General features: G+C 41.5%; 1 protein-coding gene across 1 annotated transcript; it reads left to right on the top strand.

Annotated features, from left to right (window-relative positions):
• The first annotated feature begins 19,662 nt into the window (after nt 1–19,662).
• LOC147885215 (signal recognition particle 19 kDa protein, putative / SRP19) lies at nt 19,663–47,536 on the top strand. The gene is made up of 3 exons (XM_087397689.1): nt 19,663–19,939; nt 31,526–31,625; nt 46,950–47,536. The coding sequence occupies exons 1-3, from the start codon at nt 19,754–19,756 to the stop codon at nt 47,090–47,092; spliced, it is 429 nt and encodes a 142-aa protein (XP_087253815.1). The 5' UTR covers nt 19,663–19,753; the 3' UTR covers nt 47,093–47,536.
• The last annotated feature ends 24,553 nt before the right edge of the window (nt 47,537–72,089 follow it).

Below are 72,089 nucleotides of genomic sequence, written 5' to 3'. Positions count from 1 at the left end.
ATCACCATGATAATAGTAATTTCCATAGCTACCATGCCTTTTATCAAATGGATGGAAAGAATGTATTTCTTTAATAGGAACATTGATGAGTCTACATGGATCAACTAAGAGGCTATGCTATTATTGGTAAAGGACATTTGAAATGCACAACCTTGAAGTCACTTTATGGCAACAAGATCCTAGGTAATGGATGCAATTTCAAAATTCATCTACACATTTTGAACGAATATGGAGAGAGGAGAGGAGAAGAATGGAGATGAGGAGAGACGGAACAACTAGAAAGAACACCGTAAATGACTATTTGTACACTAGATTTAGTTGAAAATAAAGAATATATACAAACCCCTTTAGGGTTAAGGTTAGGGTTTCTAACCCTTTTCTTTTTAGCACTCTATGGGTTAGTGCTATGCACATATGATGTTGAGATGAATCCTCAACACCTTCTCTCAAGATCAACATCATAAAGTAGGCCTTCCCTTGAGATGATGATTATGGGGAATCAAAGAAGGACTGAGTATTACATTCCATCACACCCCTTTAATGGGAATGTCCTTCCTCTGTCTCAAACCAAGAGTTTGTTGGTGCTTCTCGAAAAGCTATTTGTCAAGTGGTTTGGTAAAGATATCTGCAACATTCTCTTTGTTGTCACAATGTTATCTATCAAAGCATTGGATTATATCTATCAAGGCATTATCTCAAGGCTGTAGTTTTGTCATAAAAAATGTTATGTTTATGGATCAAAGAATTTCATGGTGGGATATGAAAGCTCATAGAATTTGTTCGAACATTGCACACTATAGTGCACTCAAGAGAGAGACCTTATAACTTTGTTTGAATTTTTCATTTGGATTGCATGTTTGATTATCTGAAAAGGGATCGCTAGGATCTTTCACAGTTTCTTCATGACCTGAGGTTTAGTTGCTTGGCTTTCCCTTTTAGGTCCTTATGTATTTATAAGGCATAACTCTTCTTCAGCTTTTTCAATTTGGCGACACTTAGTTGAGTCATCGGATGATGTTCCAACCTCACCTTTCAGAGCAGGGTGCATGCTTCTATGGATTCCTCTTGGGAGATTTTAGTGAGCATGTCAGCGTGGCATATCTAGAGAGCAAGATGCACATAGGCCTTGGACCATTCCCAAGTCCACCCCTCTTATACTTTGGCCAAATAGTTATCTCAGGCTATCATTGAGGATAGAAAGGAGAGAAATCTATGCTATCTATGTGGTGAGAAATGGATACAAGAGCATAGAAATTTGTGCAAGGCTAAGGTAGGGGCTAAACTGTCGTGATAATTGAGATTGAGGATGATGCAATTTTAGTGTGAAGGTGAAGACCAGGGTGATGTGTCACGAGGGCATGAGTTTTGCACACACTTGTAGGTAGGACCTTGGAAAGTTGAGGTGCAGGGCCTTGGGATGTGGGTGTGTAAATTTCCCCCTAGGGATTAGTGCCCTGGGGGTGAATGGGTGAGTAATTCCAAAAAGGGAGCAAGTACCTTTGGGACTAAAGTTGGCCATTGGTTTGGCCCCACCAGAAGGAGCAAGGGGCAAATGAGCTTTCAAGTAGTCATTGGAGTTGACCACATAGGGCCTGGGGGCAAATTAAAGAGCAAGGGGCAAATCAAAACGTGGGTATGCCATGTGGCATCCATCAAGCCAGCCTCCTTATGTGGACAGGTTAAGCAAGGAGAAGCTTAGAACCACATGGGCATTCCCTGCATCTATGGCACACTCCAAGTGCTACTCATCATCCAGGCATCCCTATCTACACACCGGGCTACATCCCTATGTTTGCATACATCATTTTGGCATTTGCCGGGGGCATTCCCCTCTCCATGTGCTATCGGAAATTTCACATTCCTGGCTGAAAATTACCCACATAACTGCTTGGCATTTTGGGCCCTTCTATGGGCTGTGCCACCATTGCATGGAAAATTGATCCCCCTCCAAAGTATCCTGGATGCATCATAGGTTGAGGGAGGACTTGCTGTCCTTGATTGTTTGAATGAAAATTATTGGCATGACCCACTACAGGGGTGGCTATGGGCATCTCTGGTGGTTGTCCACTGAAAGATACATGCCCGTGAGTCTTCTTATGCTTCTTTTGCTTCTTCTCAGTTGTCTTTTTGCTTCCACAAGGAGCATTACTACCAGGAGAAGCTTGCATAATCTCCATGAAAGTCTGTTGCAATTGTGATAGGGCTTCCACTACACTTTGCATTTGTTAACTAAAAATGTTGAATGGCCTTGAGAACTATTTGATGATTTGTAATACCTTGGAAATGGAAATCTTTTAGGCAAGTTCATTGAAACCTATAGTTTGAATCCAAAAGCATTTGATTAAGTATGTCATTGAATCGGTTCCTTTTCAGTGCAAACATCAAGTCTGCCTATCACAAGTAGGTGTTGATCCATTATTTATACCCTCATGCCAATGTCACGAATGTTCGAATCAATTTGAGTCTATGTTTTCCACCCAGTAAGAACTTCATGGCCAATATCATTATTATCATCGATCCTAGTTATTGCATTTTTATCTGGCAAATGACATTGATATCCTCTATTCCATAAATACTTCATGACCAATGTCACTAAGTTTATCATTGAGTATATTACCGCAAAATGCTTGTCCCACATACAGCATCCATATCCTTTATTCGAGTAAGTAGTTCATGACCAATATCACTAAATTTATCATTGGCCCCTATTACTACATCGGTTGTCTCACAAACAACATCAATTTCCTCAATTCCACGAAGTACTTCATGAACAAAATCATTCCAATAAATACTTCATGACCAGTATCACTAAATTTATCCTTGACTCATGTTATTACTTCATTGCTTGTCCCACAAACATCATCAATATCCTTTATTCCAGTAAGTAATTCATAACTAGTATCAATAAATTTATCATTGACCGAGCATTGACCTCTATTACATCATGGCTTGTCCCATAAATAGCATTAATATCCTCAATTCCAGTAATTTGCCGTTGACAATGGTTTCCTCGATGAGGGTTGTGAGACCTGCTTGACTAACCTGTTTCTTTCTACATTCTAGTTCCCAATGGCTTGGGATGCCACAATAGTTGCAATTTCCCTCGCGTCTAGGAGTACTTCCTTGATTTTCTCCTCTTCCTGAGTTACCTATACCTCTAGGATTCCATGTCCCCCTCTGAGTGGGCGGACCATGATTATGAGTCGATGAAGATGGGGATTGTCTGCCCTAGTATTGCACTCTGCCTTGATTGCTAGAGCGTCTAGAATTCTTGCCTTTTTCCCTATATGACCCTCTTGTACCTCCTCTTGCTGTGAATGCAGTGTCATGATTCTTCGAATCTGTTTTGAGACCATGTCTCAATTGCTCCTGCATGAGCATGTCAGACATGAGTTGAAACGTTGGAGGTGCATCTCGAGTGACTAATGCAATCACAACCTGCCCATAATCTGATCCAAGTCCATTGATGGCAAGTTGGACTAGTCTTTCTTCTTTGACCTCAGGTGCCAGTGATGTGAGTTGATCACCAAGGTCCTTCAATCTAAGTAAGAAGTGATGACTTGATTCATTTGGAAGCATTGGAGTGTTGTTGAGTTGATTCTCTACCAAGAGAATGCATGACATGTTGTTGGCATTGTACCTCCTTTCCAAAGCTTTCAAAGCAAGTACAACTGAAGTCTGCCCAACGAAGAAGAGGGATCATCATATCTTTTACATTGAAGTTGATGAGATTCAAGGCAAGGCGAGCTTTAGTATCCCACTCTTTCTGCGTCGTCTTGGTGAGCTCTAGTTGCTGATCTACCATAAGAGGAGTTGTCGAAGTCATCTTCGGTCTCTTTTCATCTTCTATGACTATGTCTCACAAGTTCTTCAGCTGAAAAATGTTCAAGATTTTGAACTTCCAATTGCCATAGTTGTTATCATCAAGCTTACTAATATGACATCATCATGTGTTTTGGCCATGGTGCACCAAAAATCAAATCCTGTATACAAATAGCAACCAAGTGCCGGTGATAGCAAGAGGCTTTACAAGGTTTGTAGAAGTGGTGCAAAAAACGAATGCCAAAATAGTCAACTAGTGACACCACAATGTGGCAAGTGCATGCTAAGGTATAATTGTCCTGAATTAGGAACCCAAACTACCAAGTGACTCAAGAAGAGTGAATCTGTCCTCTATCAAGGAATGAAACAGGTGTCAGTATGTGTGAGATGAATGCCGATGAGAGGTTTCGTAGGGACTGACAATGTTTGGAAACTAATTGGGAATTTTTGGGCAGGGCTTTAGAGTGGCTTTTGTGGATTATCTCCTCTAAGGTAGCTAGTCCTATAGCTAGTCTACACATCAAACGATATGAAAAAGCAACAAAATAGATTTTATCTTCATTAAGTTTGTGTTGGGTTTGGAGAGGATGCGATCTAGTAAACCCAAGCCATGGTTAGTTGACCATGATAATATAACCATGGTTAGGATTAACTATGGTCAAGTCTAACCCATCTTGGGAGGATAAGCCTAACCTATGGTTAACTTAAGCTAACCCAAGTGAAGGCCTATGCCATGTGGCAGCTAGTGGTGAGGTGAGAGAATGTAGAGAGAATAGAGAGAAGAGTTATGGCTCTTTGACGCCCATGGCGAGAAGGCAACAAAGTTGGGAGCCGCTGAAGTCATCGAAGCTTGCATGTTGACAAGCATTGGGAGTTGTTGAAGCTATCAAAGCTTGCGTGTTGATGAGCATTGGGAGCCGCTGAAGCCTTCGAAGCTTACTGTAGTGCTCCAAGGCTCATGCGCTCAATGGAGACTATGGCACTAGACATTTAGGCACATTGCTGGAGGCATATCTTGGTCGGCCAAGCCTTTAGGATCGCTAGTGCGATGTAGAGTAGCTCAGGACCAGGACAAAGGAGGCGACTGCTTGTAGATGCTGAAGCATGGGTGCTTGCTAAACAAAGGAGCCGGTGCTATGGGTGGTCACCTTTGTAGTCTGCGCTATGAAGGAGCAGCCTGTCGTCGAGACTTGAAGCATGTGCATTTGAGAGGCAGGGACTTTGCTGTTGTGAGTCGCCTTGGGTTGGAGTGCTACGTTCATCAATTGGAGCTGCTCTTTTGTGCATGGTTTGGTCTCTCATTTGAGCTTTGCATGTAGCATGGGCTTGTAGAGATGAGAGCCCCACTTGTTGTCGAGGGTTCACTAATGTGGAGGCGCAACTATTCATGCACGATGGTGGAGCTTCCTGAAGCCAATTGGAGAGGCCTGGCTCTTGCAGGGCTACTTGTGGTCAAAGCTGGGAGTTGAGGTGTTGAAGGCTTCTGTTGTTGGCAATAGAGGTCTAGCTACCTGTTGAAGAAGCTTGAGCTAGTTGTTGATAAAGCTTGGTTGTGCCTCTAGAGCTCGAAGGCAACCTTGTGGTGATTGGAGCATCTACTGATATGCTTCAAAAACCAGAAAGAAATCTCTTGACCTTTGAGATCTTCTCTAAAGATTACGAACTCCATGATAAAGAACCTTACAAGAAAACTCACGAAAATTTTGCAGAATGCGTAAAACCTTTCAAACACTCATGAAATGAAGAAGAAAAGGACATCAACACTAAAATAAGCATATCTGAAGCTCGATGAAGCACAATTGGAAGCTTTCTGTCTCAAATTGAGGATGAGGATGAGCTCTACATGAAGAGCTTGACTATGGAATTGATATGCCTCAAAGAGGGCTTATGCCTTGACAAAACAAGGGCTTACACTCTCTCTCGAATAGAAACTGTGTCACTGGACGACCTCACAAAAGGAGGGCTTGACACTCATGAAGGGAGTGGGAGCACCTGGAGCTCTGATACCATGTTGACGAAAATGAGAGAGAGGGAGAGAGAGGAGTGCACACAAGATACTAACTATACACTCAGTGTATTCCAAGGAAAATAGGAATATATACATGGACCCCTTAGGGTTAGGGTTAGGGTTAGGGTTTGTCCCATAACCCTTATGGTGCAATTTACACACACCATTCTCATTAAGAGTTTGCGGGCATTGGTTTGCCTATGGTGGAGCTTGCCAAAGACCTTTGTAATCAGCCGCTTGTTTTCAAATGAAGGTTAAATAAATACCGCAAGGGGCACCAAGGTTTGGGTACAATCAGTGTCCTTATAGCGCTCTAGCTCCCTTGTGATTACATATGTGGTGCATAGTTATTTGTCAATTATTGTGCATGTTGTAATTCAGTGGATCCTACCACCCTTTACATTGCTGAGGCTGGTTTCAAAGGCTATTGTGACACAAAATTTTGATATCTTTATTTTGGTATTGTTATCACTTTTATGTAGGTTTGATAAGATTTTGAGGAATTGAGACACTATAAACTCATCATTTGGGATGCAGCTCTAATGTGTCTCCATAATGCCTTTGAGGCTTTGGACATGAATTTACAAGAATCTCTTCTATACAATGATAAACCATTTGAAGGAAAAGTGACGGGGGGTGACTTTTGAAAATATTTGCCAATTGTTGGGAAGGAAAGGCGTGAGGATATCATTGACACTATAGTATGTAGGCCTTACATATGGCAAGTTATAGTGGTTCTAAAGTTGATCAACAATATGAAAATGATAATAGATCACTCAAGTGAATTTAAACAATGGCTAATGGTGGATAGTGGTAATGGGATAAGTTGTAATCAAGATAATCCAACACAAAAATTACCAATTGGCATGATCATGGAAAATCTAGCCTAATTGAGTTGGTACATTGGGTTTATATTTACGTGGTGTCCTTTTCTGATAAGAGCTTCAAACAAATGTCCCATTCGACACAATGTGATGGGTAACACATGAAAAAGTTATAGTAATTTGAAAGGAGATGGGTTTTCATATTTTAGTGTATTTTTTGTTTTACCCCCTCCCTCATCCAAAAGACCCTCCCCCTTGGCTCTCACATATTATGAAAAATATGTACAAATCTTAAAATCTTGCATATTTTTCAAGGTACATACCTTATATTTTGTGGGAGGGGGGCCATGAAATTTTCATATTTTTCCCTTGCATATTTGAATTTTAAAAAGGAAATCCATGCATATTATATATGGACCTTGTCCCCCCATACCCTAGATTTAGGACGAGGGTAGTAGCATATTACATATTGAGTTGGCACCCCAGGGGCTTGGTGGTCAACAAAGAACACAAACTTGTTTGTCAACAAGTAGTGTTGAAACTTCTTTACATCACACACCATCATAAGGCCTTTCCTTTATGTTGTAGTATAGTTCATTTCTGCATCATGAAGTTGGCAACTTGCAAAATATATCAGATAGTCTAGATTACACTCACCTACTTGCACGAATTGACACCCAACTGCAAACTTGGAGGCATCTATATAAACATGGAATATTAAGTCCCAATTTGGTGCTCGCAAGATCGAGGTGGAAGCTAGAATGAGTTTAAGGGTTTTGTAGGAGGTTTGGCAATGCTCCATCCAATGGAAAACGATCAACAGCTTATACAAAGGGCGAGCAATTTCGCGATAGTTGTAGATAAATTTACTGTAGTAGCCCATATGCCCTATAAATCTTTGTACACCCTTTAATGGGGGACGGTAGCTCTAAAATGAGCTTGATTTTGTTGTCTATGGGAATCCATTATGGGAGACAACATGTCTTAGTATGACCCCATGTTTGACCCAAAAGTGGGATTTGAGAGGATTGAGGGAGATCCTATAGAGGCAACACCTTTTGAAAACAAGTCAAGGGTATTTAAGGTGGTCATCCAATGTGGAGTATACACATAGGTCATCTAGAAATACCTATGGAAAATATTCTTTAAAAGTTGTGATCATTAGTCATTGGAATGTTGCGAGAGCCTTGGTGAGCTTGAAGGGCATCACCTTAGAAGCATACACTCCCCATTCCATGGCAAATGCACTTTTATGTTCATCCTTTGGCACTATGGATACTTGGCTGTATCTAGAGAATCCATCTAGGAAGCTAGATGCCTCCTTCTTGCTAGCAACTCTTTCAAGCACATGCTCCATAAAGGGCAGCTGACAATGGTCTTTTTGGGTCGCATCATTTACCTTTTTTAGATCTACACATAACTCCTATTGTTCTTTTTTGGAACTACAATGATGGGGGACACCCAGTCTGTGTGCTTCATCTCATAAATGAATCCTACATTGATTAGTTTCTGTATCTCTTCTCTCATGATCGTCGCATATTTTGGATTCATAGGATAGGGTATTTGCCTCACTGATCTAATGTCATCCATCATATGGATGGTATGTTGTATGACCTTAGATGGCACGCCATTCATATCAGTGTACTTCCCATCAAAAAGTTCTTAATATTCATGTAGGAGGGCATTTAGGGCCTCTTCTTGCTCGGTAGTGAGGTCATCAGCTATAGTAGATCGGTCCAAGTTCTTCGATTTCTAACGCAAGGTCCACTTTCTTAACTGTAGCCAGGCCATCACAACCATGTTGACTCCCTTCCTTTGCCATCCTTCTCACTTTCTCAAGAATAATTTTGCGGTCCTAGACTGTGTAAGCTTTAAAATTCTTGGGGACCTAACGTAAGTTGACCTCCTCTTCTTTATCATCCTCCAAGACTTTCGAGGTAGGTTGCTTCTCTTTAGAAGAAGTCTTTCCATTTTTTGGATTTGGGGCTATCTCCCTTCAGAGCTTAAGTTTCTAGTGGGGCCTTGGCCGTAGATAGAGGGGGTTCCTTTGCCTTAAGGAATCTTAGGGGAGCCTTGATTTTGTCCAATATGGCTCCCCAATTAGAAGAGAATTTATGGTGCACTGTAAAACAACACCGATGTATTTCAACCAATGGACGTCCGTTTTGAATTTTCGTACCCCCTTTTCATCCTCAAGTGCCCTTAAAGACATTAACCATATTTAAGGTGAATATAGCCCCAAGCACCTTGGAATCATGGACTGCCCTATCTTCTTGATCGCATCTATGGTTGCAAGGACATGCATTCAATTCTTTGAGAACTTGGGTGCTAGCAATAGAGTGTACAAGTGTTCATCCTAGTCCTCACATGCATCCTTGTCATTGCACGCCTGTAACACATTTATGGAGGTGATACATTAGGTGGTATCAGACTTGGCCATGAATAAATTACCAGTCATAGGGTGGGCCTTCCAAGTCTGAAGGTCGACCCTCACAATTAGTTCATCCTTGCTTAGATAGAGCACCGATCTTGGACTAGACCTGCAACGCACATAAAGGGTCTCCCTATAATGACATCATATCCATCTGGCTTACGAAGGAAATCCATCACAACAAACCAGACGTGGTACTAGACCTGCAACGCACATAAAGGGTCTCCCTATAATGACATCATATCCATCTGGCTTACGAAGGAAATCCATCACAACAAACCAGACGTGGTAGGTGAGGCCAAAGGTTTTGATCTTAATATCCCTGAGAACCCCAAATGGTTGGGCTATTGCTCCATTTGCTGGCTTGACAACCAAAGTAGTACTTTCAATTTTAAGCCATCCCCACTTGACCCAGCACCATTTGGTGACAATGCTAACACCCACCCCTACATCCAAGATTGATATCGCACTCTTGTTTTGGTAGCTGACTTGGAGTACAACATTAGTATCATTGCTTTTGAAGTACTGGTCCAGTTTATTGATCGGAATCTTTAACAGGCTTAGCTCTTCCAAAAGGGGCTTCAACTACATCAGTGGCAACATATTCAAGAGTGTCAATCCATTCATCCAATTAGAGAGATCTCTCCATAGGATATGGTTCCCTCTTAATCCTAGGGCTATTATAGGCATCTTTAATTCCATGGACAAGAATGAGGGTAGCCCTGCCACATCTCGAGCTTGGGTGATGGGCTCTTAGCCCTTAGACTATGGCTCTTCAAACCCATAAAAGGACATAGGGTCCTCTTCTACGACCTAGTGCCACGTGGGATCCTCTTCAAACATTTTGTGACTTAGGAGATATCGTCCCACCGATGTGTGGACTGAACCTTCCTCATCCACCTTTTCCATGGTGGAAGAGGCTTTCGGGGCTCTATTTTGGGCTTGGTAGTTTGAATGAATGGTATCCATGTCCTTACTGGTCCCGAGCCTTTGCTCAAATTTCTATTGGCAATCATACACTAGCTATTGTTGTGCCTCTTTGAGGAGTTGCTTCTCAATAGTAGCGGGGTTGGGGTATTCATTATGATCAAGCAAACTTGAGTTTCGCTTGTGTGATCGTACCCCTCTTGTATTACCCTTCTCCTCAGGCCAAGGGTTGGTAGCAATTGGGTGTGTTTGGAGGATGTAGAAATGGTTATGGTAGCTGTGTCCTCATCGAACCTACTTTGGATAATGACTTTGTCTGATCCCTTCCCTACTTTAATTGCACCTGTGCGGCCCTTGTCTTTAGACGAGGCTGTGGCCAATTTAACTTTCTTAGCCTATTTTTGGAGTTCCTTACTCATAGCCCTAGCTTGGGTCCTAGTGATCAATTCAATGACACTGAGGACACTTGGCCTCTCTCAATGCTCAACAAATTAATGTTGGTCTTAGGGTCCGAGACGTTCTAGATGCCCTTCTCATGGGACAATCCTTGTATAGGTGATCCACCCCGTAGCTCGATCATACTGGAGCATTCGAGTTTGTACCAGATCTTGCAGATAGGGGTTTTTCATCCTTATGGGGTTAGTCCTTTAGGAAGTGAGGGCGCTATCAATTGGTCAGATGGTTCCTTGTAAGGACACTCACATGCTTGGTGTGGGACTTGACAAAGCATTGAATGGTAGGTATGTGGTTCATGGTGTTCATATCTCTACCTCAATGCGTGGTGGGAGCCCTTTTGATACACCAAGATGTATCGCTCATCTTGCATGACATAATGGCTTATCTGGCTGGACTAGTACATGAAACTCTCAAATGGCAAGGAATTGGCTATCGGAATGGCATAGTTTGGATCCTCGCACTCATGAGGTGGCTCCTCAACAATCACTTGGTTTATAGTGTGATCTAGGTTGGAGGAGGTTGAGGGCCTAAAATAAGTGGTTTTGCAATGGGAGGTTTTGAGCCCTATGTTGCCCTTGGTTGGCAGATGGAGCACCTATACTAATTGGGTGGTGCGGATAAGGTCAAGGGCTACCTCTATAGATACACAAATTGGGGAATAACCTTGGGGTACCGGCATTGAGGTGTCTCATGAATTTTCCATCTTGCACAATGGGCACAGTAGAGTGTCGGCCTAGCCCTACGGGTGGGGCACTCATTCATTCAGTTGTTACCCATATAGAGTCCACACCACACATTATCTCGTCTCAAAAACAAGTGAGGATTGTTGGGGCCATCTCTTGTCAACCTTGCCTTAAGTTGTTGGGCCACTTGGTTGAAGATATCGGTGGCCACATCATCTAGGTTTGCTCCCTTGGCAAGTGGAGTTGCCCCTTGGCCTCACCATACTAATGGTTTTACCTGTGTGAGACACATCAAATAAAGCTCCTTGCAACTTTTACGTGTGAGCCTTGTCCTTCATATTGTCATCTAAGAGTACAAATGTCTTGTTGCATAACTCAAATGATGTAGGGTTTAGGGTGAACATATGATCATGCAATTTGCATCCCTTAACCCAATGTGCAACGACTTCAATAATGCAATGACAACTAGTTATAGCAATAACTTCTTATTGTGATGGTCCCTTAATGTAGCGATAGAATATTGCAGTGACTCTATATTGCAGCGACTTGGTGGTTGCTGCGTTAATCCTAACGCAGCAGGTTGACTTGTGATGTGACAATTGTGAGTTCATTTAATCCCACATGTTAGTTAGGTGAGGTGGGTGAGGTAGGTGATTGGCTATAAGATAATGCAGACAATCATCATCGTTGGAGTCGCTATGCTAAGCTTAACGTAGTGACACATAGTTTGGCTATGTCATCAGCTAGTTTTTGGTGATTCTTGTAGATTTGTGAGTTTTTGTGCAAGGATTGTGAGAACTAGGGTGTGATCTCCTACCTAATCTATGTATTCAAATAAAGAAACAACAAAAAACAACAACTTGAAAGCGCCATAAGAGAGATTTTTCAAAGGGGTGGCTGGCCACACACTCACACCACTTTCAAATCTAATTGAAACTTCATTTCTTAGTGCTTTTAGTAGCACAATCACTCAAAATAGCTATTCCTATGATTAAAAAAAAAAACCAACCAAAACAAGCTTCAATGCATCAAAAATGCAAAGCAGTTTGCTATTTTTTTGGCTTTGTGGCATACATCATCGATGCACAGTGCCTTACACTCCTCAACAGAATCTAGTGCCTGACCGAAAGAATAGGTCAATGATGGAGATGGCCAAGTGCATGTTGAAAGGCAAACATTTGCCTAACAAGTTGTGGTTAGATGCCGTCATGTGTGCTAATTACATCTTTAAGAAATGTCCCACAAAGACATTGTAGACTATCACATCTTATGAGGCTTGGACGGGTCGTAAGCCATGCATTACTCACATGAGGACTTTTGGATGCTTGGTCAGTTTTTACTTTTTCCACTCCAAACACACTCTTTGTCCACTCAAACCAATCCTATTCTCCACTAACAACACTTCTATTTAAGCTATGAAGAATTGTGTAATGGGTGGTTAATGAAAGAAGGCTTGTGCATTACAAGAGCATATCTCTAACTCCTCGACAATAGCACCAACAATGTGTAGCTTGGCGATGACTCCACGTGTCGTAGGGATATTGGAGGAATGCCAATGGAGACTCCACTCCCAAACAATTCCTTGTGAGAGCTTTGCAAGCACGAGCCTATCACTTGTGTCACGCAAGTGCCTCTCAAATTGTGTTTAAGTTGATTCCACAAGAATGAAGAAGGGGAAGGGTAGAGAAGAGGGAGGGAAAGGAATAGAAGGGGAAGGGGTGTGGAAGAGGGAAGGGGAAGGGGAAGGGAAAAGTGAAGGGGGGAGAGTGGCAATCACAAGGCAATACACAATGGAAAAGCAAGAAGTCTCACTCACAAGAAGATAGAGAGAATGAGAGAGCTTGTATTCCCAAAAGTTTGCATGTACACAATGAAGACCAAAGTCAAACTTTTGGTCATTTGTACATTCCACCTTTTGAAGGGCGAGCCAACCATGTTCTCTCTTTCATCTCTCACTCTCTTGTTACAAGAACTTGGGCCCATACGGCTCCAAGGTGAACATATTGCCTATCTCACATCCTCTTCTACTTCTTTGCCTAATCTTTCAAACACCCTAAACTATTTACTGTGGTGGTTAACAATGTGCATATTGACTTTGTACTGTGCATTGAAAAAAAACAAGGGAAAAGTGATGAATGACTACTGACTACCTCATTGTACTATTGACATCTCACTTACCAACTCCTTAAATAGTGTCATTCCTTAAAGAAATAAACCCTGCAATCACCCCATGCCTGTTAATAAAAAATCTCCCTTCGATGTTTTGGTCGAACTATTCTGATTTTAGGAATTGCATATTATCTTCAAGCATTTATGTGAATGGGCAAGGTAAATTTAAGACTTTTTCCATCCATATGTTTTTCAGTACGAGTTCTACGCTTGCGCTATTCAAAGTTGTGACAAGGTCTTTAAGTTTAGGAAACTTTTCTAAAATAGTGATTCAGTCACATGTCAAGCAATGCACTACAGTATTTTCCCTTGATATCTTAGCAACATGTAAAAAGAACATACAAGCTCGTATAATGTCGAGCTAATCCCCGTGACAGTTAGGACACCACTTATCTATAAGCAGAACAAAGCGAGTGTCAAATATTGTGTGTATGAAAATTAAGTAAAGCATCATGTAAATACTAAATATTACCTAGTTTCCATATCCAATTTGTTGGTTATGTTTGTGAACCAACATGAAATGACAAAATCCAACCGTCTTGAATCTTTCCACAATCTTCACATTGTCAGAGCGGGATTGCTCTAGAATGTTAGCTGCAGTGCCAACACAAGTAACAATCTTGTAATCTAATAGCAAAAGAGATGTCATAACCCATTCAGAGCAATTTGACAATTGATAATCAAATGTTACTGTTATCAAAGTGTCTGCGTGTTCACCATCACCAACGATCAACTTATCAGTTTGCCGCATTGAGCTTCCTAGCTTGATCACTATAACTGCAACCATAGCTAAAGGAAGGTAGTTCATCTAGCCTTTATTGATGAGATCCTTCAACCTTGTATTTTGAAATGGTTGTCTGCGAGGCAAATATCGGATAAACTATGAATGGTTCGGAATGCTCAATCCTAGTGGAAGGTTCAAAAGTTAAGGTATAATTTGATGTTCCACTGTCATTGCGGGTATTCTTAGAGGTAGTCAATAGAGCGAGCGAGAAAATGCAAGCGAGCCCAGAAAAGCAAGCGACAATTAGTTGAAGTGGTTGGAAAACCAGACAAGCAAAGAAAGAATCTAAGTTTTTTATAAAATAATTGCTTGAAGTATAAAGTATTCTAAAATAGTGGTTATGTGTCACATTTCTTGAAATTGAGTAGTCTAAAGGTAAGGACTATTGTAACATGACCCCATTTGGATGTAACATAGTTCTTTAGTGCATCGAGGGTGAAGTCACAATTTTAAGATTCAAAATGTAAACACGTACAGGGCTTTACCATTTACATGGGAAAATGTAAAAATGCAAGAAGGTAATTTTTAACACATGCTTGCTTGCACATGCTTTATGGGTTTTATGAAGAGTGATCCCAAGGGTGCAATTAAAAGGTAGAGGATGTTAAAATTTGGTTTTTTTTTGCCAAAATAGACAATGTCTTCTTGTTCCCTATTATGGGAAATGTTGCTTTAAACTTGGTGCAAGAAATTGGATAGAATTTCACAAAATTCATATTCTGATGCACACAACTTTTTTAGATGGTGCAAAAAGGCATGATATTCATCTAAATCATGCCTTGTCATTTGATTTGATATGTAACATTATGCCATTTATATTTGATAATCAAAAGATGTAGGGATGTTAAAAACTCATCTTTTGGGCTAAAACAATCAAATGTTTACATCTTGCAAAAATACAGGAATGTGAAAATGTCATCTTTTGGGCCAAAATACGGAGCGCATTAATAGGGATGTGAAAATGTCATCTTTGGGCCAAAACAGAGAGCGCGTTAAACGGATGTGAATGTCATATTTTGGGCTAAAATAGGGAGTGCATTAATGCGCTCCCTGTTTTGGCCCAAAAGATGACATTTTCACATCATTGTATCTTTTGATTTATAAGTCCAAACAGGGTCTTGTTACATATCAAATCAAATTGCAAGGTGTACTTTAGACGATTATCATGTCTTTCTGCACCATTTAGTAAAGTTTAATGCACCAAAATATGAGTTTGTGGTCAATTTGTTGCATTGATAAGATTAGTGGGATGTAAGAATAAATCACTAGGGAAGGATATTTTTGCAGTAACAAAGAAACATGGGTTTTGTTCCAAGAGTGAACAGAGTTAAAAAAGCTAAGCATTTACATATGTAAGGAATCTAGACTAATCCATGCAAGGAGTCCTTGGAAACACCCCACTTGTGTGGAAGGTTGCATTGATGATCTCAATTACTTTAGTGGAAAAAGAGTACTTGATTGCGGTAGGGTTTGTCTTTGATACAAACAATGACTTGGAAATTAAACATACAAACTGTCTCATGGATGATGTGAAATTAATGTTAGTGGCTTTAAAGTTATATGCATATTTAACCTTCTAACATTGAGGAAATATATGGACTTTTGAATAAGTTATTATTATTTGCTACTAAAATGGGGGATTTATAAATCTTTTATTGTTTTTTATCGCTTGCTTTTTGGTAATCCTTGTATTCATGCTACACACTGAGAAGTTGGTAATTTGTATGCAATCACCGATATTTAAGGGCTTAAGAAAGTCTGCATAATATACCTCATCTATGGCAAGAATAATGCATCCACCTCCTTCCCTATCAGCCAGGTCTAATGTCAAACTCTTTGGGTAGGCAATGTTTTGCAGGGCCCACGTATTGTTTGGTACTTTCCCCTCGAATATCCCATTTTTTATGGATAAGTCTATTTCATGTATCAATGAAGACCTATCACTAGGGTCGTACTTAGCCTCTTTGCTTAATTGGTATAAGGATTCTATAGTCAAGACATTGGGAGACTTCTCTTCCTTCGAGCATTCTACTTTCATTCTTTTATCATCTCTATTATCAACATCATCAAAGTATCTCTTTACGAACAAGTTATCTTCAATTACTACAGCACAACTTTATGATAGTACATCAGTATCATCATGAACGATTGCTTTGTCCTTGTTGTAGTAAGTTCTTGAATCTAGAATAACCATATTCATCATCATTGCAATTTCAGTATATCATATTGCTTATGAAATTTCAAATACGTACTGAAAGTTTCATTTCACGCTCTCCTACAAATTATTCCAAATTACATTTTCTCAATCTAAAAATGCAAATCAAGTATTGCACAATATCATGTTCTTAACTGGCAAAAATCGCATACAAAACATAGTGAAAAGATGCATATACTATGAAACATCAATGTCACATAATGTGAATGTTGACTTCCCTTACACTATGTTCTAATGATACATGTTATAAGACAATCCATCTATATACAAATATGAGCTTATGTCCATCAAGATAGTAGAAAGTCTCGCTACATTATAACATATGAAGGTGATACAAAGTGTTTCGAAATCATAAACTATTTGCTCATACAACTCAAAGAACCTATGTTCATATCATAAGCCTTCTCAAATCTATGTGACGGTAAACCTTACCCATCTACACATCAAATTTGTAATTGCATAAGTGCATGTGTGTGCTCATAAACTCATTAAATCCTAATGCTCTAGCAGCCCCATAGTACTAAGGCTTGCTTCTCCTCTTCTTGTGCTTCATCTTGTTCTTGACTCTTTTCTCTAACTTCAACATAATTTGAGTTTGAAGATTCATAAAAAGGCCATTTTTGCTAGGCATTCTTGCGAAGAATGTAAAAATCCTGTAATGTACTTGCAATGTTCAATATTAAACCCTTAAGCTAATGTCATGCGCAAACACCAGTAAAGGCATTGTCACCACACTCTCAAAAAGCTCGAGTGCATATAATTGCATGACAATATACAACTATTATGTCATACATGCTCTCACTATGTTGATAACCATCTAATCATTCAGTGCTAAGAGATAACACAAGTCCAATAAATCTTATTCACATAATTCATTTACTTGTATTGCATTTTCCATGTCATGCGTACATAATGTAAAAAATCATGACATTCACTTCTCACATAGTATCTATAATTAGAGTAGTAAATTTAAATTGAACTCATAGCCTTAAATTATATAAAGAATATGCACAAATACTAAGAAAATGTAAAATCCAATTAAATTCACTTCAAACTGCATCGAAACTCTAAAAGTCATTTCAAAATTGTCGTGCATTCCATTATGCTCTACAGTATGCCATAATATTCTCCATAAATCATGTCGTAGTTAAGCACATCTGATACTTCAAAGTGCATCAAAACTTTTAAAATCATTTCATAATCCTCTCGTACAAGCTATTGATGCAAGCTACATGAATAGGGAGCAAGATACTAATGATATTTCCGTTATGTCCTAATCATAGCAATGGCTAGCTAATAATTTCCATTTACCTTGTAAGGCAACCATTTGCGGAACTACACTCAAAGTATGAGTATGCTTAGTTGTTGCCAACTTGACAAAAAAGAAGAAAACAAATCTAAACACATAAGACAATAAGACATGGAAGAATATATGGAAAACGACATCTTTAGCCAGCCTTCACTCAAGTAGAAATCACTTAACACCCACATCACCATCATGTTGTACAATATGTTATGATGAACCTGTTGTTATGTACGTTATTCTATTCTTGTCACACATTGAATAACTTCAAAAGAAAATTAAATTATTGAAAATGAGGTCTACATTGTGATGGACCAGAGATGAGCCCCATAATTTCATAAAACCAAAAGCAATGAAAATTTGCAAATATTTTATGCAAATCTGCACAATGATTTCAATTAAGTACACCATCACAATAAGATTCTACAATGTGTTATCATGAACCTATCCTAAGATTTGTTATTGTTATTGTCATACATCATCTTGTCCTTAACCACCTCATCATGAACTAAGCTTATTTTATTTCAATCTTCAAAAATCATTGAAACTGCCATATGTTGTTACAAAGGCAATGTAAACATCTACATAACCTCTATCCATATTCATACATTGCTAGTATATAGTACCCAACATGCACATTAACATTATGGGAGAGAATTATAGTAATGAATGCAAGGCAATTAGTATTATGGGAGATAATTACAGCACTAAACGTACACATCCGAAAGTCTTTGAATTCCTAGATTCTATGTAGCTGCTGGGTTGACGTAGACAATTTATTCCACTCTTCACTATACTTCAAACTGAGACATTACACTATCTTGTGCCTTGTGTTACATGGCATGTAGAAACCTTTTTGCCGTTTATTAAAGTCCACCCCAAGTTTTGGGCCACACAAACTTATACCCCAAAAAAAGTTGAAACTTCAAAAACTTATCAACACTAAACAAACAAGCTAGGTGCAAACCAACTCCATCAAAGCTCAATTGAGATAGCATTACAGTGTATTTCAGTATTCAATTTGTAACTCCAACATAAGTTATTTTCTTTATCAGATGGGAAATCACATTGGAGAGCATTGTGACGAAAATGGTGGGACTACCTGGCTACACCCAACCAAAAATGGTGACACCAAAATGGTCGGACTACCAGATGTTTGGCTACACCCGAAGCTACGAACACTACCAAAACTTCCAATATCTTCCAGAGATGTTGTATATACCTACACACAACCAATATACCATATGAAACAGAAATTGTAATAGAAATACCCATTTTGTTCTAGCCCTAAGTAGTAGCATGTGATGACTGAACATGGTGCTTGCTTGAAGGGCACGTGACGACGATGATGACATGCCGCAAGACAGATCACCAACACAATGCGAAAGCAAGGCGTCATCCATGCTTTCAAAGCGGAGAAGAAGTCGTATTTAGAATCAAGCCATGTACATCCACCACACCGCCACATTCAGTCGAAGAAGGCTGCTATGCCTTAGATGACATACAGAAAGGGGAAAGCCCCATACGTGTACACCCAATAAGACGTCACATATGCAATAGACCATACCACACAGAACACATATAGAAAGGAGAAAGCTTTGAAAATAGCTTGCATTTATGCAGTCATCAACCCAGCAATGCAGATATGCGAATACGCCGAATCACACCCACACCTCTCCACAAAAGAAGATCTAATGTGGCAGCACAAGACAAGCACAACACAGATAACATGCTCGACGTAGCACAGAAAGGAGATCCACCATAGCATGGTCGACGTAGCATAAGGTGAGTGTCACCACAACATGCTCGACGCAACACCTTGTGGGAGGACAAAGTGTAACCCTAATAACAAAGATAAACAATGAGAATTGACCTAACTACCCGTAGCGAACACGTGGCGCCCTAACCACTCCACTAACTCGTTTGCAGTCCACTAACCGGTCAAATTGACCAACGCATTTTCCCAACCCGAGGCCCAAGAATCCCATCCTTTCTTAAGACCCTTAGCAAGGGCCAATAATCGGAAAAATAAAAGAAATTACGAGCCAGTGCTAAACTTACCAGCTCCATCTGCTCCTTTAATTAGTGTAAATTGACTGCTGTTTGAAGATCGACGAAGCTCCCTTTTACGATGGATACCGCTCGGTCCGCACCACTGGACATTTCAAGATGGGTGGTGATCTACCCCATTTATATCAATTCAAAAAAAACCATAGCCCAAGGTCGCCGCATAAGTGCGACAAAAGCTTGCGAGGATCCCAATTGCGTTGAAATCGGAGACTGCTGCGGCCATCTTAAGCTCCCCTGCGCCATAGAGGTGCCTTCTTGGTCCCGTGTCGAAAGAGATTCTTTTGTAGTGACGTTGTCGTTATAAATTGTTCCGTTGTCAATGAATCGTAGTTCCCTGAAACTGCCTTAAGTTAAAACTATTTTTTAACGTTTGAGATCTTACGTAAATTTCAAGTCAAAATATGTTAAGCGTAACTCTTACCTGTGGATGCGGCCAGTTCTGCAAGTGTACTAGGTTAGAAAGCTGGAAAACAAGCGGTAATACACATTCAATCTCTCTCAATTTCCTGTGAAGGACCTAGAACCAAACCATGGGGCTGTGGTGCCTTTTCTTGCAAGCACTCTAAAAATACCTCAAATTTTTACTCTAGTCAAGGTGAAGGCCGATCAAGTCGATTGCTATAAATGAAATGTCCTTGATGTGCTTCCCCTAGCACAAGCTCTTGTGTATGTGAAAGCTCCCATTCCGCCGTCTCTTCCGCCTTTCAGGGATCCAAAGGAAACCCGTTGTTATACAATGTCCAAATAATGGATTTCCTGATAAAGAAGTCTGACTTTTGACTTTTTAACTATCCTTAAACATGGAGTCTTTCTTATGCGTATGAGTCTTTCTATGCTACTTTCAACTAAGGGATCCATGAGTTCTTTGGTCTCCCCTTATTAGCCTCGGACTTCAGCTCCAGAAAACAAACTCGTGTATTAACAATATATTGGGTTTTGTCTCTCTTCTAGGATCCCTTGGCCTATCAAAACCATTATGCTGCATTGTTGCCCTATTCATACAGATTTTAATTGGGTTGGTATCTGTTCCTAGACCAAGGATGTCACATGCTCTTCTAGTTTACATATATACCTTTATAAGAATAGAATATATCCAATCTTACAAACTTTGAAATAAGAACTTTGTTAACAAAATAAGTAAACGGAAAATAAACACAAACAAGAGGTAAGAGATAAAGAAAGAGACAAAGAGGGCCTTCAAAGTATGCTTAAAAGTAGGAAAAAACTACTTGACGAGGAAAAACGTGCTTATGTTCTCATCAAATACCCTAGCATGAGTTCCAATTTTAAACCTTTAAGTAAATCCAATGCTTAGTAATTTATAGAACCCAAAAAACCAAAGAGAGAGAGAGAGAGAGAGAGAGAGAGAGAGAGAGAGAGTTTATTAAAGTCTTCAAAAGGATGAAGGGTCTACGAGATCGAAGAAAACCAAAGGGTCTACGAGATCGAAGAAAACCAAATACAATAAGGGGTCATCCACGCCCAAGGACGATGTCTAAAATGAGAACAACAAATAGAGAAATATACTGCAATGTCTCTATGGAAGCGTACAGATAACCTAGCATAGCCTTTCTACATGAGAGCCAAAGGGGGATCCGTGTCAGTGGGACAATTGATCAACTGTCCATCAAAGTATTGAAACCTCTCAATGCTGTTTGGCAATCAACTCCACCGATGTGCCGAGAATAGAGGATAGGATCTCAATAGACACAGTGGCTCTAGCGATGGCTAGTGTTTTCAAGCAAAGAAGTTGGTGATAGGACGGTGTAGATGCTCACTTGTGAGCCCGCTGTCTACTCCTCGTTGTTTGGTGAATGCTAGCGTCACTCTAGTTCTCTGTTTCTCTAAGTCAAAGACTAAGGGAAATATATTTGTGGTCCTCATGTACATCTATAAATGTAAGAAAATGTATACAACTACTAAAGGATCTTGTCGACATTATGTCCACATAACCTATGTTGCTTGAAACGTTTCCATGCACAGGAAACTGAAACGTTTTTGAAACACCATTTGAATTAATATGAAACAGCAGGGGTAGGCTGAATAAAGTATATTTCTGCTCACATACAGAAGCTAGCAATTTAACAAAAAAGCACCATATAAGCTAGATGTGCGCGCAAGGTGAGCAATTGGATTCTTGGAGGGCATGGAGCAGATGATCCTTGAAGATGCGATTCGTATATTGCATTGACGAATTACCCATGTCTTGTGTTACTTTTGAAGCCTTTGCATTGACGAATTACCCATGTCTTGTGTTACTCTGAAGCCTTTGCTATGCACCCACTATGACAATGTAAGAGCTTGCCATCATCTCTTGTCAATACCCGCCCTTGTTGGCTTTTCTTCTGGCACACTTTTAGATTAGGCATTTCCAAAACGTTTCCAAGTTTCGGAAATGCCCCAAGTTTGGAAACGTTAGGAAGTGGGTTTTCCTAACTTTTTTGGACGTTCCTGCAACTAAGCACATAACTTAGATTGAACTATTCCAAAGTGTGGTGCTTTGTTTTTGGCTTTGTGAAAGGGATCTCGACGTCGCTTATCCTCAAGGCAAGTTGTGGAAATAAAAGAATGTGGATGAAGCTTAGGAAGTCCGATACCATATTCTCCGCTGCATCTCCACCAACGTGAGTGGTATGTGGCCAAAATGCTTGTGCCACAATGTGCTTGCTTCTCCTTGATCATGAGCAAATAATGCATTAATCCTGAAACGTAGGAGTGAGAGAGAAAGAGAGAGCACACCGACACACACAGTAGTCATGTGAGTGTGGGGATAATGAAGTATGTGTGTACCTCCCCAAGCACACAGTCAACCTTTTATATCAATGGATAAGGTTACAACACTAAGTACACCGTACTTAGTGTACTAACTGTACTTAAGTGTACTAACTGTACTGGGGTGGCCATAATGCCTTTACCCCAACAACCTCCCACTTAAAGGCAATATGCCCTCAAGTAAAAATAAATGAGAAAAATACAGCATATACGCAATGGAGTACATGGCCAAATGAGGCTCAACCTATACCCATCAACTGTCGGCAGTGTGCAAACTGCTCTGCGGGCAAGCCTTTTGTCAACAAATCTGCTGGATTGTCATCCGTGTGAATCTTGACAAGCTGAATCAGCTTATCATCTATCACCTCTCTGATGAAGTGATACTTCACATCAATGTGCTTCGTCTTTGCATGAAAGAAAGGATTGTGTGCCAATTGAATAGCACTCTGACTGTCACAATGCAACAATGGAATATCACCTGTAATGCCCAAGTCTCCCACTAGCTGAGATAACCATAAGGCCTCCTTGCATGCCTCTGTGGCTGCAATATATTCAGCTTCCGTGGTAGACAAGGCTATGCACTGCTGCATCCTTGATACCCATGACACTGCACCTCCAGTGAATGTATAAACATAACCGGTAGTACACTTCCGGTTATCTGGATGACCAGCATAATCTGAATCCACATAACCATGCACCTTTGCATCCTGCTTGCCAAAGCATATGCACAACTCCTGTGTGCCCTTCAGGTATCTCATGATACCTTTCACTGCATTCCAATGCTTCTTGCCTGGATTTGCCATATACCTGCTAACCACTTCCACTGCAAACGCAATATCAGGTCTGGTAGCAACCATGGCATACATGAGACTGCCACAAGCTGAAGCATACGGAATCTTGGCCATTTCAGCCCTGTCAGCATCTGACTGTGGGCTATCCATTGCACTGAGTTTCACATATGGAGGCAATGGAGAACTAAGGGTCTTCCCCCCCTCCATATGAAACCTTTGCAATACTTTGCCAATATACTCGGTCTGAGACAAATACAACAAACGCTGTCCCCTGTCTCTCCGTATCCGCATGCCCAGTATGTGATTTGCATTACCAAGGTCCTTCATATCAAAGGCCTCATGCAATCTCTTCTTAAGGTCATCAAGCTCCTTACGAGCCTTACCAGCAAAAAGCATGTCATCCACATATAAAATGAGAATGATTAAGCTGCCATTTGCAGCCCTTTTGGTATATAAGCAGTGGTCGACATCACTTCTCCTGAAACCTTGGGACTTCATGAAGGTATCAAATTTCTTATACCATTCCCTTGGTGCCTGTTTCAGCCCATAAAGGCTCTTCTTAAGCTTGCATACAAGTGATTCCTTGCCCTTGACTGCAAATCCCTCTGGCTGCTGCATGTAGATCTCCTCATGAAGATCACCGTGAAGAAAAGCTGTCTTCACATCCATTTGGCATAATTCCAAATCCTCACATGCAACCAAAGCAAGTACAGTCCTGAGTGTGGTCATCTTAACCACTGGAGAAAAGATCTCATCAAAGTCGACACTATACTCCTGCTTAAAGCCCTTGGCAACCAACCTGGCTTTATACCTTGGCTTAGCTCCAAGTGTGACTTTCAATCTATACACCCACTTGCATGGCAGTACTTTCATGCCCTTAGGCAACTGCACCAATTCCCAAGTACCATTTTTATGGAGACTGTCCATTTCGGACTTCATGGCTAGTTCCCATAGCCTTTTATCATGCATTTGCATGGCTTCCTTGTAACAGGAAGGTTCTCCACAGCAGACGTAAGCATAATAAAATCTGCCCCTGGAACAAATCTGTCTGGCTGCCTCGCTTCGGACCCATTGGTCTTGCTGTCCAGCCTGCTGCTCACCTAAAACAGGTGGCTGTTCCAGTAGATCAGGCTGCAGAATTATGCCTGGGAGATCTTCCAAAGGTGGTATATCCTGTAGGACATCTTCTGCCACTGCGGGCTGTCCATTTGGACCTGCTGCAGCATCATGCATTGGCTGATTTACGCTGCTGTTGTGGCTGATTTGCAGCTTGCCTGAATTGTACAGGATGTCCCGAGTCATCAATGTCAACCTCTGAAGCATCAGAAGGCTTATCTACTGCCTTAAACATACATGACTCATCAAATAAGACATCATTGCTGCGTATAAGCTTCTTATTCACAGGATCCCATAGGCGATAACCCATCTCACCACTGTCACCATATCCAAGAAAAATGCATTTCAGAGACTTATGATCAAGCTTGCTGCGATCTTCTCTGCGTATGTGCACGTACGCAGTGCAACCAAAGACCCTCAAGTGCTTATAGGAAGGAGGTTTTCCTGTCCAAAGCTCCTCTGGCACTCTGCCATCCAGTCTCTTATTTGGTGACCTATTGATGAGGTGTACTGCTGTTTTTACAGCCTCAGCCCAAAATCCATAAGGTAAAGCAGCATGTGACATCATAGAGCGGACCTTTTCCTGTATGGTTCTGTTCATACGCTCTGCAGTGCCATTCTGCGGCGGTGGACTGTAAGGAGCAGGGAGTTCCCTTTTAATACCTCTAGCATCACAAAATGCATTGAATGCATTAGATATATACTCCCCACCATTATCTGACCGCAAAGCCTTCAGTGTTCTGCCTGTTTGGTTCTCAACCAAAGCAAGCCATTTCTGGAACACTGGAAAGACATCATTCTTCAATCGAAGAGGATACACCCATACCTTCCGTGTGGAATCATCTATAAACGTGACAAAGTACCGTGCACCTCCAAGTGAAAGACTAGGCATCTCACACACATCTGTATGCACAACCTCAAGTTGAGCATCTTTATGTCCTAATTTCCTCTTATGAGGACACTGTAATTGTCTACCATATATGCAGTGCTCACAGAACTTTAAATCAGAAAATTTCAGAGATGGTAAGTAGCCAAGGCGAGCCAATTGCTCCATTCCACTTATGCTCATATGTCCCAACCGGCTATGCCACATAGAAATATTCGGCAGCTCGGTGGCATGAATATCAATATGATTACATACTTTAGCATGAAGGGTATACATCGTGTCAACCTTAGGACCTCTGGCAACAACCAGGGCACCTTTGGTGACCTTCCAGAAACCATGACCAAAGCTGGTCACAAAACCTTCGTCATCCAACATGCCAGTAGAAATCAAAATTTTCTTGACTTTTGGTACATGCCTGACATTGTGAAGCATAAGCTGAGTACCATCAGCAAATACAAGCTTGACATCTCCAACACCGATAATACTGCATGCATGATTATCCCCTAGAAACACGACTCCATTACTGCCTCCTGCATACCTGACAAACAACTCTCTGTAAGGTGTAACATGGAATGAGGTACCTGAGTCAATGATCCAAGAGTGCATGTCTGCAAAACCGCCTGCATGGAGAGCATGAGCATCCAAAGTAGAGAGAAATAGAACCTCTCCCTCACTGTCATAACCGTGTGTAGAATGAAGCTCTTCAATCTTCACACTGCTCTTGCCCTTGCTTACTGGTACAATTGCCTTTGCATCTGACGCATCAGTGTCCTTGGCCTTGTCTCTCTTATCATTTTTCAGTTTAAAGCACTGCTTTTTGGTATGTCCCTTTTTGCCACAGTAGTAGCACTCAACATCTTTGTTGGAGCGTCGGGACTTGCTCCTGCCTTTTCCCCTTTCCTGGGATTTGCCTCTTTGCTGACTTCTCCCCCTTGCATTCAAGGCATTGTTAGGCTTTACTGCATCTTGAGCTTTCAGCTTCTGCTCTTCTTGCAAAATCAGCCCTGTGATATCTGCAAAACTTATGAAAGTGTTTGCATTTGTCACAGCTGTGGTGAACGTATCCCAACTCTTAGGAAGAGAGATCAAGAGTGCCATACCCTTGGTTTCCTCATCCACCACATACTTCTGATTCGCAAGCTGAGTAACAATTGAATTAAACTCATTGAGATGTGCATCCATGGAGGTCCCTTCCTTCATCTTCAGATTGAAGAACTTGCGCAACCAATATATCTTTGTGGCTGCACTTTGCTGCTCATATGTGTCCTGTAGCTTTTTCCACACACCCCAGGCTGTTTTTTCACCGTCCACATTCCAAACAACACTCTCATGGAGTGACAATTCAATTATGGACTTTGCCGACAGATCGGCCAGTGCCCAAGCATCATCAGATGTGCCAGTGGGCTTCACACCTTTCTGTACAATAGGAGCATGAAACTGCTTGAGGATTAGCACATTCAGGACCATCTTTTTCCACATCGGGTAGTTAGCAGCACCCTGCAACTTCTTAATATTAAGAAGAGAGGACTCCGAGGATGAAGCCATTACAATCAGCAGGAAATATAACCCACACTTGGGTGCCTGACTCCCTACAAACCAAGTGCACACAGGCACTTGAACTGTGCTCAAAAAATTTAATTCCTGCAGCGGAACAACAGGAACTGCACCTGCAACTGTTTCTCCCACTTAAACAGAGAATTATAACTGTTTACTGCTTGCTGCAGTTTCCGAACAGCAACTCTGTTTGCAGCATTAAATGCACTGTTGTACAATCAGCAGTACTCTGATATTAAAACAGCATCTGCCCTGCAATTACAGTGAAAAACAGCAGTGTATTTTGCACTCTGTACTTCTGTATAGTGATTGTAATCAGCCCCACAGTTGACACAGAACAGTACCTGACTGTACCAGAAAGTACAGAATCAGTAAATGACTGTTTGACTGTTCAAACCTGTCAACTTCAAGCTTCAAGATACCACTAAAACTGTATAACACAGTTTAGAGTAGGATTTAGGCAAAAGCCCCTTGACTGGAGGAAAATTCTCAGAATTTGAGTGCATTTACCGCTTCACTGACCACTGTAAGGCATTTAATTGCTTCCCCCAGCACTAATATGCATCCAATTGCAAAACCCCCAATTTGACTGGCACATTCAGTGCTCAAGTCTACAATGTAGTGCTCAATGCATCTTCCACTGTCCCGTAGGTCAACAAATGCATACGAATCCTGCAAGAATCAACTCCAAACAGGAGGATAAACACAATAAACGCAATGCGTGCGTATACGAGCCAATACTTGGCACTGGCTACAAAAGCCCCGTGATTTTGCAATCCAATGTTGAGGATTTCCTCACACAGTAGGCATAGACTGTATATCCGCTCACTGTACTTGCATTTGACCAGTAATGCTCACAATGAGCTCGAAGACTGCACTTGTACCTGTAACGCTGCCGGAGCAGTTGGCGAGCTCCTGGCGGGAGCTCGTAGTGGGCGATGCTGGCCACGTTTGTTGGCGCCGCCGCTGCTGGCGTCGCCTGTGGGCGACGCTGGTGGCGCTGCCGGCTTCGCTGCCTGCTGCCGGCCCTGCTGAAGCAACAGCTCGCTGCTGCTGGCGGCGAAATGCAGCAGCTTAGGCTGCTGCTGCTACTGCTTCAAGGCGCTGATGCTGGCGAGCTCCACAACACAATGCTACTGCTGCTGGACGAATGGGAGGGAGATGTGCAAGCTCAAGCTCTGATACCAGTTGAGACGTGGGAGTGAGAGAGAAAGAGAGAGCACACCGACACACACAGTAGTCACGAGAGTGTGGGGATAATGAAGTATGTGTGTACCTCCCCAAGCACACAGTCAACCTTTTATATCAATGGATAAGGTTACAACACTAAGTACACCGTACTTAGTGTACTTAGCAATAAAAGTACTAACTGTACTTAAGTGTACTAACTGTACTGGGGTGGCCATAATGCCTTTACCCCAACAAATCCTAGTCTATATTCTCGATCCCTCGTAACTGCTCTCCTTTGGTGTTACCGTGATAGAATCATACTTTTTTGCGTTGTTTGCTTCCTTCTTCCGGGAATCTTTGGCATAATGCTTGAGCTTTTGACAATATAAGCACTTCACCTGCTTCTTATCCTTCTTTCGGCTGCTCTTCGAAGTGGATTGTCATCTGGGCTTCCCACCCTTGGGCTTGTTCTTTGAGGACTTACCCATGCCTTGGGCCTTGAGGCCAATTTGTTAGAAACTCACTGTGCTTATAGAGAAACGATAGAGAAACCATAGGGTTTGTAGTGGAGCGATCAGAAAATAGACAATACTCAGATACAACTGAAGAACGGAACTCAGAAAACATAGTGCCTGTCGGTAATATGAAAAACTGAATACAAGAACCTCAAGCCATCGTGTCTGAAGGACCGTGGCTGAGGTGAATCTGTAGAGAGACAGTAGAACAGATAGCCGCAGAGGGAGCGTCACGCAGTCCTCCGTGTAGCTCAATGATGACGAGGACGATGGGAGCTGGAGCTGCCCTTGGAGATGGCTGAAACCAGCATGCTCTGAGGAAGGAACCTTCAGGCTATCTGGAATAGCAATAGGATGAATAAAAGGAACTGATCTAGGGCAGAAGGAGCTGTTATGTAGCAGAGGAGCAGAAGGGGGCAGATCTGGAGTAGGATGGGACAGATCTGGAGTAGAAGGATCTGATCTGGAGAAGAGGAGCAGAAGGGGACAGATCTGGAGTAGGATGGGACAGATCTGGAGTAGAAGGATCTGATCTGGAGAAGAGGAGCAGAAGGGGACAGATCTGGAGTAGGATGGGACAGATCTGGAGCAGAAGGAGCTGAGCTGAAGTAGGGGAGCAGATTTGAGCAGAAGAGCAGAAGTTGGGAGCAGATCTTGGAGTAGAGGATGAAGCAACCAGGAGGCATGAAGGAGAGGCAGGAGAGGGAGACAGCAGAGGAGAGGTAGATGGAGCAGGCGGGCCTGCAGCAAAAGATGGAGGAGATGAGGATCAGCTGCAGGTCCTGTCCTGTCCTGTCCTGTCCAGGAAGAGTCAAACAGAAGAGTGAGGGCAAAGGCCTCTTATAGGCCAGACCTAGCTGGTCGGCCAGCTGGTCGGTGGGCCTGCCAGCTGGTCGGCCAGCTGGTCGGTTGGGCCTGCCAGTTGGTCGGTGGGCCTGCCAGCTGGTCGGCCAACTGGTCGGCCAGATCTGGTCGGCCAGACCAGCTGGACTTGCAGGCCATTTGTTTGGCTGAGAGAGCTGGCCTTTTGGCTGGCCTGTAAGCCATTTGATTGCCCCGTAAAGTGGGAATTGCTTAGTTGCTTAATACCCCCTCTCAATTGCCAATTTTGAGGGGCAAATATTGTGTGCTTGGAGCTTCGTGTAGGGATGTCGATGGTGGTGCTGGCTATTCCTGTGAAATACACAATAGAAGATCACAAGAGGAGTGCCCTTGCAAGGGAATTGTTCACTTCCTCAAGTGTCGTAGTTACACGTATGATACCAGATAGAAATAAGAACACTGTGAAGCTTGAGAGAATAAGCCACCCCCTCTCACCGCCGAAAAAGTGGAGGAAAGTGCAAAGGGAAGGAACAAATTTGTCGTAGCAGTACTGATAATCCAAAGAGATCGGAGCTGAACAGTGAGCCAGTGTGTGTCCGATCTTGGACCTCGGGAGAGAGGAGTCTATTCCCGCCTCCATGCAGGTAGAATATTCGAAACAACAGTCATCTAGACACATGTGAACAGAAAGGGTCCCTCCTAGGGAGAACTTGTAGATCCTGGAAGTCGATGCCAATGGAGGTAGAGGTGAAGTGTCATGACCCCCTCTTTCGAAGGAATGGGGAGTGTCAAGCCAGAAACCTAGAAAAGGAGGGAGGGATAGTAGTAGAAGATGGAGGTAAGAAAGGAAGGGAGGGATGGCAGTAGAAGATGGAGTTCTGAAAGGGAGGGAGGGATGGGAGTAGAAGATGGAGGTCTCTCCCTTAGTGCGCAGCGGAATGAAGAGGAAACTGATATGTTCATAGGAGTGATGCTCCCTGTACCTATGGCCTCCATGAAGAAGCAGGATCTTTAGATCACCTGAGATCTGGGGTCTTTAGATCACCATGGCTCTGATCTCCATGGCTCTCATCACCATGGCTCTGATACCATATAGAGAAACGATAGAGAAACCATAGGGTTTGTAGTGGAGCGATCAGAAAATAGACAATACTCAGATACAACTGAAGAACGGAACTCAGAAAACATAGTGCCTGTCGGTAATATGAAAAACTGAATACAAGAACCTCAAGCCATCGTGTCTGAAGGACCGTGGCTGAGGTGAATCTGTAGAGAGACAGTAGAACAGATAGCCGCAGAGGGAGCGTCACGCAGTCCTCCGTGTAGCTCAATGATGACGAGGACGATGGGAGCTGGAGCTGCCCTTGGAGATGGCTGAAACCAGCATGCTCTGAGGAAGGAACCTTCAGGCTATCTGGAATAGCAATAGGATGAAGAAAAGGAACTGATCTAGGGCAGAAGGAGCTGTTATGTAGCAGAGGAGCAGAAGGGGACAGATCTGGAGTAGGATGGGACAAACAAAAGGGACAAAAGCCCTAATTGGTGATCTTCACCATCCTGGAAAAAAAGAACGTAGGGATGATCTCCATCAACCAAATTAGAGAAGAAAGCAGCCAGAGCTTCTGGAAAATCAATGAAAAAGGCAGGCAGGACTGACAGAAATATATGTTGAAGAATGGACTGTGACGGAAGTCTGTTTTAGGCATCTACAAGCTGTTTTTCCTGCAGAAAACAACATCTAAGTCACTAGAAGCCTTACTTAAGCTGTTCCATCCATTTTGCATGGTCGTAAGGCACCTGAAGCCTCGCTCAAGATTGGATTTATTCTAGTCTAATGAAGGTAGGATCAGCGGGCCCCATATTGTCATTAGTACAACACTCACCCACTTCCTATTTCTGCCTGGATGTGTGCTTTCCTGCCTTGGACAGCTTCGAATAGCTTCCATTTATGCTGGCTTTTGGTTTTCTGCATTCTATACTGTAACATGAAATCTCCAGTTGCTGCTTCTTTTGAGAAATGTCATGGACATGATTTTTAAGGCTGGTCTATTTCTAATGGTGAAATTCCTTTTTTTGTGTGCCATATTTTCTACTGTTTTTGTATGATTATTTTGAGTCTCATTTTATGCTTGGATGACTTTTAACTTAGTGTGTTCCTTTGATCTGTGCTGGCCTAAATCTAACTGTGGGTTATCATTGACTATTAGCTTGACAAGGCTTATCCAAGGGATTCGTTACAAAGAGGACGAGTAAGAGTACAATTAAAAAGAGAAGATGGAAGCTTGATGAATCCAGCTATTCCTTCTCGTAAGTGCGATTCCTTTGACATCATTTGGAAAGAAATTATTGGAGCTCATGTATGGACATAGGAATCATGACGAATTCTTACGTTTCCTTTTTAGTTTTAATGTGCATGTTTAATACACTGGTTAAAAAATGAAGAATGTTGTGAAAAGCTTATGATCTGGAAGAATGCTGTTTAACACTGTTAACATCAGAGTTGGGAGATTGTAGAAGTGCAGTGTAGGAACGTTTTAGTCCTGTTGTAGAAGATAAATATTTAAGATTCCTCTTGTTTGGATGACTCCAACAAACTTTCAGGTCGTTAAACTTGTAAATGCTAGGTCCTTACAAAGATATATCTGGAATTGGACAATACATTCTGGTCATAGCTAATCAAAGAATGGTCTGCCTTGTTCCTGAATAGTGCCCCAAGTTGCATTTCTTATTGAAGATAAATATTTAGTGAAATGTTCGTTTTTTTTTCAGCCTGGATAATTATTGTAGAAAAGAGGACGGGGTAGATTTAGAGAAGGGGGACAGAAGAGCAGGAAGGGGGGGGGGAAGAGAGAGAGAGAGAGAGAGAGAGAGGGGGGGGGGGGGGGAGAGGCAGGGAAGGTTGAGGGCGAGATAGATTGAGGTAGGGAGCAGAGGGAGGTAGGAAGCAGGAGGAAGTGTAGATTATAGTGGGGAGCGTCAACAGCATAATGTGTGGTACAATGGGAATGAGGTGGCCCTTCTAAGCCCACACAACCCCTAGCTCAGTTAATCCTAACATGACTAACTTTGGCCTAGTTATGGCCTTCATTACAACCATCCAAAACAAAATTGTCCGCAAAATTGCAAGTGTTGGTTAGACATAAATGCTTGCCCACTGCTGGCAAAAGAGCCATGCATGCCAGCTGGGTCAAAATGAAAAGCAAGATAGTTATTTGTCCCAAATGTTGTTGGAGGTTACTTTGCACATCCCTTTGTGCCTTGCTGTTCTCTTTTGTTCACATTCAAAGCATTGATTGCTTTTCCACAAATCCATTGCATATTTCGCTATGCTGTCTTGGAAGAAACTGAAAATCATCTTCATTATAGCTGGTGTATTTGGGCTCAAACAACAGTTGTTTTGCTTCCTCAACATTCCAGAGATCTTGAGTCCTCGCGTGTAAGACATTGGACTCTTGGTTGTTTGGCTGTGATTTTTCTCTTCGCATGACACCAAGAGTAGGGCTTCCATGATGAATGTAGGCCATCTTCTCCCGGTCGTATTAATGCCCTTTGGGCCCTGGTATGTGCCATGTAGCTTTAGTTATTGGCACTTAGGTCACCTAGTACTTTTAGTGTCTTATGACACCTAGTACTAGTGGTACCACTAGGACACTAGGTCCTAGGGTTCTCTTTTATAGTACTTTGTACTTTCATTTTCATTATTTTAGTTGATGTGACGGCTTCCACTTCTTGCTCCACTCTTGTGCATCCTTTTGCTTCTGTGAGCCTATTGTGGTATTTGCCCCCTTTTTGGCTTTTTTGCCCTCATTACATTTGGGGCTTTTGCCAGATTTGCTGATTTTTGTAGTGGTCATTGCCTGACACAGTCACATTTGGGTCAAATTTGCATTTGCCCTTTAATTTGGGTTGGAAATTTGCAGGACATTCACTTGCAGACATTTGCTGTCATTTTTGGAGAGCTAGCTCTTTGCAGTGATAGCCTTGAGGCTTTTGTGTTTTCAAGTCTTTTCTTTTCAGGGTATCCCATTTGCAATGGCTGGCAACAATCATGATTTGTTTGGCATTCTTCGTGAAGATGATAAGTTGGATGGCACCAACTACCCGATGTGGTCTTATCTCATGAAACATATTCTTGTTGCAAGGAATTTTTGGAACATTGTTTCTGGAGTTGATCTGAGGCCAGCCAATGCTATAGTGGCTGCTCCTACTGCTGGTCCCCTTGCAGAGGGTACTCCTCCTGATGCTTTATCCTCTAGCACCCCTGTTGCTGCTCATCCAACTCAGGAACAAACAAGATGGGATGCAAGAGATGCAAATGCATATTCTTGTATTGCTTTATCATGCAAGAGAATCATTATTCCACACGTCCGGTCATGCAGGACAGCAAAGGATGCTTGGGACTAATTGGCTTCTCTTTATCAGATTCGCAATGAGGCACGTGTTGCATATTTAAGAAGGCAATTGCAGGAAGTCAGCATGGATGAAGGTGACTCTATGGATGCATACTTGACAAAGGTCAAGGACCTCATGGAACAACTTGCTGATATTGATGAGGTGGTGCCAAATTCTCAGCTTGTCAGTACCACATTGAATGGGTTGCTAGATACATATCAAGGGTTTGCTACAACTCTTCGACTAGTGGCCATGGGTAATCAAGAACACTACTCCTTTGATTAGTTAGTCACTTTGCTTTTGCAGGAAGAGCAAAGTCGTGCTAATAGGCAAGCTACTATTCCTGATCATGCATTTGCTTCACAACAGAGAGGAAAAGGCAAGGCTTCCAAGCCTATGGGCAAGCCTAAATATGCACCTAACGGTGGAAATTCCTCCGATGCATCTCAAAATACAAAAGAAAGCAGGATTGACAGTCAATGCCTCACATGCAATTGAATCCCACGAGCCAGCAGATGCTTCACATGCACATGCTCTCCAGGATGATTGGGCATGGGCTGTCCATTGCTCCTTTGATCCCTCCAAAGTCGATGCATTCTTTACTGCTAATGATGCTTAGTCTTGGTATTTTGATAGTGGTGCTTCCAAGCACGTCACATCTTGCAGATAGTCGTTTCATTCCTTAGCTAATGCACCTCGAGGGGGGACTGTCACATGTGCTAATAATGCTTCCTATGCTGTAAAAGGAATTGGAGATGTGCAGTGCACATCCATTTCAAGCCATCCTGTCACTTTGACAAATGTTCTTTTTGTGCTTGGAATTGAAGTCAACTTGATTTCAATTTCAGCAATTGCCACTTCAGGTTTCAGAGTGATTTTTGATGGATATAGATGCCTAGTATATGATCTTCGTGATGACAATGCCATAGTTCTCACTGGCACTTTGTAAAACGGGCTTTATCACCTTGATCATCACTCAGCTGCACTTTCCATTGAAGCATTTGCTATTTTAGATTCACAGCTTGCTGAAACTCATCTTTGGCATGAGAGAATGGGTCATCTCAATTATAGAGCTCTTGCCAAGTTACATTCACAGGGCATGGCAAATGATGTATCTCAAACTCACATAGTTTCCAAACATGTGTGTGAGGGTTGTCTTTTGGGTAAGATGCATCGGTTTCTTTTTCAAAAGAATTGTCCAAAATTCTCACAAAGGAAATTGCAGCTAGTGCATAGTGATGTCTGTGGCCCAATGAGGACAAATGCCATTGGGGGGTACAAATATTTCATGACTCTAATTGATGACTTCACAAGATATTGCTGGGTATATGCTTTAAAAGCCAAATTTGAAGTGTTCTCATGCTTTCAGAGGTGGCTGAAAATGGTTGAGAATGAATTCGGATGCAAGCTTGTCACCCTCAACACAGACAGGGGGGGAGAATATATGTCAAAGGAGTTTGATGCATTTTTGTCTTCACGGGGCATTGCTCACTCATGCACTACTCCTTGCACTCCACAACATAATCTATTCTTGAAAGGAAGAACAGGTCCACTATGGAGATGGCTAGATGCATGCTTAAGGCCAAGTCCTTGCCCAATAAATTTTGGCTTGATGCAGTGATGTGTGCCAACTATGTGCTGAATAGATCACCTACAAGGGCATTGAGGACTGTTACACCTTATGAAGCATGGAAAGGCACGAAGCCTTCACTTTCACACGAGAGTTTTTGGGTCTCTTGCATATGTTCATGTACCATCTCAGCTAAGACATAAGCTTGATGATAAGGCAATCAAATGCATATTTATTGGTTATAGCCAGGAGAGCAGAGGGCATCGGTTGTCCCTTGGTTTTTAGAATAGCCCCACAGAGCCCACTCTTTATGTCCGTGGGAGTGGATCTGATTTTTTAGTGCTGATTTTATATGTGGATGACATGTTGATCACGGGCCCTGATACTCAGCATATTGCAGCTTTCAAGGCTGATTTGCAGCAAGCTTTTGAAATGTCAGACATGGGACAGCTGCACTATTAGCTCATGTTGAGGGGGGTATCATAATGTCACAGCCCAAGTATATTGGACAGCTCCTTGATCGTTTTCAGTTTGAGGATTGCAAGCCAATCTCTACTCCTGAGGACCCTGGCTTCAAATTTTCAGCTCATGATGGGAGCCCACCATGTGATATCACTCTTTACCAGCAGGCTGTTGGATGTCTCATCTACTTATGCCACACCAGACCTGACTTACAGTATGCAGTATCCCAGCTCAGTAGGTTCATGCACATGCCCAATTCACAGCATTGGCAGGCAATGAAGAGAGTCTTCAGGTATGCACTCAGGATTTAGCCCTCTTGTATGGTGATCAGGGTTCACTTACCATGCATGCTTACACGGATAGTGACTGGGCAGGTTGTTCCAACACTAGAGTGTCACATACCGGCAACTGTTTTTTGCTTGGCAGTTCATGTATCTCTTGGCTCAGCAAGAAGCAACCAACAGTTGCCACATCTAGCTGTGAGGTTGAGTACAGGGCAGCCTTCACCGCTAGAGTAGAGTGTGTCTGGCTTCGACAGTTACTTACAGATTTTGGTATTCGCCAGACATCCTCCACTATGGTCTACACTGATAGCCAGAGTGCTTTGGCCATTGCGCGTAATCTAGTGTTTTATGCGCGTACCAAGCACATTGAAGTTCACTATCATTATCTTCGAGAGCGGTTGTCAGCATGAGACATAGAGTTGTCCTACTTCCCATAGAGGACAACATAGCAAATATTTTTACAAAGGCACTTCCTCGTCCCAAGTTCGAAGTCTTTCGACAGGCTTTACACTTGGTTCCCTTTGTTACATGATTTGGCATACCTTGTACATTCATAGGTGGCTATATCCTTTTGGAAGAACATGTGCCACCATGATGAGAAAATGCTAGGTATTTGAGACGTTTCCAGAATACTTCAGCCCATACCATAGAGGGGGGTTTGTAGGCCATCTTCTCCCGGTCGTATTGATGCCCTCTGGGCCTTGGTATGTGCCATGTAGCTTTAGTTATTGGCACTTAGGTCACCTAGTACTTTTAGTGTCTTATGATACCTAGTACTAGTGGTACCACTAGGACACTAGGTCCTAGGGTTCTCTTTTATAGTACTTAATACTTTCATTTTCATTATTCTAGTTGATGTGATGGCTTCCACTTCTTGCTCCACTCTTGTGCATCCTTTTGCTTCCGTGAGCCTACAATGAAGTCCTCATCTTGAACCAACTGTGGGCATAGTGCATGCCATCATAAAACATCTTGCCATCATCATCCGTTGGATATCTCTTTCCAATGTTGAGAGCCATTCTTACGGTCTGCTTTGAACCTGTGGACTGCCAAATATACCTTTGAAGTCTCTGCTAGATACTCGCCCAACCCCATCCTTGCCAAAATCTAAGAAAGACAAATCAGCTCTCCTAACCTCAAGAGGTAGGAACCTTGTAAGCATGATGCATTTGTGACAAGGCATCACCCATGTCTCATTGGCCCCATGAAACAATTTGCTTACAGGGTGCATGACTTCTCACGATCAGTGATAGAGACCCGTGGAGAGAGCCAGAGTTCAGCAGGATGCCTGGCAGTCTCCGCTTCTCATTTGGCCAGAGGAGACATGATGGATTGCTTGAAAGGCTGGGTCGCTTCTACGTTGGGGAACTGGGCTCAGTCCCGTTGCAGAGAGGAGTTCGAGCGCCAGCCCCTCATTTGGCACCTGAAGATCAGGGATCAGGATGGACGTATGCTCGGGCAACGGACTCACATTGGATGGGCATAGTGGGACAGTGGCCCGGCTCCTCCATCTCTTGGCAGATGGAGCATATTACCCATGGAGGCAGAGGTGAGGCTTGGAGCCATAGCGCATATGCGAGGGACAGGGTAGCGGATGAGGGAGATTGACCTAGCCATCCCCGAGTCTTGGTGGGAGGGAAACTGCGTGTGGATGGACAACAGATGGTTGGGTCAGTTTTCTCATATTAGGGTCCTTAAGGATGATGATTCAGCGAGGCAGCACGCAGCCTGGCTTCTTCCGTGTGTAGGGCCTGGCCTACTCCTGGCACTCACTGAGAGAGACCCATAGATGGATGGAGTCTGGATGGCATTAATTGGCAGATGATCAGAGTGGTGGGCCGATTGGGGAAGGAGTGGCACATTAATCCTCCCAGCATCCCAAAGCAGGATGCCCCTAGATGGCGCCTATGGCTTTGGGAACTCCCAGCATCCCAGAGCAGGATGCCCCTAGATGGCGCCCCGAAGGTAGTCCCCTGCGGGAGGTCCAGTGGGATCTAGGAGAGTGGTTTTGGTCTTCCAAGATCGGCCTCGCTGAGCAGGTGAACGAGGTGTCCTTCTTTTCATATACCACCTGGATTGGCAGGAGGCTTCAAATGGACTCTTTGACTTGGACCCCTTCAAAGGAGAGTCATTGGGTGGTCTAGAGGGTGCACTAGGAGGTCCTTTCCAGATTTTGGACACGTCTATGGTCGAGTTTTCAGTCGAGAGAGATCTCCTACTTCTTTTGGCTGGCCGCCCACAGAGGGTTGCCCATAGGCCCATGGTTGGAGCAGATGCGGGTGGAGGGATAGTGTCATTGCCTCTGGAGCTGTTGCAACACAGTGAGGATTTGGATGGGAGCCCTTAGGATTATGAGCCGCATGCAGAACCTTCAGAGCCTGGGGGATGGTGGCTTGCTTGATTGAGGGAGGTCACGTGTTCTAGATTGATGAGGTCTCTCCAGCTTACCGGATACAGGGTTGGAGCATTTAAAGGATAGAGCTCCATGAGATGGTCCCTCCTGATAGCCCAAATCCATATTCTCCTCCGGAGGATAGCATGTGGGAGGTAGTAGCCAGTATCACGGCGTGGAACATTTGGGTTGCTCGCTGTAGTTTGGTGATGGGTGAGCATCCGGTTCCACCTTGGTCGATATCTGGTAGGATATTATCTACACCCTCCGCTCCACCTAGGAGCGTGGGACCTCGGGCTCTAGGGCGACTATAGCGAGGTGCACACGTTTTTGCAAGGCTTGGCCTGCAGGAGTTTTCTACGTATTCACTCCGCGAGGGATTATCTGGTTGTATAGTCCGCACCTGCTTATTAGCCTCTGTACTAGAGATCCCCTAGGCAGTGAGTTGGGTTTCTCTGGAATAGGCTGGTTTTTTCTTCTTTCAGCCTTTATCTGGTTTTTTCCATACGCAGCACCTTTGGGGCTGCTGTTTTGTATGAAATCTTTCAAGCATTAATAGAAGGTTCCTTTCTTCGCAAAAAGAAAAAGAAAAAGAAAAGGCTGAGAGCATTGCTGTTGTACTTTTCTCTAATATGCATGTATGCTCTATAGTGAAGGAGTTTGTGCTCTTCGTTTTCTATTTCCACCTGTTGGGCAGATTTGCACATTCTCGCCTTCCTTGAAATTCTTGGTCTGGTCTATCTACCTTTTCCACCTTAAAATCATAGGAGCTGGTTCTTATTTTTGCAGAATGTCTTTTGAACATTGAGTATCTTTGCTGACTTACACTTGCATTTTGTACCTTTCCATTGGATAGATCTAGAATTTCAATTTTGTTCTTGGGCGTTGTACAGCATTTTCTATATAACTTCCCCCTTCGTCCTTTGGGATATCCACAGGATGTAGCCTTCATCGCTCCATCCACTTGGGCCTGTCTCTGTGCCATCCTGTTTTTTTTGTTGCCTCCATGGATTTGTGCGGGAGCGTGCTTGCATCCATCTTCTCTACCTTGTGAAGGTATGTTATGTATTGACACCGAGCTGCTTATTCAAGGTGTGTCATTTTTGTCTCGGCTAGCATGAGAGGGTAGGGAATTTGCAGTTTGACCCCCGGCTCTCATATGAGAAACCTTTTGTGAGTTGTTTCTATCTTTTCCATTCTTCTATGGAGAGTACCAAAAAAGAACTTCTATTAATGCTTGGTAAAAAACCACCTTACAAATCAGCAAAGCCAAAGGTGCTGATCAAGGAAAAAGGGAAAAAAAAACCAGCAGCTGCCTAAAGGGCCCATTCTTTTTCCTGAGCTCCCAGCATATTGCCTAGAGAGACTCTGGAACAGGGGCTTACAGCAACCACAATGGTGGACTGTAACAGTAGTTACTTCCAGCTTAGTAGTTAGTTCTATTCTAGTAGGAAACTTGGGAGTTATCCCATAAGCATTTATTGTTGCTGGCCCACTTTCCCATAATATAAAAGGGGCCTCCGCTGTACTTCCAAGTACCTTTTGATCATAATACAAATTGGAGTCTACTCCGTTTGGTGATTGATCCAATCCCAAGAAGGATCCCCTAGCAATGGCTAGCCAGCCCATGGAGCTGCAAGTCCATGCCCTCTCATGTGAGAGTGTCTATAATCCTACCCCTCTATTTTTTCTGTTCTTTCTGCTAGTTTAAATGAAAGTTTATTAGCCTAGTAGTTGCCCTTGTTACATTTGGTATCAGAGCCCTTTTCATGGGAAATTGTGGGATGAATCATGTCCAAACTTGCCTGATGAACCAAATCTTGGGTCCTTTTCTCTTCAAGTTTGCACTTGTGTTCTTTGATGATATACTCATATACAGCAAGAGTAAGGAAGAGCATTTGCAGCATGTTGCTAAGGTTTTGGAGATTCTCAGCCTGCACCAGTAAGTGCTCTCTTTCATGGTGCAAAGGGTGGAGTACTTGGGTCACATCATCTCACTTGAGGGTATCTTAGTGGACCAGCAAAAGTGCAGGTGGTTAAGCAATGGCCAACACCCTCAAATCTCACTCAGTTAAGGGGTTTTCTTGGTCTGACTTCTTTCTACAGAAGATTTATTAGGCACTATGCCAAGAGAGCTGCAGTTTTAACAGATTTGCTCAAGAAGGGAGCCTTCTCATGGAGTCCATTTGCCCAAGCAGCTTTCAATGATCTCAAGGAAGCTCTTACTTCAGCACCTATCTTGACATGCCCAGATTTTTCAAAGCCTTTCTTTATTGAGGCTGATGCCAGTGGCAGGGGCATAGGGGCTGTTCTAAAACAGGGTTATGGAGTTGTTGCCTATGAGAGTAGGAAGCTGAGTGACAAGGAGTTTATTTTTCATACTCATGATAAAGAGATGCTTGCCATTGTTCATGCTATCAAGAAATGGCACCATTACCTATATGGCAGCCACTCCAAGGTCAAAACTGATCATAGATCTTTGAGGTATTTTTTATCACAAAGTACTCTTACCCCAATGCAAAGGAGATGGTTAGCATTTGTGCAAGGCTATGCCTTTGACATTGAGTATAAGAAGGGCAAAGATAATTTGGTAGCTGATGCTTTGTCTAGGCTTAGTCACTACTCTCTACAAGGATTGGATCCATGACATCCAAGAGGAATATATGGAACATCCGAATCTGCTAATATCTTCATGGCACTTCAGGACCCTCAATGTTTGGACTATCCACAATATGACTTAAGGAATGGATTGCTATGGTACTTGGATAGAGTTTATTCGGTCCCTCATTCCTCATTCAAAAATCAGATCCTGGCTGAGTAGAACACTCATCCTGCTGGCCTATTAAATCCCCTACCCATTCCCGGGGGTAAGTGGACACACATCAGCATGGATTTTATCACAGGACTGCCTACAACAGCAAAGGGATGGAATAGTATTCTGGTGGTGGATAGAATGACCAAGACAGCTGACTTTATTCCTACCAAGACCACTTATTCTTCTTCACAAGTGGCCAATCAGTTTGTGGAGTATATCTTCAAGTTGCATGGTCTTTCATTGGAGATTGTGAGTGATAGAGATGCAAAATTCATGAGTGGTTTTTGGAAATTATTCTTCTCTCAAATTGGAGCAAAGTTGACCCCTAGTACAGCACATCATCCCCAAACAAATCGCCAATCAGAGAGAGGAAATAAGAGGGTAGAGGAATACTTGAGACGCTTATGGTTTGATACACAAAAGTCTTCATGGTTGTGTTCAGCAGAATTTTGTTACAATTCCACCCAGCACTCCTCTATTGGCATGTCACCTTTTGAAGCATTATATGGGTGCCAAGTTCAGTTACCCTCCACCATCAAAGATCAGATTTTGTTAAATCAGCATGCAAAGGATGAAGTGGATAGAATGCAAGCCATCCTACGGCTGGCCAAGAATAACCTTCTCAAAGCACAAGTTAGCTCACAGGTTCTATGGCCCATTTCAAATCCTTAAAAAGGTGGGACACTTAGCCTATAAACTCAGCTTACCAGCCACAGCCAAGATTCATAATGTATTTCATGTTTCTCTACTCAAGAGGTATGTGGGCCCATCCATTCCAGTTGCAGCAGATTTGCCTCCCATGCATGCGTCAGGTCAAATTGATATATTCCAGAAAAGATCTTGGGCTATAGAGACAAGGTACTCAGAAATAAAGTCATGGTGGAGTATCTCATCAAATGGAAAGATCTGCCTGAGGAGGAGGCTACATGTCAGCTAGAGAACATTTTGCAAGAGCATCCGCATCCCATGGATTGAGTCTATGCCTACTTGCTCATACCATGCTGGAATATTCCTACCCTTCTTTCCATTTCCAGTTGTACTATTTGTCTTCATTTTGAGGGCAAAATTTCTGTAAGCAGGAGGGGATTGTAACAGTAGTTACTTCTAGCTTAGTAGTTAGCTCTATTCTAGTAGGAAACTACTACTTTCTTTTGTAAATGCTACTTTAAATCATGTAATGCCACGTGGCAGCTCTTGGGAGTTATCCCATAAGCATTTATTGTTGCTGGCCCACTTTCCCATAATATAAAAGGGGCTTCAGCTGTACTTCCAAGTACCTTTTGATCATAATACAAATCGGAGTCTACTCCCTTTGGTGATTGGTCCAATCCCAAGAAGGATCCCCTAGCAATGGCTAGCCAGCCCATGGAGCAGCAAGTCCATGCCCTCTCATGTGAGAGTGTCTCTAACCCTACCCCTTTATCTTTTCTGTTCTTTCTGCTAGTTTAAGTGACAGTTATTAGCCTAGTAGTTGCCCTTGTTACATGCGCTATACGACCAATGGATGCCTCTCTCCGTGAGAACATAGAAGGAGCCTGGAGGCCATGCCTTGCAGAAATGCGCATGCCTCTCGGCGGTCGTTGTGGATCCTGAGTCTCACGCTCCCAAAGAGCATGCAAAGTGTAGATGATGCCTTGCTAGATGGCAACTAGAGTGGTCGCCGGAGTGGTTTGCTGGCCTTCCATAACCCAACTGCCAACGAGCGACCCAGACATGCTAAGTAGTGATGCTAGACACTGTCTCCCACACACTCTCTCTACCAAAGGTATCGGGCGCGCTCTTCTGGGAGGAACGGCCTCATGTGTCTCAATCCTGGTCACTGTCTGTCCATGAATTTGAAAGGATGGCGAGGTGGGATTGATCAAGAACGCATGTGTCCCCGCGTGAGCCAAGCCACCATCCCCCACGTGAAGTCTCTCTCCATGCACTGCGTACTTGCCACTATCCTCAGAGCTGCTGACTAGACCCTCTGTGCTATTAGGCATCCCCAAAGGCAATGAGGAATCGTCTTCGTCATGCCCTTTGTGCAGCAGTGCATCTACCATCTGCCATCCACCCTCATCTGCTCCAACCAAGGGCCAATGGGTAAGCCCCTATGTGCTACCATCCAAAAGAAGTAGGAAATCTTTTGTGGGTGCAAGCTGGATTAGAGGCGTGACTAGAACCAGGGAATGATCTCCCTCTCCCTGGGGACCTCCTGCTCGACCCAGTGACGCTCCCTGGAGGGGGTCCAAAGCAGTTGCCTCCAACTGCAAGCGGCGATCTATACGTGTCGTATAAGAGAAGAAAGCCACCTCCTCCACCTTGTAAGAGTGCCCAACATGAGCGGGCCAGAACCCCTCCCTTGGATCCCGTTGAATGTCTGTGCCCATTTGATATGCATCCGCTGACCTAGAATGCGCCCCTCTGAGTCCCAAACCTCCGGGTGCCATAGCAATGGCTGTCTGTCAAACTCCTTTGTGCATGTGGGCTCGGCTGTGATAAGACCAAGATATAGTCGCTTTCAGACTTTGAACAAGCTTCTCATCAAGGGGAAGCCCTTCCCTATGAGAGGTGCAGGCAAGAATATCCATATGAAAGGCGATTGCCACAGACCACCAGTGCGGGGGGTGTTCTTGAGTAACCTGTGCTACATCAAGAGTTTCTAGGGCTCCGAGCTTGGAGTAAGGCCTCACACTATCAACTTGCCTAGGGGGCTTTGCTGTGCATCTCCGGGTCAATGATGCTGAGGCCCTTTTGGGCCAGTGGCAAGATCACTGTTTGCCAAGCCACTCGAGCACGGGTGTTCCGGGTGCTATCTAAACCTGCCCAAAGGAAATTGTGTACGAGATGCCTTAGCTGCCCATATAGCCTTTGTGAAGACACCAGGAAGAGGCTATATAACCAGGCTATGGCAAGGAGAACTTGGTTCACCACGAGGGCTCTGTCTGCTAAAGAGAGTTTCGCCAAGCTCCAACAGAGAAGCTTGCGCCGCACACTTCCAACACTGGGGCTATTTGCTGCTCCGTGGAGATGTCCATGCCTACCTTGCACTCAAGCTAGCGTACTGTTTGCCCTAACGGGATCCATTGGAAACCAAAGGCTGCCCCCCACTCTCAGATCCCTTGAATCTCTCCCGAAGCCATGTAGTACGTAGTAAGAGCCCTCCTAAGCACCTCTAGGCTCTCTGCAGAGCCCTCCACATAAAGTGCTATATCATCTGCAAACTCCAAGTCCAACAGCTCCTCCTCTTGTCGAAGTGGAAGTCTCATCCCTGTGAGGTCCCCATTTTGAGAGCATAAAAAGTAAGGCGAGGGCCTCTGCCACAAAAAGGAACAAGAAAGGTGCAAGGGTTCAGCCCTGCTGAACTGAACGGGAGAGAGGAAAGGCATCGCCTCCGTGGCCACCTATGAGTATCTGATTGGAACTGCCTGCATACAGGGCCAAACTCCTTTGATCCATCTGTCGGAAAAGCCCAGCCGCTGCATAGAATCCTCCAGGAAAGGCCTCTCCACCCTATCATACGCCTCCTCGAAATCCAAGAGTAGGATAGCGAGAGGCTGAGACTTCTCCTGGGCCCACTGAAGCGCCTCTTAGACAGTGAAGATGTTGTCCAAGATGCTGCATTCTTGGACGAACCCTGTCTAGAAGCGCCTCTTAGAAAGTGAAGATGTTGTCCAAGATGCTGCGTTCTTGGACGAACCTTGTCTGCGTGTCCTGAACGATGTCCACCAGATGAGGCCATAGACGCAGACTCAAGACCTTAGCTAGGATCTTGTACTGTGTCTAGCAGGATAATTGGCTTCCACTGGCGCAAGTCTGCTTTGTCGCCCCCTCTTGGGATTAGACAATTTCATCCCCTGCTCAGGGACTAAGGAAGAAGGCTGGTGTTGAAGATCTCCTGAAAGGCCCACCGGACGGGAGTGCATATGTGCTCCCAAAAGCACCATTCTATGGACAGTCCAATTGCCCAAGCTGGGCATCCAAAGAACGATTTTGAACAAGCATTTGATTACTGAACTTCGTCTTCCCCAGCTTCATAGATGTGCTTTCTTGCATTTGTTTTGCATTAAGTCATTGCTCTATTGCTCTAGGGATAGCCTCTCAGAAGCAGAGCTTGATGGTCATGCATTTATGAGCCTATGTTTTGCCCGATGGAGTGGGATCATAGTAAAAACATTTGAGAGCTTTCCATCAAGTTTCTCTTACGATTTGCCTTGGAGCTCAGTTTGTAGTTATTAATACTGGTTGGCCATGTCTGTAATTTTACTGTTCTGTCCCAAAATTTCCTTCAAATATGCACCTAGTTGCTTGGCTGTTTGACTCATAAGGACTCTTAGGCTGAGAGCATTGCTGCTGTACCTTTCTTTGTCCTTTTCTCTGACATGCATGTATGCTCTACAGTGAAGAAGTTTGTTCTCTTCGTTTTCTACTTCCCCCTGTTGGGCAGATTTTATAGATTTTCTCCTTCCTTGAAATTCTTGGCTGGTGTGTCTACTTTTTACACCTCTAAATCGTTGGAGCTGGTTCTTATTTTTGCAGAATATGTACCTTTTGAACATTGAGATATCTTCCCTGACGTTTTTTTGCATTTTCGTACCTGTATTGGATTGATCTCTTGCTTGTAGATTTTCAATTTTATTCTTGGGTGTTGCCATAATTTTTACAGCATTTTCTGCTTAATTTCCCCCTTCATCCTTTGGTATATCCACAGCATGTAGCCCCCATCGCTCCATCCACTTGAGCCCCTCTCTGTTCCATCCTGTATTTTCTGTTGCCTCCCTGGCTTTGTGCGGGAGCTTCCTTGCATCCCTCTTCTCTACCTTGTGAAGGCATGCTATGTACTGACACCGAGCTTCCTCTTCAAGGAAAATCATGTTTGTCTCTGCTAGCATGATAAGGTAGCGGATTTGCACTTTGACCCCCCTTCTCTCATATGAGAAACCCTTTATGAATTGTTTCTGTTCTTTTCCAATATTCTATGGAGAGTCCGAGTGCCCAGGCTGGCCATCCATAGACTGATTTGGAACAAGCATTGTGTAGATGAATTTCCTCATTTCCCAGCTTCATAGATGTGCTTTCTTGCATGTGTTTTGCATTAAGTCGCTGCTCTATTGTTCTAGGGATAGCCTATCAGCTCTGTGGTGATGCATTTATGAGCCTATGTTTTGCCTGATGGAGTGGGATCATAGTAAAACCATCTGAGAGCTGTCCATTATGCTTTGCCTTGGAGCTGAGTTTGTACTGCCAGAACTTATTTCAAGGCTTATGTTATTAGCACTAGCATCAACATAAATGCCTCGGCAGAAGAACTAAGAAAAATTATGGAACAGTGCATGGCCTATTTAAGCCATGCTCTTCCTGTTTGTTCATTTAATATTGGGGGCTATCTAAACCTCATTAGTAATTACCATACTTTCATTATACCCCCCAGTTATTGAAAAAACATTTGTTGAGCATTTAAAAAGTAATGAGGAGATATGTGGACTAATTGAACGCAAGAAAATCGGTTGACTTTAATGAGAGTCATAAAATGGAAGGTTTAAAACGTGAAGCAAGTACAATGATTCGGGCTGTTCATGCTTGGTTTTTCCTGGTGCTTGTAAGATTAAATTGAATTAAATAGTACAAATGAATCGATTGCATTGGCTCTTTTGACATGCCTTGTGTGATCTCTATGCCCGACAGTAAAAGTATATGCAAGAGAGCCTGAAATTGTCTCCTTAATTCTTTTTAGGGAAGGCATTGATGCTCAAGGTTGCAGAGTTGGTGCCAAAACACGTGGGACGAAACAGAAAGCCAGACCAGGGAGCTAGTGGAACAGGTTCTTCAAACGCAAGCACTGGGAAGTCTGGAAAGGGCGGAAAGAAGAAAAAGTGACTTGGTTTGCCTCTCACTTCTTGGGAGATCTATCTGGTCTTTCTATCCCATTCTATCGTTTAGTAGTTCCTGTTCCATTAAAGGTAGTGATCTATTTTCAGGTCTTGCTCATGGTCCGTGTATTTCAATCACAGCTTAGAAATCTCACGTCATGGAACTTCTCAAAATTCTGTAATGGATTGAACTGCATGTAGAATTGTGCTTTTAGAGGATGAGTTTGGGCATGTTCCTCGATTCATCTTATATGCATGTAGAAGTGTGTCCTCCATTTTCAAAGGGAGTGGAAATCAACAAGTTCACATCATTCAATCACGAAAAGTCCTTACTTGGGATTTGTCATTATTTTTTTACAGAGATGATAACTGTTATATTGCATTTCTTTTTCTTCCTATGTAAAACTATCACCATGGTTGGCAATTATAGACATTGAGACGGTCTTTCCTATTACGGATCTTATCCGGTGAATGCTCTCAAGGTTTCAACTAAATGCAAGATAGTGACAACTTTCTCAGGACTGTTGAATGAGGTTTGTCCATTTCAGTTCGGTGGTCAAGGTGTCCGACATGGTTCAATATCTGCTTTCAGCTTAGTCGCTTTTAATCAGTCGTACTTCATGTTTCCTTGAACATTTGTGGACTGTCAATCAGACCTGCAAAATGAAAGAATGGAGAGAGGAGAATGTGTTTGTTTATATGAAGTCTGCATAAGTTAGATGATAATTGCTTATGTAGCTGAGGTCATTAAACGATTTTCATCTAAAAGACACCATAGAGAATGTACATATGGTGCATACATGATGTGTCGTGTAAATATCAGTCATGATCTTATGCATGTTAACCGTATTAGTCTATTTTGAAAGCTTTTATGATATCAATATCAGCCTTGAAACAATCTCTCTCTCTCTCTCTCTCTCTCTCTCTCTCTCTCTTTCTCCACTATCATGATTATGATAATGCTTTAAGGGTAAGGTCAAGAAGAAATGGGTAGGGTTGAGAAGGAATGAATCATGATTCCAGCCAGACCTCAAGGATGAGTTTATGAGAAGGTAGGTGGCTCAACTTATTGGATAGGACATTGATTTTCTCAGAGTATTATAGCTTCAAGGGTGCGGTTTGCCACTTAATGCTTAAGGCGATTTTCAATGCTAAAACCTTTAAGGCATACAAAGTGTAGGTAATAATGAAGCCCTAATTGTATTAGCTAAGTTGAACCATAAACTTGGAAAGCTCATCACCTTGTGTGTTCTTTTGGATGAGTCTACCTTACCTTTATTTAAAGCTACACACATTTGTGTAGGGTTATCTGATGCACCTCCAACATAAGACTTTACAGGCAGTTATACACAATTTCTCATGCATTTAGTGGAAAGCTTGTCTATCCCTGATTTTGCTTGTATTAAATGCCTAATTTTGAAATGATTTAAAAAAAAAATCACCTTCAAATCTTGCCTTAATTTAGATGCATTGCTACATCTTAGCTTTATTTAAGTAGCTAAGATCCGGCAATGCATCTCATCGAAGGCAAGATTTGAAGGTGTAAATGCCAATAGGATTGTGTGTTTTGGCTTTTTTAATGAATAGGCTATTATTGCTTTCAAAGTAGTGAAAACACGTGGTAAATCTATATATAGAGGTTACTTTTGAGATTGCTGACAAATAGTTTGTCGATTGCTCTTTAATTTTTTCAAAGAGCTACTTGTAATCATTTTGCAAAAGGGAGGAATTTATTCAAAGATCCAATCATTGGTATATTATCAATAAGAAGCACCTTTCATAGCTTAATGCACAAGTAAAAGATTGCTTCAACCTATCACCTCATGAGAATGTTCAAGAGTATGTTCTTAATAATGTGCAAATGACAATGTGGTCAAGAAAGTGCAACACAAACCAATGGTTGCTTGTGCGCACCCATAGGAGTCATAGGATATGAAACTTATGGTGGGACAAAGACTTGCAATGGAGGTGCATCATTGTTACAATTGCAAGGGTCTAGAGGGTTTGAACGTGGAAACCTAGTTGGAAAGCTAGGCTAGTTTATTTGACTCAATTTTCAAGTGAAGTCGAGCTAGTTATCTATCCATGGTCAACCTTTTAGTAAAGGCATTGTAGAAGATGATAAGAGAGCACTCAATCATTGCGATTTAGGAGCATCTACAATTATTGCACATTATGGTAGCAAGGTGTATACAAATTTGGAGCTATTTTTGCAAACTATTTGATGGTTTATGATAGCCTACTTTAGCTTGTGTTTGTACCTTCTTTTTTGGGGGATCACCATCATAGCCAAACATTATTGTTATCTTTGTCAAGCATTGAGAGGAGCCATCTGGTGGCATGAAAGATATGCAAGATGACAATCATGCCTGTGGATGGGAAGATTGCAACGTAAGTCTAGAAAGCTAATCCACATGTGATAGAAAAGTGGAGAGGGAAACTTTCCCATCATCATTGGGACTACACACAGTCTAGCTTTTCCCCATCTTTAGCTTGTAGAGATGACATGATTCTTAAGGACACCTACATGATGCTAACGTCTAGATAAATTTTGTAACAATAAAGATAATGGAACCTGATGTAGTGGAAGCCCACATCACAATGGTTAAAGAGTCTTCCATATTAACATCAAAATGTGCAAATGGAGAAGCAAGGACATAGGAGTTTGATGGGAAATATGAGAAGCTATTTTCAATTTTAGGTAAAGGCAAGCGGAAGCCTAACATGTCAAGGAATATTCAAAGGGGGAAGTCTTTGGGCAACGAGGACACACTAGAGGAGAATAAGTGTTTTTTTTGTATTGAGGCTCAAGACTTTGTAAAAGGTTGCTAAAAAAAGAAATCGGAGCCAAACCCAAGGAAGGGACTAGGTTGAAATGAACCACTCAATCTTGTTCATGGTGGAGTAATCAAAAGCTCACTCCATGACTCATGAGGAAGAGATATGAAGACATTTCAAGTTGTTGCTGGATAGGTTTACAATCATACACATGAGAACAAACGATTGGAATAGTGGATAGAGGGCACAATAGAATGGGGTCAAGATCTCGCTAGAACAAATTCATTTGGCAAATGTAGAAAGAGGAGGACGGTCATTGTATTGTCTCGCTTTTATAAGAAATATAGACAGATGATTTAGGTGTACTTAATAGTTTAAAAAGTCACAATACTTTGACAAATTTAAGGAACAGAAGGATCGAATCGAGAATGGATGTGAAAGTAGTTAAAGAAATATAAGAATGCTCAAAATGGGGATAAAAAACATTTGACACTTTTTGAAGAATTAGCAAAAAATCATTTTTTCCAACAAAATAGTCTGATCCTAGTGGCAATCTTCCATGATCTTTTTGGCTAGAGGAAATCAATCAAAGGCCATAAACATGGCTATCCTTATCCTCAAGTAGACCATGACTTGAGTTAGCGAGGGCTTATGTGGCATATTAGGTAGAAAACCCATTGTCTCATTTGAGAGTGTTGGGTTTCGATGAATTTGTTTCCAAAGGAGGATATGATAAACATTTCCATTAGAAGCATTACATTATCTTTGTTAATATATAGAGAGCTAAGGCATATTGACTATACAATCTAGTAGAAAATAATATCATGGTGAGTTAAGGTCTTGGCTTTCACAAGACCAAAGTTTAGCAACAAGAGGTGCTTTTTTGTGATGCACACCAAAAGATAACCAGGAGAAGGCAAATGTGAATCCAGTTGAAGAAGACTCAAATTCTAAAGAACTAGAGCCATCAACGAAACCAAGATGGTACATGAATACTCATTTCCTTTTAAAAGGGATAAGAAGTTGGTATATGTGGATGGTATTGATCATCATCAATGACCACCTGGAGAGGATCCAAGAGGTTGAGGGTCTCACTTTAGAAGGATTGTGAGAGGAGAGAATCGGGACCTTTTTAAATCCTTGCTATAAACACTTTGTTTATTTCTTAGTAAAAGTGTTGTTTAGGAGGGTTTGCAAAAGTTTCTCATGGTGGATAATTGCAAGGCTATAGTTACACTCCAAGGTCAACAAAGAGGGAACCTTACAACTTGTTGATTAAAAAAAGTAGACTACATAGAAGTTTTGAAGTGGAAGTGGTGAGTCAATTCTCCTATAAGTATTAAGTTAAGGCCAAGTGATAATTCCATGTGCTAGATTGAAAATCAAGGTTGCATTGCACCTTGGCTAAAAAATCCCAATAGAAACAATTGGATCACGTGTCGATTGGATGTTGCATTGAATGGACATTATGATTTAAACTAGGATAGAGTGTGAGCACCACAACAGTACCAATCCAAGATATTATCTTTTGATATGGGTGAAGAGTTTAGTCATAGGCTAACCAACCACATTGTGTAGAGTATGAACAAATGAGGCTTTAGTAGGTTATGATACCATGCATAAGCTTCAAGGAACAAATAAGGCTTTAGTAGAGTATGAACAAATGAGGCTTTAGTAGTTTAGTCATAGGTTCTAGTAGGTTATGATACCATGCATAAGCTTCAAGGACCTAAGTCCTATTACTGAACGATTATTGTGTCTTAAATGAGAGTTTCTTGCTGTACCAACTTCTATGTGGCAAAGCACACACCATCATGTCAAAACATCAACTCACTCAATGACGCTATCCCTGTCGCCATCACTCACATGAATGCTACACATGTAATCTAGTTGTTGATAAATTGGGCCACAATTGTACTTTGAGAGAGCTCTATGGGGCAGTGAGAGAGTATTTAGCTCACATACCTAATTTATTAGAGAAAATTGCCAAAAGAACTCGATACATATATGCACGTACAAGTGGGAAAGCTACAAATATCCAACATCTTGGAATGCTATAGACATTAGAGAACTAAGACCTATATAAGACTTCTCTAGACTCCTCCTACATTGCCTTTGAACTAGGCTTCTATGGGTGGAGTGGAGAGTGCAAATGATTCTCTTATGTAGGTATGGGTGGGATCAAATATGGGATAAGCTCTTCTATAGGACCAACCTAGTTGGGTCTAAGTTGACCTAGGTAGCCAACCAACTAGGTCAAATTTAAGTTGAATTAGTGAGGTCTAAGTTGACCCAGGCAGCCAATCACCAAAATAACCATACTAGGTCAATTGGTTGGGTTATCAAGGTATTGAACTTAAAAAATGAAAAAAATAGGGTTGGGGTTGATAACCACTAATGGTCCTCCTTCCTTGACCAAAATTGTTGCTAATTTGGTAGCCCTACTTGCTCCTACATGTAGCCCTAAGTTAGGGTCAACTAGACATATACCTCCCTACTTACTCCAAGATCTACTACTACCATGTTCTCCTCATAGGTGGGAGATTGACCTCCAATAAAGATGTCAACTTGCAAAACCAGAATTTTATTGACTTGCCTTTCTATGAATGGATAGCTTATCTCATATGAAGATGGCATCTGGTTGATGGTCATGCTAATTGCAATGCAATGCTTAGGATGATGGTCATTTTAATTGCAATAGCTCAATGGTCATGCTAACACTTCAACATCTCACTAAACTGACATTTGACATTAGCCAAGCACTAGTGTACAAGCCAATTCGGTGGGCAAGCAAACTGGATAGCAAATGGGAATGCTCACTCTATCTGAAGGTTGCTTTAGGCACCCACGATTTGGGAGTCCTTGAGCCAACCTTTCAATAAGTTCCTATTTAGCCAACTTTATTATGCTCTATTTCTCTATAATCTAGCAAGTGGCCAATTGTATCACCCTATGATCATCATGGAGACTCATGCTTTGACCTATTTAATAACTCTCTAGAAGATGTAAAAGAGGGATTAAGAAGCTAGAAAATGGGAAGGCTATAGATACCTTACATTTAAAATGGGCCAATGAATATGCGCAAGAATTGCTTTTAAATTATACAACGGAATTCGATTGTCTAATTAAATGGAGAGAGAATTAGATCAAATTGATTTACAAGGGAGGGGATTGCAACCAATTGACAAATTATAGGATCATTATGGTAGGCTCTCCTATGGCCAAGTTATACCATACAATATTTGAGAAACAATTAAGAACTTGGGTAGAAGTGGAGCAAAATAGAGCCCTTAGAAAGTATGTCTTTAGGCCCAATCATTACACCATTGATCACCTTGTTATGCTTCGAGTTATGATGGAAGAGAATTTTGTAAAAGATGAAACTCTCTATTGTCGATTTTATATATTTCATGAAGGAATTTGGCATTGTTCCATGAGACCACTTGAGGGAAAAAATGGAGGACTTGGGAGTACCTAATGCTTTAAAAATTATTGTGTATATATTTTAAGAGAAGGTAATATGTCAATTAACATGCAAAGCCAAAATGTTAGAGAAGCTGGTTTGCTGAGATAGCGTACAAGGAGGGGTTGTTTGGGCCTTGCATTGGTTGTTTTGCTATTCTGCTACTATAATATGCATGATGTGTCTTTTCTCTTAGATAACAAGGAACATATGCAAAGAATGATGGATATTATGATTATATTTTGCATGGAAACTAGACTAGCTATCATTAAAACAAAGATAATGGTATAGTAAAGACAAGACAATGCCACCCCATGTCTCTAGCCCATTGACATGATGCACTCATTTAAGTACTGTGGCATTGTTACACCAACCATAGATGGAGTATCATCAAAACAAGGATAATGGTGGGGTAAAGACAAGACAATACTTCCTCATGTATCAAGCCCATTGACACATTGAACTCATTTAAGTACCATGGCATTGATATACCAACCATAGATGGAGATAATGCATGGAGGATTGATGTAGGATACTACTAGTTTAAGAATGATTGTAACAATAATGATATGAGAATATGGTCATATGATGTTCTATTACATGTATTACAAACTGTGCTCTTGGAATTGAAGTGTGGGTGGTAGTATCTCATTATCAACATGGGATGGCATAGAGGTGGTGAAAAAATTCTTCATTCGAAGGCACTTCGGGGTCAAGGCTACTACACTTTACTCAATGTTACTCCTAAAGGTACAACTACAAGCCTATAGAGATTTAGAGTTGCAAGCAAGAAACCATAGAAATATCATAAAAGTAAAACATTGACATCTAGCTGCGTACAATATCTCCATGGTTGGCTCAAATGATGGAATCTAGAAAAATACTTGGATTTATTGGATTAAGGTGTGGAAACAAGAAGAGATGTAGGCAACAAGGCACAAGGCAATATTGCAAGAGAGTGTGGCCACAACACATATGCAAGAAGATAAGATATACTCACCCAAAAAAGGAGATAGAGCGTATTCCTATGCAAGGGGAAATAGTAACTTGGCTAGCCTTAGTCTTCACACATTACTAACCATGGCATAAAAGAGTCTACAAACCCCCTTACAGTAATTATGTGAACACGTACAAGGATAAATCTAATCAATCTCTGTTGAGAGGAAATAAGCCCAAAGCTTTACAAAAAGCTTCAAAATTCTCATGAGGTCTTACATTCATGTGCAAATTTGCCAAGGTGTCATGTGTAGACATGGTCAAAATTGATCTCTCTTAGAGTCTCTTCTTGATATAATAGTGGGTGAAACTCAATGTTATTAGTGTGTGCATTTCTCAAACTCATTAAATCTTGATCTTGTTGTGCTTCCTCAAATGAGACTAGCTCTTCTTCATCAAATAAACTACTCATGAAGCATAATCAACAAAAGGCCCAAATGCCTAACAAGGGATGGCATCATTCCTATCTACCAAAGGAGCAAATAAATTACTATTGTACAATGTCTATCATGACCAATGAGTAAAATTCTACTATAAGGTGATTTATAGCACTTATGGGTTGATTTCTAGCCATAGGTTGAGTACCCAAATGCCAAGTTTGGCATGTGCTTAGCATATAGAGGGACAGAGAATTAAATATATCTTCTGAGCCAACTATGGTCTATTTTTTGCATTCTAGTAAGGATTATCTACAATGCCATAACTTTATTGATCAATCCAAAGCATCTTGCATAATTGATTGCCTAATAAATTGCATGCCCAAAGTAACCAAGCAAAACCAAGTACATAATGCATCATTATTGACATATAACCTAATTCCAAACAATGAGTACTACATCATGTTAAGAAAACTAAACATTAAACAATGTTTGATACTCGAAGACATCATGTTGAAAAAAAGAATCGATTCTGAAACAAAGATCCATCTTTTTTTGAGAGGAAATGCCAGAACATGAAAACCATTTACGCTAATGGCCATTGTTCAAGCCCTCCTAAGGTATTACTCACATAAAAAAAGCAAAATATAGAACTCCCTAAAGTTTTGTTGTTAGCATACACTGGGAAAGCTATGTTCAATATTGGTGGCACAACTATTCACTCATCTCTTCACTTGCCACTAATGGCATCTCATTATACAAGTCTGGGGAAAAGTTGCAAGAACTGTTGCAACTAGATAGGGACCTTCAACTAGTTGTTTGTGATGAAGTTTCTCTAATTGGCCATAGCACATTAGTTGCCACCCGTTGACGTGTCTACATGAAATGAAACACAACCACCTCCAACCATTTAGAGGAATTGATGTACTCTTATGTGGGGATCTATGCCAAGCTAGTCGATAGATTTTTATGGAACAATCAACAAGCACATCAATGATGAAATCTTACTGAAAAGATAATGTTTTGCTTTATGAACTAAACACACCAATGTGTCAGATAGATACTTAGTACATATAAGTATTAAACAAAATAAGGACAAGACAACATTATTTGAATGACATATTGTACATAAAAAAACAATATCTAAGAAAAATATTGCAAAAAAAAAAAAAACCGCACCTCTTCTACCTTAATGCTACAAAGAACATTCACAACAAAAAAGTATTTGACTTACTCAAAGACAAATCACATGTCCTCCAAGCGATTGACAAAAAAAAAAAAACATTCAACCAAAAAATAGCAATATGAACTGATTTCCAAAACATTGGAGGCTTACACAAAACACTACATTTAAAACTAGGAAAGATTATTGAAATTTGTTTAGGAAACTTAAACATTCCTGATGGGTTGTTAAATGGTGCTGATGGAATATTTAAAGAGTCCAATACAATAATGGGAAAACAATTGTGTGGGTTTTGTTTAACAATAGCAACAAAGGTAAAAAAGCTCGCTCCAATAGGTCTTCTCTTTACACAGAAAAAATTCCATCGACCTAGACTCCAATACATCCAATCACACGAGAATTTCAAATAGGAAAAAAATGGTTGAACACCATTTCCCTATATAGCTTATTGCTGTAGCTAGAACAATCCACCGTTCCCAAGGATTGTTGTCCATGAATTGCCTTGCATTTGGCCCTTCTTTCATAAAAAAACATGGTCTAGTATACACAGCCCTCTCATGTGTACACAAGCCAAACAACCTTTTCCTTATAAATCCACTAGATCCAAAACACATCAAAGTAGATAACAATGTTTTAAAGGAAATTGAGTGCTTGCAAAATGAATGGCAATGGGTTTCTCAATAGAAATAATTCTCAAACCAACAAACTCAATAAAAAACACTGCAATTGCTCAACACAAGAGCCCTAAAGTCACATTTGCAAGATATACTTCATGACAAAAGTCTCCTAAGTGCCATAATACTTCGCTTCCAAGAATTGCATAACAACACGTTCAATATCCTCTCCTTACTTAAATTCACATGTTTGCAGAAAACAAATGGTGTAGGAATTGCATCATGTTACAAACAAGACATACACTCTGCAAAACAAAGCATATATCCAAAACAAAGATGATGCTTGCTAACAATCTTTGCAAACTAAAATATGGACAATTTTGCTATTATCAATGACACCTATAGCATAGTCCAGGATCCACACACAACAACTGCCAACATGTCAGCCGTACCCATAGGCACTAATGCCACTATTGGATTGCAAGCAAAATCTATGCATAAAATAAAAAGATCTAACTTAGCTAATAGAGACAAAAAGATTGAATAATGACATAGTCTATGCATCTTTTCCAATATTGAAACCATACATCCAACTTTAGATGACCAACATGTGTTTCCCCTGACATGAAACAATGATTGAAAAGGCAATCAACATCTTTGGAGGGAGTTTGCAAGCCTGCTACTTAGAGAAGGCATGGATGAAACAACCTTTTAGATTTATTCCTCAAAGCTCACATCAATATAGATGGTGGAGTCAAGGCTTCAAGCTCGCCAAAAAATGTTAATGTTGTTTTGAGGCATTTATTCCCTAACATGAGAGGAGCTATGAAGTTCTAGTAGGTTCAAGCAATAGTAAAGTGACCGCATGAATGTTTGGGTCTCTTTCTCAGCATGGTGGTTTTAGGATTAATTGCAAACAATAAATTTATTGTATGAGTTACGTGATTCAAGATTACGTATAAGGAGTGCAGTGGTTTTACAAGATAAGTGGTTTAGGATTATCTACAACCATGATAAGTTTAGGATTCAATAAATAAGTGTTATACATTTTCTTGGTTTAGGATTAACTACAACCAATGCAATGGAGTTTGACAATAAATTATTTGCCATCATTTGTTGTGTACTATAAACAAACTAAATGAGAATACATTTTTTTGTGCTACCTTAGTCCTCTACTCCAAGAGAATAGACAATGAGAATACATTTTCTTGTTCTACTCCAAGAGAATATAGAATGAGAATACATTTTCCTATAGTATCTTAGTCTTCTATTCCAAGACACTCCATGATGTGCTCATGTGTGTCTAAGTCCATAAATTCTCTCTCCTTTTGTCTGAACACAAATTGCAACTAAAACTTAATAGCTAGACATAAATAAATTCCACATCATGTTTAGACCGGCCAGGGATTTAAACCTTGAGACAAAGTAAAATCCATGAGCTAATTTAAATTGAGGGCAGGCACCATTTGACCACACCAATGTTCTTCTATTATTGCTTGTATATGGCGATCGTATTCTTTATTAATTCCTAATGCAATAGAAAAGAATGCTGGACAATAAGGTGTCATGTTCCCTATCATCCAAAATGTAGAAATGGTATGTGTGTTTCACTTTCTTGAACTCCTATGAGTCAGTAGTAGTAGGTCCACTAGTATTAGCCATAGAGGAATCAAGCAAATGAATGTACATGATATGCGCTACATTTTTTATCTATTTGTTATACTAGTGAGCATAGTGCACTTTGTTCTTGTTCTTTGAATGAGTAATTTTAAACAAGATCTAGTGAGCACAGTGCACTTTGTTCTCATCTTGTTCTTTGAATAAGTAATTTTAAGCAAGATCTATCACAATGATAATTGTGTCCTGGGGGAAATTAGGAAGTTACATCTTGAATTGCTTATCTTGCCAGCTATGGAGTGCCACTCAAAGTCTTTGTGTGGACAAAGAGCTCGCTCCCACATAGACCTTAGACTATCAATGCTAGTCTCCCTTACAACACATGACAAGGATCTAGGTTGGCCTATAAACAAAGCATTCATCTATGAGACATGGGGATCTATCTCCATAAAGAAATGATCTAGCATGAATGCATCTCCTTTTCAAAGCTTGATCAGCTAGCTCAAAATCTATATGTGTTTACAACAATATACATTCTTGTCCATGAGTTTCTTGACGTATTAGGGCTTACAATACTCAAATATTCTTTGCCCAATTGATATGTTAGGGTTCTTAGCCATAAATTGAAACCATTAGTTAAACATAAATAACATAAATTAAACTAGTAAAATTAAATTATAACAACATGTTCCAACCATCGAGAGCTAGTTCAACCATGAAAAATAACAATGTATATTGAAATATAAGAATTTATAGGTTTAAATGGGTTCAAACTTGGTATGTTGTTTTTTTTCCCCCCCCAGATCCTGACCAAGCTTTGTTTCATTTCAATCATTGTAGCCCAACTTGCCTTTGTTGCATCTCAATTTAGTGCCTTTAAAAATGACATCTATTGATCATAGGTCTAAATGGATAAAAACTTGATAGGATCTTGTTTGCACTATCCTCCATATCCTTATTAAGTGTTGTTCCATTTGGATCAATGTAGCCCATCTTGCCCTTGATGCATCACAATTTAGTGCTTAAGGAGGTTTAGGATTAGCAAACAATGACATTTATTGAATATGAGTTTCCACAAATCAAAGTAAAATCAGAATAAAAAGAAAATTGGTAGAATCATAGTGGTAGACATGCCCATGACTCCCACCGAGTTTGGACTTTCAAACAAAAATGCAAGTGAATATTCACATTCAATTTATTAAAAGGTGTTGATATAAATGTTAGTAAAAGCATTCACAACAACAAACAACTAATGATAGTATTAAACATGGGGACCCAAAATTATTTTAAAGTTTTTTAAATGTTTGTTTCAATGCTTATATGGCCATTGTTCAATGCTTATATTGATGGTGATGTTTGCCTCTCTGAGCTCTTGAGGAACTTGAAGTTTTTCCAATCTTTTCACAGCCTTTTATGTGGAATTGTATCAAATGCTTTCTTGAAATCCAAATGGGCTACCCATGCATTCTATGACGAGGTGCTAACTGCAGCATACAAGTGCCAATGGGCTTTTGCAGCACAACGAGGTGCTATTGTGCACCATTTGATCAACAATCCACCCCGAGTATGTCTTGACTGAGAGTGCTCTCAACGAAAGTAAGAACGGAAGAGGGAGAGAGAGAGAGAGAGAGAGAGAGAGAGAGAGAGAGAGAGAGAGAGAGAGAGAGAGAGAGAGAGAGAGCCACACAAGTTTTGGTGGGTGTAGAACCACCGTAATCTTCTTTTTCATTCATTTATATATGTGTTTGAGTATTGTACATAACCGGGGTAAAGGCACAGTGACCTTTAACCCCCACAACCTCCCACTTAAAGGACAATGTGCCTTTAAGGGAGAACAACCAGTGAGCATACTATCCAATGCCCATCAATACACGACAATACTCAAACCGCTGACTAGGTAGACTCTTCGTCAGCATATCTGCAGGGTTATCATCTGTATGAACCTTGACAAGCTCTATGCGCTTGTCCTCAAGTACCTCCCTGATAAAATGGTACCTGACCTCAATGTGTTTGGTCTTTGCATGAAAGACCGGATTCCGTGCTAGTTGAATAGCAGTCATGGAATCACTATGCAATGTTGGTACACCTGTATAAATCCCCAAATCTCCCACTAGCCGATCAAGCCATATAGCCTCCTTGTAACCCTCTGTGGCTGCAACATACTCAGCCTCTGTGGTAGACAAAGCAACGCACTTCTGTATGCGAGACATCCATGACACTGCACCACCTGCAAAGGTGAACACATAACCAGAAGTGGATCTCCTACTATCCATGTGCCTTGCATTGTCTGAATCTGTGTACCTAAGTACATGCATGTCTCCTTTACCAAAGCAGATGCACATCTCCTTGGTACCCTTCATGTACCTCATGATGCACTTAACTACCTCCCAATGCCTCTTTCCTGGATTAGCCATATACCGGCTAACAACTCCCACTGCAAATGCAATGTCTGGTCTAGTAGCTATCATAGCATACATAAGACTCCCAACTGCTGATGCATAAGGAACCTTGGCCATCATGGCCCTTTCCTCATCTGATTTGGGACTATCTGTATGACTCAGTTGCACATATGGAGGCAATGAAGTACTCACTGCCTTCCCCCCCTCCATATTGAAATGCTGCAATACTTTTGTAACATACTCTTTTTGTGAAAGCCAAAGGAGTTTCCTACTCCGATCACACGTGATGCGCATACCAAGAATATGACCTGCAAGTCCCAAATCCTTCATATCAAAGGCCTCATGCAACTTGGCCTTTAATGCATCTAGCTCATAAGTATTCTTGCTAGCCAATAGCATATCATCCACATATAGTGCCAAGATTATCAGGCTATTATCCTTAGCCCTTTTAGTGTAGAGGCAGTGATCAATTTCACTCCTTCTAAAACCCTGGGACCGAATGAAAGCATCAAACTTCTGATACCATTCTCTAGGCGCTTGCTTAAGACCATAGAGACTCTTCTTCAGCTTGCAAACTAAATGCTCTTTGCCCTTTTCTTCAAAGCCTTCTGACTGCACCATGTAAATTTCCTCATGCAAATCCCCATGCAAGAAAGCTGTCTTGACATCCATCTGCATAAGCTCCATATCCTCTGCTGCCACTAGTCCAAGCATGCATCTAAGTGTGGTCATCTTCACAACCGGAGAGAATATCTCATCAAAGTCCACACCCTTCTCTTGCTTGAACCCTTTAGCAACCAAACGGGCCTTGTACCTAGGCACATCATCACTTGTGACCATTTTGTAGACCCATTTACATGGCAATGCTTTCTTTCCATGTGGCAAGGAAACCAAGTCCCAAGTCTTATTCTTCATAAGTGAACTCATCTCTGATTGCATAGCATACTCCCACTTGCGTTGATCCTCATGCATCATAGCCTTTCTATAGCAAGAAGGCTCCCTGCAATCAGTAAAGCATCACATAGTCTACCCCTGGAACAAACTTATCAGGCGGTCTAGAGACTCTAGATGATCTTCTCAAGGGCATTTCAGCTTGCTGTCCCACCTGCATATTAGCCACATTTGGCTCATCATTTCCACCAATAGATGATCCATCATCTACCCTTGATTGTATACCTGTGGGAGTACTTGGTGGTACCATTTTTTGCACATTTGGTGCATGGACAGTTTGCTGTCTATCAACATAGGCAGGTGGATTCATCCTTATGGGTGCCTTATGCATCTTTTTCTCATTGAAGACTACATCATGGCTGCGTATGATCTTCTTTGCTTCTGGATCCCAGAGACGATAGCCCATCTCTCCACTTTCACCATAACCCAGAAAGATACATTTCCTAGACTTAGGATCTAGCTTCTTTCGAAGCTCTTTTGGCACATGTGAATATGCCTCACACCCAAATATACACAAATGAGAGTAAGAGGGCTTCTTGCCACTCCATGCCTCTTCAGGAATACCACCATCCAAACTCTTACTAGGTGATCTATTGATCACATGCACTGCAGTCTTCATTGCCTCAGCCCAAAAACCACCAGAAAGACTTGCATTGGAAAGCATGCATTGCAACCTTTCTTGAATGGTACGGTTCATCTTTTCTGCAACTGGATTTTGCTCTGGAGTACGAGGGGATGTGAGCTCCCTCTTAATCCCACGTGTATCATAGAAATGCTGAAAGTCATGAGAGGGATACTCTCCACCATTGTCAGTCCGTAGGCATTTAAGCATTCTACCTGACTGATTCTCAACCAAGGCCAGCCATTTCTGAAATACCTGGAATACATCACTCTTCCGAGCTATAGCATAAGCCCACACTTTCCTAGTTGCATCATCAATGAATGTCACATAGTATTCAGCCCCGTCTAATGACCGTGTAGGCATGGGACCACATACGTCTGAATGCACCAAATCAAGCTTTTCAATCTCTTTCTTTCCCCTTCTTTTATGGGCTGATTTAGTCTGCTTCCCATAGAGGCAGTGCTCACAAAATTCAAAATCAGAGAAACTCAAATGTGGTACATAACCCAAACGGCATAAGAGTTTCATTCCATTCTGGCTCATGTGCCCCAACCTGCAATGCCATAAAGAAGTGCTTGGCTGCTCGGTTATTGCAACAACATGATCAAATACCCCTGATACATGTAAGGGATACAAAGTCCCACACTTGGCACCCCTGGCCAAAAGCATAGAGCCCTTCTGAATTTTCCAACTCTGAAAGCCAAAAGTGGTGTGAAAACCAGCATCATCTAGCTGACCCACTGAGATAAGACTCTTGGTCAGCTTAGGCACATGTCTCACATGTTTCAAAACAAATGCAGACCCATTTGCAAAAGAAAACTTTATGTCACCTGCTCCCACTATGTCACATGCATAGTCATTTCCAAGATGGACACAACTTGTCTTTCCACTGTCATAAGTGGAGAACCATTCCTTATGGGGAGTAACATGGAGTGAAGCACAAGAATCTAAAATCCAATCCTGGGAATATGCATCATCTGAAGTGGTACGCAACTTTGTAGATAAACTAGGCATGAAGAGAACGTCATTGTCACTATCATGTGTGACTGCATTGATCTCCTCGATCTTCACTTTTCCTTTGTCCTCCCTTGGACTCTCTTCCTTTTGATTTGCACCCCAATTTGCATTCTTTTTCTTATCCTTTTGCTCTCTTTTTAGCTTGTAGCAATCCTTTTTCATATGGCCCTTCTTGCCATAGTGGTAACACTCAATGTTCCGTGCCCTGGATTTGCTACGAGACTTCCCTCTTTCTTGGGACTTCCCCCTGAACTGTGATCTGCCCCTTTGCACATTTGAGGCTGCATCCTGCTTGTTGCCATCCATAGACTTTCGTCTAAGCTCCTCGGCCAACAAGCTACCCACAACATCATCAAATTTCAGTACTGCACCAGGTGCAGAGTTATTGACAGCTGTACGGAAGGTATCCCATGAGGATGGCAATGAACATAAGAGAAATATTGCCTTAGTCTCCACATCAAAATTCATCTTCTGAGCCTGAAGCTGGCTGAAAATAGAACCTATGTGGAGACATGATGAAGAGAGTGCTCATGACATGTACCTCAAGCCAATTAGGTTCCAAGATAGATTAACTTGGACTCATAAATAGAATCTTAAGTGGATGTGCCTTTCTCCTTTTCAACAATACATGATAGGCCTCTTATATAGAGAGTGCCCTTAGAATAGTCAACACTTGTGGGATCCTCTGATCCATATCTCTCCTTATGGATACCCTTGATCCACATCTCCACATCATGTAGTCCACATCATAGGGTGGCAACTTTAATTCTTTTCTATACCATACCTTTGCCTTTAATCTATGACACCATTTCTCAACACCTTCCCTTGGTGCCATGATCCATTGGCTATGGCAAGGTGGTCAGATGTGAGTTTACATTTCATCACCTCCCCTTAGTGCATACCTTGCTACATAAGGTGGTTAAGTGTGGCTTTTACATGTCAATACCTCCCCTGGGTGCTTTCATAGCTACTCTTAGGTGGTCAAACTTGATTTACAAACATGTGAGCTGAAGGTGGCAAGGTTGTTGCTTCTCAATGCTTGATGTTGATGGCATTCTCTTCTTTGCTTGATGTAGCTTGATGTGTGATGCTTTGTTCTTCCATGTGTCTTGATGCTTTATGTGTGGATGCCATGTTCTGTGCTATGGTCATCTCACGCACTTGTGCTTTTGGCATGCTTATGATAGCAATGTGTGCATTCATGCTTTGATTTGTCATTTGTTGCAAAGGTTTTACAAATTTATTTCTTTCAATATTGGTAGTTTCTAACTGCTAACAATGATTTTGATCTAACAAACGTGTAGAGCTCAAAAAGACGATCACTTTCTCTTTTTGGAATCTGTCCAAATTCTTCTTGTATTGGAAGTTACCGATGTGGTAGAGGCTGTTCACATGCAGCTTGCAAGACTATGCTTAGCAAAGGCCTTTGTGCTTATGTGGCACTATGATGATGTGGCATTTCACCTAACCCTAAACCTAACCATGGCATATTGGGTTGACCTAATTGGGGTTAGATTGACCAACCCTACCCACTTACTGAATAGGGTTAATCCTACCCAGGTTAAGTTGACCCACACCAAAATAACCAAGGTTCACTGTGGTTGGAATAACTTAATCATTGTGGCTTTTTTTGAGACCTTGGAAGAAGATGGTGATGCAGAAGGTCATTGTAGCTTCTCCGAATCGATTGCTGCAAAGAGACTCTTTTGCAGAGAGAGTCTTTTGCAGACGGGCGCTGTAGAGAGAGTCTTTTGCAGGAGCTATAGCCCATGGCTGTAGATGCACCATTGGAGCGATCATCGTAGGTATTTCTTCCGGGTGCCGTCGTCACGCTAAAGCATGCAGATCATAGGTGTAGGTGCTTTAAGAGAACAGGCCATCGCTTAGCTGCTCTGAGGTCGTAAGTCTGCTTGTAGGAGCCGTCGATGGTTCTTTGTCTGGAGGAAGGCCGATCAGGATTGCTAGGTCTCTGGTCGTTGAAGTGCTATTGCAAAGGAGGTCGCGTCTATAGATGTAGCAGTGGGGCTAGGAGTTGCCCAATGAAGCGATGGCCTTGGAGGTTGTGGCGTGCTATTGTGGCAGATTTTGTTGAGGCGATCGTCAATGGAGGCACTACAGTTGATGAAGAGCCATTTGGGCAAGGCTTGCTTATTGCAGCGCTGGTGTTGTGGGAGTGTGGACAGCCACTATAGGAGTGCTGGAGGCCTTTGGGCCAAAATTTTGCGGGAGCTGGCTCTGCGGGCTGAAGCAAAGCCAAAAGTCGGCTGGAGCAGAAGCTTTCAAAGCTGATCGTTGGCTTGATGGAGCAGTCCAACTGAGCATGCTGGGATGCTACAATCAACGCGAGAGATGTGGTTTCTGCTAGCTACTGCTACAGTTGCTAGTCGTGGTCAAAATCCAAGGATGAGCCCTTCAACCTTAGCTTCTTCCACACCGAGGAGGTCAATGTCCCTGTCAAAGACACTTTGCAACAATGGTGGGTAGTCTTGAATTGTAGAGGCCTTCAAAGAGTGTTGGAGAGCTGTGCACACTAAAGAGAAGTCGGGTTCACTGGAGGCAGCTGGTAGAGAGGCTTCACTACTTTGGAATCAATTTTCTTTCTCTTTCTCACAGATCTCTCAAAACCTCTCTCTCAAAGACTAAGACCTAGATCTCTCTCTTTTAGAAACATATCTCCCCTCTCAAGATACCTTGTTCACAATGAAGCATATCTTTCTCACACTTGGAGTGAACGGATTGAATAACTCTCCCTCTCAATTATCAAGAATGATGGAAATATCTACTAAAACTAAAACTAACCTAGGAGAAAATATGTGCTCCGCAAGCCTACAAATAATCTAGGAGACTCAGCCTAAGCTCTGATATCATGAGAAAACATGCATGCCTCAGGATCGATGGAGCACTCTAAGGTGGATGGAACCTATGTGGAGACATGATGAAGAGAGTGCTCATGACATGTACCTCAAGTCAATCAGGTTCCAAGATAGATTAGCTTGGACTCATAAACAAAATCTTGAGTGGATGTGCATTTCTCCTTTTCAACAATACATGATAGGCCTCTTATATAGAGAGTGCCCTTAGAATAGTCAACACTTGTGGGATCCTCTGATCCACATCTCTCCTTGTGGATATCCTTGATCCACATCTCCACATCATGTAGTCCACATCATAGGGTGGATACTTTAATTCTTTCCTATAGCATACCTTTGCCTTTAATCTATGTCACCATATCTCAACATACTTGTTTTCTACATATAGAATACTCTGTTCTTTCTTTATTTACATGAATAGGTAGTTCTATTATCACATGTAATCTACATTGTCCTCGGGCCCTACCACATAGACCAACAAGAGGGCAACAAGTGAATCTTTAGAAATGGTATGGCAACATACAGTTCTCTAGCAACGCTACACTTTTCAAAAAAAGTAGTTTTTTATTCTTATGTCTTTTGCAAAAAAGGAAGTTCTATTAGGTATAACTAAAGACTCTAATGAACAAGATAAATTTCCATAGATATAGAAAAGATATTAGTATACTAATAATAATAAATCACTAAAATGTATAAGGAGGATGTCAAAATGAGTTGAGAGTATGAAAGTAACATGACAATCTTAAGGGATTGCGTGAAAGAAACACGATCCCACTCAATCATGGACACTGTTCTCCTAGCTTTGGTGTTATGGGATGAGCTCTAGATCCTGGCTAGCATTTTTATTTTGATTTGAGTCTCATGCAATTTTCTTGGATGTGTGCTGCCTTGCAACTATAACAATTTAAAATTTAGTAAATATGTGTATCTCATCATTGGCTACAGTCTACATTTTGATACACATAACCAAAGTTATATATATACTTATGAAACCTACATTTGATACACATAACCAAAGTTTAAACCTTCACTTTTGTCGTTTTAATATAGTCTACTCAAAGTTATATATATATAGTTATGAAACTTACATTTTGATAAACATAACCAAAGTTTAAACCTTCACTTTTGTTTTACATGATATAATATAGCATCAATGCATGAGTAATCATTTGTTGACCATTTAATTAATGTCCAAAATATTTTAGTATAGTACATTGGTGCTTATATGCCGTTGAAATGTTCTATATCTTATCTAATGCTCTTATACTTGGAAGATATCTTATATAAACCATATTATTATGTATAACCATGCATGACCTGATATTATTTTTAAACAATATATAGAATTTACATTTATAATACACTACTCTCTAGGCACACTAACAATAATTCATCATAATTTGGATAAATAAAAAATTAATAATGAAGCCCTCATATCAACCAATTTAAGGAGTAGAAAAAAGTAGCATTATCTTTTGATATACAAAGAAGTTTCCACCCCTATATAGAAATTTTGAAAATAAGAATACCTATTTTGAGGAAAAACTCATTGACTACAAGTCATTTTCAGCCTATTTGACATTAACAAAAAGACAAAATTGCAGTCAAAACCTAGATATATATATCCCTAAATTTTTATTCCAAGAAGATTGTTTCACTACAAGACACGGGTCGCCTTTCAACGCTGATACTAACTCTAAATACAAAGAGATTTATTTTTTAACAAGTTAAAAGTATCAAAATGTCCGTCGATGTATATGTCGTAAAGAAAGCATCAATGCGAGCATCAGTATGGGCATCTATAAGCGATACTTGTCAATGTTGGTATACACATCAGTATGAACTTCGGTATATATTGACATTGTAGTGTCAATATATGCATCGCAATATACCGATGTTTTAATAGAATTAAAAAAAAAGTTTGTGGGGCAAGATGGGACTTGTTTCAGTCCCATCCTGCCCCACATATTTTTTTCATTAAAATCATGATTAAATGTTACAAAAGATGTCTACAAAATCATGTTACAAAAAAGGTCTACAAAATGGGAAAAATAGTACCAAAGTTGAGAATGGCAAATCTGCCAAAGTAATGCGCTACAAAATGGCAAAAGTACCGAGCTCAAAAATGGCAAATTTGCCGAAGTAATGTGCTACAAAATGGCAAAAGTGTAGAAATACAAAATGACCAAATGACCTATTCTACTAGTGCTCCTTCTCCTCCAAACTCTTCTCATCCTCCTTACACTCCTCGACCTCGGCCTCTCTGCATAGGCTTGATCCCTCGCCCTCCTCTTCTTGAGATCTAGTCTCCAAGTCTGGATCTCCAGATGGTGGAAAGAGAATCGATTGTAAGACAACGATGATACTTAAATGACAACAATGAGGATTAGGGTATACTCACATGACACTCATTCACCTTATGCCAATTGATATCATATCCTTCTTACTCCTTCTCCTTAAACCAAGGCTTGGCTCCAATCTTGAATGCACTTCTATACTTGTCGTCGTCTAGAGACCTACCAATCACAGATTCCTGTGGATCCAAATTCAAGGAGTTAGAAATAAATGATAAAATATTTGAACGATTGAACATATTAGATATTCAGTAGAAGATAAATATATACTTACCACCCATGCCTCATTGCCTAGTCTACCACCACTCCCGAGGTGTGAAGGACCTATGGTCTCTAGGTGTCTCCTTGCTACCCTTAGCTAAGTCACGAACGCATTTAGATTCTCCTTGAACTCCTTCTTTGCTTTCTTCCAATCTTTCAGGTCTGCCCACCCTAGCTTGGGCTCACCTAACCTAACAGCCTTCCTTAAGTCGTATCTATGAGACCTTAGGAGCTCTCCCATGCTTGTAAGCATGGCATTTCACTCAAACTCATACCTGGGAGGGTTGGGAAATTTTCTCTTTAGGGCATCTATGATGGCATCCTTGGCTCTATTGTCTTGTTGATTGCAAGGTTTGAATATATCCTTGGGGAAGTACATGCTCATCAACCTCATGTAGTTTATGAACTATATCTTGTCCTTATTCTTGACAACTTCCCTAATGCTATGGGAGTAGCGGAGGTAGAGTGAGGGGTGGAGTGAGTGCTTAAGGAGTGAGGAGTGGCAAAGCGAGTGGTGGGGGGTGTGCTGCAGTCTATGAGCGGGGAGGGCAAGGGACCAGATTAAAACTGTCTCATGAACAGGGGGAGACCTGTAGTACTACAAGTGTGCAGACTCATCTACATCTCCTGTGCCACCACATCAGCCTCAACCCTTACTACTCTTTTTGGACCTACGACGATGGCGATGCCTAGGTGATGATCCCTTGGAAGGGGCAAGAGAGGACGGTTGTCAAAAGTAGGAAAAGCTATTGACGTCCCCGATCTACACCCAAGGGTGCAAGAGAGGGAACAATAGAGGTCCTTTGGAACAGAAGAGAAAATAATATCACTTCCTCTGCGTCGCTCATGGATGCAACAAACTCATCAGGACTCCCAACAAAGACATGGGCTACTAGCAAAGGAGTCCCCCAAGGGGTAGTCCTTAGAGGAGTCGGCTAAGTGGAATTGAAGTCCTCTAGAGAGTAGAGCCCATGAGCTATCCTCCTATGAGGATTCCCATGATCATTGAGATTCCGCTCTCTGGATGATGTGATGGCATGTATAATTTAATGGGATTGGACAAACACAAACACAAACAATAAAATAATGTCACGTTCTTCAATGCAGAGATGCACGTGTGTAGATGATGCATAAATTGAGAAGTATTGGCCCTCCAAATGCCCACGTGAGTGTTTTTTTGCTAGACTCTTCTCTACATGCTCCACACAACCACAATCCATATGCATGCAAATGCCCATACTCACACACCATGAATGACATGAGAGGGTGCAACCCTCATGCCTCTTGGGATCACATCCCTTGGGCATACCCCATTATTCTACCCTTAGCCTATGACCCTTTATGCCTACCATTTATTAATGCAATACCCATGCCCAATGCTACCCTTTCCTAACCATCCTAGGACCTAATGCATACGTGCATATTTTATTATATTCAATTGGCCAATTTACAATGTTACAACCATAGGGTAATCTCCAGATTCCCTAGAATGATCCACTAGGACCTAATACAAATAACCATGTTGTGACATGCCCTCTTGCTTACAGAAGTAGATGTCCTCATCTGTGTGCCTTCAAATAATCTTCAACAAGTGTGGGGTAATTCTTCAAGTGATCTTCATCGAACCATTGGCCATCTTCCATAGGATATCCTTTAAAATTTACCAAGTATTGAGATCTCTATCTATTCCTGGTACTACTGACCTCATCGAATAGTATTCATTTCGAAAAACCCCGTCTTCAAGTTCTGGTTCTTCTTGTTTAATAGGCCTCACCGGTGGTTCACCTTTAAATGGCTTCAAGTTGCTAACATGGAAACCATTTTTCATCCTCCAGTTGGTAGGCAATGTCAACCTGCATGATGTTGGAGTTCCTTCTAGATGTTTAACCTCTAAAACCTAGAAAGGTCCATAATATTTTACTACTAGCCTTACAAACTTGGTATTTCCTCAGATTGTCTTTATATGCCTTTTGTTAATCTTTAAAAGAACCCAATCTCACTTCTCATAATGTACATCCTTTTGGTTCTTATTCGTAGACTTCTTGTACACTTCTTGAGCTCACTAGATTTGTGATTTAACCTGTGTAAGTACTTCTTGCACATCTTTAGCAAACTGATCAGCTGCCAAAATCCTATCTCCTAAATGTGCAACGAGGTGAATGAAATGTCCTTTAAGAAGATACCCATCATGAATTGCATATCCCTCTAAGGAATCACCTTGTCCTTAAAGTAATGCATCATAGATAATCCCAAATTCTTTGTCACCTTTGTAGGCATCCTTGATTGCACTAAGAGATTCTTCTCTCACTATAGAGACATAGTTTACACTAGGTCTACGACTTAGTCATCTGCCACTATGTTCTCCTTACCAGGTTGATATTTTAACTTAGGTTGTCCAAACCCTTGGAGATATTCTGCCCACTTGATTTGCTAAGGTGAAACTATTGGTTGAGAGAACAAATGTTTAATAATTTGATGATCTGTTTTAACCTTGAAGTCGGATCCATAAAGATAATGTCTCCATAACTTCAAAGCATGAACTATGGCTAATAGTTCCTTCTCATATGTGCTATACTTCAATTCAACACTTTGAAGTTTTTGACTTTCAAAGGCTATGGGATGTCCCTCTTGTGTTAGTATGGCTCCAATAGATATACCACTAGCATCAGTACATATGACAAAGAAAGGCTTATCAAAATCTGGCAAAACTAACATAGGGCTAGTCATTAAAGCAACCTTCAAATTCTCAAAGGCACTTGAATGTTTATGACTCCAGTGATACATTGATTACTTCTTAAGTAGATCAGTAGTGGTGATGCAATCTTGGAGAAATTCAAGATGAATCTCCTATAATACCTACATACACCAAGAAAAGATCTTAGTTCATGCACATTCGTAGGGATAGGTCATTCCTTTATAGCTTTCACCTTGGTTGGATCAACCTGAATTCCATGTTCATTGATGACATGGCCTAAATATTCTATTTCCTTCTTAAAGAACTCACTCTTTTTAATACTTAGGAAGAGTTGGTTCTAAACGAAGCAATTCCATCACTTGTGCCAGATGTTGCTTGTGTTCTTCATTTTGGCTAAAAATTAAAATATCATCAAAGAACACAACTACAAACTTGCCTATGTATGGTCGAAGAACTCTTCTCATTAGCCTACAAAAGGTAGCAGGTGCATTAGTCAACCCAAAGGACAACTACAAATTCATAATGTCATGTTTGTGTTCTAAAGGTAGTCTTATGCACATCTTCTTCCCTCATCCTAACTTGATGATATCCTAACTTCAAATCCAATTTGCTAAATACCCTGGCACCTTTCAAGGAGTCTAACAAATCATCAACTCTAGGTATAGGAAACCTATTCTTAATTGTCGACTTGTTAAGGGCTCTATAATCAATACACATCCTAAAGGTTCCATCCTTTTTTTCACTAAAAGGATTGGAGCCCCAAAGGCGAACTACTTGGCCTGATTAGACCTTTCTCTAACAAGTCCA

Source organism: Dipteris shenzhenensis, chromosome 26 (genome assembly GCF_047967505.1).
Source record: "Dipteris shenzhenensis isolate YYH24624 ecotype China chromosome 26, Dip_SZ_1.0, whole genome shotgun sequence".
Lineage (NCBI taxonomy): Eukaryota > Viridiplantae > Streptophyta > Polypodiopsida > Gleicheniales > Dipteridaceae > Dipteris > Dipteris shenzhenensis.
This window is presented reverse-complemented; position numbering and strand designations above follow the sequence as displayed.

Coding starts and splice junctions, on each gene's coding strand:
- LOC147885215 (XM_087397689.1), top strand. CDS start 19,754: ATGGATACCGCTCGGTCCGCACCACTGGACATTTCAAGATGGGTGGTG. Junction 19,940..31,525: donor AGCTCCCCTGCGCCATAGAG/GTGCCTTCTTGG, acceptor ATTGACTATTAG/CTTGACAAGGCTTATCCAAG. Junction 31,626..46,949: donor GAATCCAGCTATTCCTTCTC/GTAAGTGCGATT, acceptor AATTCTTTTTAG/GGAAGGCATTGATGCTCAAG.